The sequence below is a fragment of the Panicum virgatum genome, chromosome 7N (assembly GCF_016808335.1).
Source record: "Panicum virgatum strain AP13 chromosome 7N, P.virgatum_v5, whole genome shotgun sequence".
Classification (NCBI taxonomy): domain Eukaryota; kingdom Viridiplantae; phylum Streptophyta; class Magnoliopsida; order Poales; family Poaceae; genus Panicum; species Panicum virgatum.
This window is the reverse complement of record NC_053151.1, coordinates 38,356,521-38,423,567: the sequence shown is the minus strand read 5'-3', so window position 1 is coordinate 38,423,567 and position 67,047 is coordinate 38,356,521. Positions and strand designations below refer to the sequence as shown.

General features: G+C 47.8%; 8 protein-coding genes and 1 pseudogene across 15 annotated transcripts; 3 read left to right on the top strand and 6 right to left on the bottom strand.

Moving 5' to 3' along the window:
- Positions 1-19,170: 19,170 nt before the first annotated feature.
- Positions 19,171-20,330, bottom strand: LOC120682118. Of its 2 annotated transcripts, none has more exons than XM_039963875.1 (2): positions 19,921-20,330; positions 19,171-19,798 (listed from the first exon to the last, which is right to left on the bottom strand). In XM_039963875.1, exon 2 carries the CDS (start codon positions 19,763-19,765, stop codon positions 19,340-19,342), a length of 426 nt encoding a protein of 141 aa, XP_039819809.1. In that variant the 5' UTR covers positions 19,766-19,798; positions 19,921-20,330; the 3' UTR covers positions 19,171-19,339. The 2 variants fall into 2 exon arrangements, with proteins under 2 accessions (XP_039819809.1, XP_039819807.1); XM_039963873.1 differs by having other exon boundaries at positions 19,926-20,330.
- Positions 20,331-20,466: 136 nt separating this feature from the next.
- Positions 20,467-24,532, bottom strand: LOC120682119 (UPF0426 protein At1g28150, chloroplastic-like). 2 transcript variants are annotated; one of them, XM_039963876.1, is made up of 4 exons: positions 24,364-24,532; positions 24,144-24,272; positions 23,321-23,504; positions 20,467-20,898 (listed from the first exon to the last, which is right to left on the bottom strand). In XM_039963876.1, exons 1-3 carry the CDS (start codon positions 24,424-24,426, stop codon positions 23,322-23,324), a joined length of 375 nt encoding a protein of 124 aa, XP_039819810.1. In that variant the 5' UTR covers positions 24,427-24,532; the 3' UTR covers positions 20,467-20,898; position 23,321. The 2 variants fall into 2 exon arrangements, with proteins under 2 accessions (XP_039819810.1, XP_039819811.1); XM_039963877.1 differs by lacking the exon at positions 20,467-20,898 and adding an exon at positions 21,749-22,025.
- A 1,494-nt stretch (positions 24,533-26,026) lies between these two features.
- LOC120681234 lies at positions 26,027-30,077 on the top strand. Its single transcript, XM_039962749.1, has 6 exons — positions 26,027-26,185; positions 27,351-27,556; positions 27,692-27,848; positions 29,243-29,328; positions 29,433-29,518; positions 29,845-30,077. The coding sequence occupies exons 1-6, from the start codon at positions 26,027-26,029 to the stop codon at positions 30,075-30,077; spliced, it is 927 nt and encodes a 308-aa protein (XP_039818683.1).
- Positions 30,078-40,892: 10,815 nt separating this feature from the next.
- On the bottom strand, positions 40,893-45,959 carry LOC120681233 (annotated as a pseudogene).
- LOC120683168 (zinc finger MYM-type protein 1-like) lies at positions 41,442-44,898 on the top strand. Of its 2 annotated transcripts, none has more exons than XM_039965197.1 (2): positions 41,442-41,986; positions 42,075-44,898. In XM_039965197.1, the coding sequence occupies exon 2, from the start codon at positions 42,086-42,088 to the stop codon at positions 44,741-44,743; it is 2,658 nt and encodes an 885-aa protein (XP_039821131.1). In that variant the 5' UTR covers positions 41,442-41,986; positions 42,075-42,085; the 3' UTR covers positions 44,744-44,898. The 2 variants fall into 2 exon arrangements, with proteins under 2 accessions (XP_039821131.1, XP_039821132.1); XM_039965198.1 differs by having other exon boundaries at positions 41,442-44,248; positions 44,421-44,574.
- A 913-nt stretch (positions 45,960-46,872) lies between the features above and the next one.
- On the bottom strand, positions 46,873-50,570 carry LOC120683626. Its single transcript, XM_039965716.1, has 6 exons — positions 50,030-50,570; positions 49,401-49,499; positions 48,896-49,073; positions 48,169-48,266; positions 47,433-47,494; positions 46,873-47,339 (listed from the first exon to the last, which is right to left on the bottom strand). Exons 1-6 carry the CDS (start codon positions 50,480-50,482, stop codon positions 47,225-47,227), a joined length of 1,005 nt encoding a protein of 334 aa, XP_039821650.1. The 5' UTR covers positions 50,483-50,570; the 3' UTR covers positions 46,873-47,224.
- Positions 50,571-50,790: 220 nt separating this feature from the next.
- Positions 50,791-53,564, bottom strand: LOC120683628 (mitochondrial intermembrane space import and assembly protein 40 homolog). The gene is made up of 4 exons (XM_039965719.1): positions 53,278-53,564; positions 52,396-52,430; positions 52,170-52,295; positions 50,791-51,361 (listed from the first exon to the last, which is right to left on the bottom strand). The coding sequence occupies exons 1-4, from the start codon at positions 53,393-53,395 to the stop codon at positions 51,191-51,193; spliced, it is 450 nt and encodes a 149-aa protein (XP_039821653.1). The 5' UTR covers positions 53,396-53,564; the 3' UTR covers positions 50,791-51,190.
- A 183-nt stretch (positions 53,565-53,747) lies between these two features.
- LOC120683627 lies at positions 53,748-56,672 on the top strand. 2 transcript variants are annotated; one of them, XM_039965717.1, is made up of 6 exons: positions 53,748-53,935; positions 54,037-54,115; positions 54,679-54,774; positions 55,405-55,921; positions 56,027-56,162; positions 56,289-56,672. In XM_039965717.1, the coding sequence occupies exons 1-6, from the start codon at positions 53,810-53,812 to the stop codon at positions 56,475-56,477; spliced, it is 1,143 nt and encodes a 380-aa protein (XP_039821651.1). In that variant the 5' UTR covers positions 53,748-53,809; the 3' UTR covers positions 56,478-56,672. The 2 variants fall into 2 exon arrangements, with proteins under 2 accessions (XP_039821651.1, XP_039821652.1); XM_039965718.1 differs by having other exon boundaries at positions 53,755-53,917.
- A 21-nt stretch (positions 56,673-56,693) lies between these two features.
- On the bottom strand, positions 56,694-60,945 carry LOC120683625. Of its 4 annotated transcripts, none has more exons than XM_039965712.1 (12): positions 60,745-60,908; positions 60,056-60,183; positions 59,506-59,791; positions 59,323-59,394; positions 59,164-59,225; positions 58,946-59,081; positions 58,674-58,770; positions 58,501-58,567; positions 57,867-58,055; positions 57,530-57,684; positions 57,239-57,340; positions 56,694-57,163 (listed from the first exon to the last, which is right to left on the bottom strand). In XM_039965712.1, the coding sequence occupies exons 3-12, from the start codon at positions 59,762-59,764 to the stop codon at positions 57,052-57,054; spliced, it is 1,251 nt and encodes a 416-aa protein (XP_039821646.1). In that variant the 5' UTR covers positions 59,765-59,791; positions 60,056-60,183; positions 60,745-60,908; the 3' UTR covers positions 56,694-57,051. The 4 variants fall into 4 exon arrangements, with proteins under 4 accessions (XP_039821646.1, XP_039821645.1, XP_039821647.1 ...); XM_039965711.1 differs by having other exon boundaries at positions 60,606-60,899; XM_039965713.1 differs by lacking the exon at positions 60,056-60,183 and having other exon boundaries at positions 60,745-60,900.
- Between the last annotated feature and the right edge of the window lie 6,102 nt (positions 60,946-67,047).

Below are 67,047 nucleotides of genomic sequence, written 5' to 3'. Positions count from 1 at the left end.
CCGCTCGGCCCGTCACCGCACGCGCGTTAGCCCGCGGCCCAGCCGCTGCTCAGCCCGCGCGGAGCGCTCAGCCCGCACCCCGCCTCACCCCGCTCGGCCTGTGACTCGCGTCGCCGCCCTCCCGCTGACCGGTGGGCCCATGCCGTCAGCCCCGTCTTCCTCCAGAGCCGCTCGCCCGCGCAACGGAAACCGCCGCGATCCCCGGCGAGCCCCGCGCCCGAATCCCGCCCGAGATCCCTGGTTTCCCCTTATTAAACCCAGCCACACCCCCTGCGCCGCCACCCCTGCACTCCAGCGCCACCAGAACCCGTTTCCCACCGCCCCTGTCTAGCTCCGCCGTAGCAGAACTTCAACGCCGCCGGTAAAGACTCCGCCGCCCGGTTTTCTCGCCGCCGTGGCGCACCGGATCCAGCTGACCCCTTTACCTGCTTCGCAGTAACGCCAGGCATCGACTCGTGCCACCCAGGAGCTCGGAGAGCCCCTGCGCCGACCCCGTCGCCAAGTTCCGCCCGTGCACCGCCGCCGGTCCACGACGTTGACCCCTCCCCGCTGCAGCTCCGGCCCGATTCGAGCCCTGGGTAAGCGCCCCAAGTCCCCCCTGATCGCTTGCGCTAGACCTCGTAGGCCCTGGCGCGCTCTAGGCGCCCCGGCGTCGCGCTCCGGCGAGCTTCGTGGCCGCCGAGCCGCCCTCGCCGTCGAGGGACCCGTTCCCAGCCCCGCACCGCCCGTCCGAGCCCACCTGTGGACTACTCATGCCACGGCGGTGCTCCACGGCCGAACACCGACCCAAAATGAGCCCAGGAGCGCCGGATTTGCCCGACTCCGGCGGGTTTCCCCTGCGCGCCGCCGCGGGATTCCTCGCCGGCGGTAGCGTGCCGCCGCCGCCCACGCCCCAACCGTTCTCGGCCGTTCGATCCGAAACAAGCGGCCAAGATTAGATCCAGCGGCCTTAAAACCCAGGCCATCAGATCTGGATCCAACGATCCAGATCGGCGCGTACCGGTTCGGCCTTGACTTTTTTCTAAAGAGCCCCTCCCTTTATTGCTAATCAACCCGCGGTCCTGATCTATTCAAAAATATTTACGCAGAGGTCCTGTTTTATTCACTTAAGCCCCTGATCTTTTTAAATATCAAACCCGCCGTCCAGGTTAGTTCTTTTTGCGAGTTAGCCCTTAGATTTAATGTTTATTTACGTTTTAGCCCTCGGTTTTAGCAGAAAAGTCCCTAGAACTTCAGTTTTCTTACAAATAAGCCCCTAGAACTTGTTTTAGGCCTAGTTTATGCCTTTTAGCTCCGTTTTTAGCGTTCTTTATATCCACGCGATCGTTGTGACGCGTAGAACAGTATTAGAGTAGTTTAGTGTGCTGTTTTTATGTATTGATGTACTGTTTCTTAGTTTTTGTTAATGTTTGTTTGTATGCTTATTTTTCGTGCATTGTTTTGGCCATGTGTTCGTGAGTAGACGTTGATCCATCTGAGGAGCCCCAGTACCAGTACCCAGAGCAGCCGTCTTCCGAGCACTTTGAGCAGCAGCCAGAGCAGTACGAGGAAGGCAAGTATAACATGAACAACCTATCACTTTAATTACAATTTCATACTGCATTTTAATACTGTATGCCTTTAAGGATTTCCTAGCCAGTTTATATCCTTTATATATACCTTTGGGTTGCATTTTGGTTAGTTGTGCTAGGTTGCTGCGCTATAACACACTCTGGTCCTTTTTAATTAAATTGATTAATATTTTACTTGAACTTAATTCTGAGAGTGGCACTCTGTGTGGCTTGAGTGGCTCACTTCTCGTTAAAAGATGTTTTTTTTTTTGAAACATGGTTTAGGGGGCCAGCACGGTGCTTACTGCCTGGTTGGCCACTCTCCATAAGGACCGGTTCATAGAGCGACAACCTGGGACAACAGCGCTACCACAAGGCTAGAATGGGATAGACTTGGCGTAATAACTAAATCTTTTTGGTTTGGAGTAACTTACCTGCGGGGCAAGAGTAGTAAGCTTCAATGGTCCCTGCTCCTCCGGCTTGGTCTGTGCTTGGATTGCGCTCCTGTGCTTGTACCCCCGGAGGTGGGCCCCATCGTCGCCGACCTAACTCTCGCGGTTACGCCTTACCAACGAGATTCTTTCTAAAGGCCTCGTAGTGAGTCGCTGGCCATCTCACCTAAGGAAGTGTGATGAACAACTGGCGTAGCTCACGACTTGTGGGTAAAGATGTGCAACCTCTGCAGAGTGTAAAACTGGTATACTAGCCGTGCTCACGGTTATGAGCGGCCCAGATCCTCCTTTTGATTAGTGAAGTTATCTCCTTCCGACGAGGGAGGTGCTTCTCGGGGTTACCTTGGTGGCTTGGTTTTGGTATGGTTCTCAGTAGTAGTATAATTAATTCTGATTAATTACTATGTAACTGGGTCAATGGTAATTCATCAACTCGTAGTAAATAGCTTTAATAAAATTTTGCCAACATTTAAAAGCTAATGCAGTCGAGTCAGCCAGCCTAGAGCCTCATAGTTTGTGTTATACTTGTTGAGTACAAGTTGTGTACTCACCCTTGCCTCTTCTCTACTTTTTCCTCTTGGCTACGCTACTGCTGCTCAGTTCCTGCCGACGCGAGGGAGTTCGTCCAGCGCTACCAGGACTACGAGGACTTCTAGGTGCTTCGTCTCCCAGTCGACGTCCCTGTGGCGCCCTGCTTCAGCTTCGGAGAGCTTTTATCGTATTTTGTACTTCGCTTCCGCTGTGTCAGACATTTTTGTCATTATTGTAATAAATAACATTCGTATTCGCTTTATTATATCTTTTTACGTGATATGTGCTATGATATACTGTTCATTCTGTTGTATATACGCGTGACTTGATCCTGGCGCGTATATGATTGCTCGGTTTATGTTCTTTTATAAACCGGGTGTTACAGAGTGGTATCAGAGCCATATCGACTGTAGGACGAAGCCTAGATAGAACTGGTCGAGTTTTAGGACTTCTTCTCACCAATCCTTGCCTGCTGAAACTATTTTACTATTATACCCCTTGACTTCTTTGACTTTTTACCCTTCTTGCCTTGATTTTTCTCTCTGCAGAATAGTTTTCGTAGATTTTGGCCTGAATCAGTCATCTGACCACCATGAGCATAGCTAGGTGACCTTTTTATAATAACACGTTAGCACGTTCTGCGACGCGTTGTGTTAGTCGAGTCTTTTGCTAAACTCGGCTAAGTTGTGAAAATTGTCTGCTTGTTATTATGCTACATGTTTGATTTGGATTTTTGACTGATTGCATAGCTTAGTAGTTTAAATTTGTTTAAAGAAAATCACTCAGATGTTAAAGTTAACTAATTAATAAAATGAGTTAGATCGTTGGGGGTAAAACAGTCAACTCTATCCTGTCTACTTTATCATGGCTGAGTCTTTTTCCGCAAAGAGTTATCATATCCATCTGAGTTTATTCCTGCAATATCCTTACTCGTGAAATCTTTTGTTCAAATCAGATGGTGAACACCAGGAGCACCGGTTCAGGTTCTGGCCAGCAGCAGGGTCAGAACAACCCGGGTACTGGGATCCCGATGCCGCCGCCTTTGACTCCGGAGCAGTACTTCCAGCTCCAGATGCAGATGATGGCTACCCTGAACAACACTGTTCAGGCTCTTCAGCACGCTCACACTCAGCCTCCGCCTCCTCCACCGCCGCAGCCTCGCGACAGGCGTGCTGAGTTCCTGAGGGGTCACCCGCCGACGTTTTCTCACACGTCTGACCCTCTTCAGGCTGACGACTGGCTCCGTGCAGTGGAGCGTCAGCTGGACATCGCCCAGTGCGATGACCGTGAGCGTGTCTTGTACGCAGCAGGACAGCTGCGAGGGGCAGCTTTGGACTGGTGGGAGTCCCACCCAGTTCACGACCGCGAGGCTCTCACCTGGCTCCAGTTCAGGGAGCGTTTCCGTAGCCACAACGTCCCCGCGGGCGTTATGAAGATGAAGCAGAAGGAGTTCCTTGCACTGAAGCAGGTAATCCTAAGTATAATCATTCAGCGTTTTCTTTTGAGCTTATGCCCCTTGTTCTATCCTTATGAATCTTGAGTTAATCTTCCGATATCTATCTGTCTTTGTGAATTCAGGGGACTATGTCGGTCACGGAGTATCGTGATCGCTTTCTTCAGCTGGCTCGCTACGCCCCTGCCGAGGTTGCAGATGACCGCAAGAAGCAGGAGCACTTCATGGAGGGTCTTGAGGACTACCTCCAGTACGCGCTGCTCAACCTCCGCTTCGACGACTTCAACCATCTGGTTGACAGTGCGCTCAACACTGAGCGTAAGCACCTGGAGATGGAGGACAAGAAGAGGAAGGTTGTCCCCGTTGCTTCCGGCAGCAACACTCGTCCACGACTCCAGCAGCCTCAGCCGTACCAGCCTCAGTACCGGCCTCCTCAGCAGTACCAGCAGAGGCCACCGCAGCAGTACCCGCCTCGACAGCAGCAGCAGGCAGGTCAGGGCCCGAGGTTACCGGCACCTCCGGCTCGTGCTCCACCAGCTCCACCAGCACCGCAGGCTCCACGTCCGGCAGCTCCTACCGGACAGCAGGCTCAGGGACCTCCTCGCACCTGCTTTCACTGCGGCCAGCCGGGGCACTACGCCAACGCTTGCCCCCGGAAGGCGCAGGCGGGACAGCAGGGGCGCCCAGCTCAGCCCAGGGCGCCAGCACAGGGCAGGGTGAACCACGTGACGGCCGAGTCAGCGGCCGAGGCTCCCAACGTGGTTATTGGTACGTTCATGGTTAATTCATATCCAGCTACAGTGCTTTTTGATACTGGTGCTACGCATTCCTTCATTACTCAGTCTTTTGTCGAGCATCATGGTATTCATACTAGCACATTAAAGAGGTGCTTGTTAGTATCTTCACCGGGAGGACAGTTGAGGTCTCACACTTACTGCCCGAGAGTCAGTGTTTCTTTGAGGGGAGTAGAGTTCTGTACTGATCTGATGGTGCTAGACACCAAGGGCATTGATGTCATTCTGGGAATGGAGACTCTGGCCAAATGGGGAGTTCGTATAGATTGTGCTCAGAGGACAGTCTTGCTATCAGCTTCCAGTGGCCAAGAGGTTGTTATCAGTGCAGTAGAGCCTTCTGGATTTCTTCATCAGATAGAGGCTAGACCCACGGACGGTATTCGCGTGGTGTCTGAATTCCCGGATGTCTTTCCGGATGATCTGCCAGGTATGCCGCCTGAACGCGCCATTGAGTTTTGTATTGATCTCTTGCCTGGCACAGCTCCTATTGCAAAGCGGCCCTACCGTATGGCACCTATAGAGCATGAAGAAGTTAAGAAGACTATTGATGAGTTGCTAGCCAAGGGCTATATCCGTCGCAGCTTCTCTCCTTGGGCTTTTCCATTGTTGCTGGTAGATAAGAAGGATGGCTCGAAGAGGATGTGTGTGGATTATCGGGAGCTGAATGCAGTTACTATCAAGAACAAGCATCCGCTGCCCCGTATTGAGGATCTCTTCGATCTGCTTCGAGGTGCTCGTATATTCTCGAAGATTGATCTTCGTTCGGGATATTTTCAGCTGAGGATCCGTCCTGGGGATATTCCGAAGACGGCATTCACCTGCAAGTACGGGCTATATGAGTATACAGTCATGTCCTTCGGCCTGACTAATGCCCCGGCTTTCTTCATGCATCTGATGAACATGGTCTTCATGGATTATCTGGATGTTTTCGTGGTGATCTTTATTGATGATATCCTGATCTTCTCCAAGACAGAAGAAGAGCATGAGGAGCATCTGAGGCTCGTGTTGCAGAGATTGAGAGAGCATCAGTTGTATGCCAAGTTCAGCAAGTGCGAGTTCTGGATTGACGAGGTTCCATTCCTCGGTCATGTTATCTCTCAGGGAGGCATTGCTGTTGATCCGAGCAAGGTGAAAGATGTGCTCGAGTGGGAGACACCGCAGACAGTAAAGGAAGTCAGGTCTTTCTTGGGCTTAGCAGGATACTATCGGAGGTTCATTGAGAATTTCTCCAAGATCGCGAAGCCCTTGACTTCCTTGCTAGAGAAGAATGTGGCTTTTGTATGGACTGATGAGCGTCATATGGCCTTTGATGAGCTGAAGAAGAGGTTGACTACGGCGCCAGTCCTGACTCTGCCAGACCAGACGAAGAGGTTCACGGTATATTGTGATGCTTCGAAGGATGGTCTTGGGTGTGTTCTGATGCAGGAGGGCAGAGTGATAGCTTATGCTTCACGGCAGCTACGCCGGCATGAGCTGAATTATCCTACTCATGATCTCGAGTTAGCCGCAGTTGTGCATGCTCTGAAGATTTGGAGGCATTACTTGTATGGGCAGCGGTGTGATATCTACACTGATCACAAGAGCCTCAAGTATATTTTCACGCAGAATGAGCTGAACATGCGGCAGAGAAGATGGCTAGAGTTGGTCAAGGACTATGATCTGGAGATTCACTATCACCCGGGCAAGGCCAATGTTGTAGCAGATGCTCTGAGCAGAAGAAGTTATGTCAACATGGCCGTGGCTTTCCAGATGCCTCCAGAGTTATGCGAGGAGTTCGAGCAGCTGAGTCTGGGCTTCTTGCATCATACTTCCAGTGCAGCATTTGAGGCAGTACCGACTCTAGAGTCAGAGATCAGGCAGCATCAGAAAGATGATGAGAAGCTGCAGGAGATTCGTGAGTTGCTCAAGAAGGGCAAGGCTCCACATTTCAGAGAGGATGATCAGGGTACCCTGTGGTACAAGAACCGGATCTGTGTGCCAGATGTGCATGATCTCCGGAAGTTGATTCTGAGTGAGGCCCATGATACAGCATACTCTATTCATCCGGGCAGCACGAAGATGTACTATGATCTGAAGGAACATTTCTGGTGGTATGGGATGAAGCGTTCAGTGGCAGAGTACGTGGCTATTTGTGACACCTGTCAGCGTGTCAAGGCTGAGCATCAGAGGCCAGCAGGTCTATTGCAGCCTTTGAAGATTCCAGAGTGGAAATGGGAAGAAATCACTATGGACTTCATTGTTGGATTGCCTCGTACTCAGAAAGGGTACAACTCTATTTGGGTAGTAGTGGATCGTCTGACGAAGGTTGCTCACTTCATTCCAGTGAACACTACTTACTCCGGAGCTAGACTTGCAGAGTTGTACATCTCTCGGATTGTCTGTTTGCATGGTGTGCCGAAGAAGATCATATCTGACAGAGGGTCTCAGTTCACTTCTCGGTTCTGGGAGCAGCTCCATGATTCGTTGGATACGAAGCTGCGTTTCAGTACAGCTTATCACCCTCAGACAGATGGGCAGACAGAGAGAACCAACCAAGTGTTGGAGGATATGCTGAGAGCTTGTGCCATTCAGTACGGTACTAGTTGGGATAAGTGCCTGTCATTTGCTGAGTTCTCATATAACAACAGCTATCAGGCCAGTCTGAAGAAGTCTCCCTTTGAGGCATTGTATGGCAGAAAATGCAGGACTCCTCTCTATTGGGATCAGATTGGTGAAAAGCAGCTCTTTGGCCCTGAGATCATAGATGATGCAGAGCAGATGGTTCAGGCTGTGCGAGAGAATCTGAGGATTGCACAGAGCAGACAGAAGAGCTATGCTGATGGCAAACGGAGGGATCTGACTTTCAGTGTCGGTGATTATGTGTATCTGAAGGTGTCTCCGATGAGAGGAATCCGCAGATTTAATGTCAAAGGGAAGTTAGCACCTCGTTATGTGGGGCCATTCAAGGTGCTAGAGCGGAAAGGCGAAGTTGCTTATCGCCTGGAGTTACCTCTCAGTCTCTCAGGAGTTCATGATGTCTTCCATATATCTCAGCTGAAGAGGTGTTTGCGAGTACCCGAGGAGCAGGCACCTCTGGATGGAGTCGATGTCCAGGAGGATCTGACTTATACTGAGCATCCGGTGAAGATTCTGGAGACATCAGAGAGGGTTACTCGGAACAAGCGCATCAAGATGTGCAGAGTTCAGTGGAGTCATCACAGTGAAGCTGAGGCTACTTGGGAGCGAGAAGATGAGTTGAAGAAGACATATCCAGATCTCTTTGCTAGCCAGCCCAGCTAAATCTCGGGACGAGATTTCTTTAAGGGGGTAGGGTATGTAACACCCTAATTTTAAATTTCAGCATTTATTAATAAATTTAATTGGCTTTAGTTAAATTTTCTAAGGTTTATTGTGTTTAGTTGGCATTTAATCTAATTTTTGTTCCTTAATTAATTAAAATTTATCATAGGTTTAAATTTTTTGTTGCATTCATGCTGGTGCATAATTTTATTCGAGTGTGGTTTGAATTCAAATTCAATATTGAATTCAAACTTAGTTTGAATTAGATCTAGAAAGGAGAGAAATAGAAATTAGAAAGAAAACCCAAAATCCAGAAAGCCCAAAACCCAGCCCAAAACCCAGCTAGCAGCTCAGCCCGGCCCTCTTCTCACTCTGGGCCTGCTTGGCCCCGCTCCAGCGCCCCCCCCCCCCCCGCGCTCCCTCTCTCCTGGGCCCAGCTACTCTCCTCTCCCGCTCGGCCCGTCACCGCACGCGCGTTAGCCCGCGGCCCAGCCGCTGCTCAGCCCGCGCGGAGCGCTCAGCCCGCACCCCGCCTCACCCCGCTCGGCCTGTGACTCGCGTCGCCGCCCTCCCGCTGACCGGTGGGCCCATGCCGTCAGCCCCGTCTTCCTCCAGAGCCGCTCGCCCGCGCAACGGAAACCGCCGCGATCCCCGGCGAGCCCCGCGCCCGAATCCCGCCCGAGATCCCTGGTTTCCCCTTATTAAACCCAGCCACACCCCCTGCGCCGCCACCCCTGCACTCCAGCGCCACCAGAACCCGTTTCCCACCGCCCCTGTCTAGCTCCGCCGTAGCAGAACTTCAACGCCGCCGGTAAAGACTCCGCCGCCCGGTTTTCTCGCCGCCGTGGCGCACCGGATCCAGCTGACCCCTTTACCTGCTTCGCAGTAACGCCAGGCATCGACTCGTGCCACCCAGGAGCTCGGAGAGCCCCTGCGCCGACCCCGTCGCCAAGTTCCGCCCGTGCACCGCCGCCGGTCCACGACGTTGACCCCTCCCCGCTGCAGCTCCGGCCCGATTCGAGCCCTGGGTAAGCGCCCCAAGTCCCCCCTGATCGCTTGCGCTAGACCTCGTAGGCCCTGGCGCGCTCTAGGCGCCCCGGCGTCGCGCTCCGGCGAGCTTCGTGGCCGCCGAGCCGCCCTCGCCGTCGAGGGACCCGTTCCCAGCCCCGCACCGCCCGTCCGAGCCCACCTGTGGACTACTCATGCCACGGCGGTGCTCCACGGCCGAACACCGACCCAAAATGAGCCCAGGAGCGCCGGATTTGCCCGACTCCGGCGGGTTTCCCCTGCGCGCCGCCGCGGGATTCCTCGCCGGCGGTAGCGTGCCGCCGCCGCCCACGCCCCAACCGTTCTCGGCCGTTCGATCCGAAACAAGCGGCCAAGATTAGATCCAGCGGCCTTAAAACCCAGGCCATCAGATCTGGATCCAACGATCCAGATCGGCGCGTACCGGTTCGGCCTTGACTTTTTTCTAAAGAGCCCCTCCCTTTATTGCTAATCAACCCGCGGTCCTGATCTATTCAAAAATATTTACGCAGAGGTCCTGTTTTATTCACTTAAGCCCCTGATCTTTTTAAATATCAAACCCGCCGTCCAGGTTAGTTCTTTTTGCGAGTTAGCCCTTAGATTTAATGTTTATTTACGTTTTAGCCCTCGGTTTTAGCAGAAAAGTCCCTAGAACTTTAGTTTTCTTACAAATAAGCCCCTAGAACTTGTTTTAGGCCTAGTTTATGCCTTTTAGCTCCGTTTTTAGCGTTCTTTATATCCACGCGATCGTTGTGACGCGTAGAACAGTATTAGAGTAGTTTAGTGTGCTGTTTTTATGTATTGATGTACTGTTTCTTAGTTTTTGTTAATGTTTGTTTGTATGCTTATTTTTCGTGCATTGTTTTGGCCATGTGTTCGTGAGTAGACGTTGATCCATCTGAGGAGCCCCAGTACCAGTACCCGGAGCAGCCGTCTTCCGAGCACTTTGAGCAGCAGCCAGAGCAGTACGAGGAAGGCAAGTATAACATGAACAACCTATCACTTTAATTACAATTTCATACTGCATTTTAATACTGTATGCCTTTAAGGATTTCCTAGCCAGTTTATATCCTTTATATATACCTTTGGGTTGCATTTTGGTTAGTTGTGCTAGGTTGCTGCGCTATAACACACTCTGGTCCTTTTTAATTAAATTGATTAATATTTTACTTGAACTTAATTCTGAGAGTGGCACTCTGTGTGGCTTGAGTGGCTCACTTCTCGTTAAAAGATGTTTTTTTTTGAAACATGGTTTAGGGGGCCAGCACGGTGCTTACTGCCTGGTTGGCCACTCTCCATAAGGACCGGTTCATAGAGCGACAACCTGGGACAACAGCGCTACCACAAGGCTAGAATGGGATAGACTTGGCGTAATAACTAAATCTTTTTGGTTTGGAGTAACTTACCTGCGGGGCAAGAGTAGTAAGCTTCAATGGTCCCTGCTCCTCCGGCTTGGTCTGTGCTTGGATTGCGCTCCTGTGCTTGTACCCCCGGAGGTGGGCCCCATCGTCGCCGACCTAACTCTCGCGGTTACGCCTTACCAACGAGATTCTTTCTAAAGGCCTCGTAGTGAGTCGCTGGCCATCTCACCTAAGGAAGTGTGATGAACAACTGGCGTAGCTCACGACTTGTGGGTAAAGATGTGCAACCTCTGCAGAGTGTAAAACTGGTATACTAGCCGTGCTCACGGTTATGAGCGGCCCAGATCCTCCTTTTGATTAGTGAAGTTATCTCCTTCCGACGAGGGAGGTGCTTCTCGGGGTTACCTTGGTGGCTTGGTTTTGGTATGGTTCTCAGTAGTAGTATAATTAATTCTGATTAATTACTATGTAACTGGGTCAATGGTAATTCATCAACTCGTAGTAAATAGCTTTAATAAAATTTTGCCAACATTTAAAAGCTAATGCAGTCGAGTCAGCCAGCCTAGAGCCTCATAGTTTGTGTTATACTTGTTGAGTACAAGTTGTGTACTCACCCTTGCCTCTTCTCTACTTTTTCCTCTTGGCTACGCTACTGCTGCTCAGTTCCTGCCGACGCGAGGGAGTTCGTCCAGCGCTACCAGGACTACGAGGACTTCTAGGTGCTTCGTCTCCCAGTCGACGTCCCTGTGGCGCCCTGCTTCAGCTTCGGAGAGCTTTTATCGTATTTTGTACTTCGCTTCCGCTGTGTCAGACATTTTTGTCATTATTGTAATAAATAACATTCGTATTCGCTTTATTATATCTTTTTACGTGATATGTGCTATGATATACTGTTCATTCTGTTGTATATACGCGTGACTTGATCCTGGCGCGTATATGATTGCTCGGTTTATGTTCTTTTATAAACCGGGTGTTACATAGGGGAGGCGAGGCGTGCCGCCCGGCGCCGTTCTGCGCGCGCTTGTCGCGGATGCTAGCCCGAGCGCCAGTTGCGCCGGGCTGGTGAAGCCGGAATGTTTGGGTTGCGTCCGGACGAGAGGAGCTCCATGAGGTAACCATTGCCAGTTGCTCTGAACTCGAGACTCCCGAACCAGATCACGTATCCTGCTGGGAGCGGATCCGAGACGCCCATGGGGAATGGGTTGGATCGACTCGCCATCCCTGGAAATCAAATGGGAACAAAAGAGAAAATGTCACGCAGCGAGCCCCTACCTGGCGCGTCAACTGTCGGTGTCCTGACCCTGGGGTCCGGATCCCAACTAGTAAATGCTGCGTGTTTCCTCGTCCCAGATGTTGATGCAAGAGGCAACACAGTAACGCACGGGTTTATCCTGGTTCTGGCCGCGGGGCCGTACATCCATCATGGGGGTGTGCGAGGGCACTGTATTATCTTGCACCGGAGCTGCCTGTAGTAGGGGGTACAGGCAAGGCGAGAGAGGGAGGGAAGCTCCCAGGTCTCTGCTAGAGGAGAAGCTGATTGAGGCGAGTGCCAATATCGAGTGCTGAGCATTGTCCTCGTGTGAGGATGATCGCGAACGTCGCCCTTAAAGGAAGCCCATCTCCTCCTTTTATAGTCACAAGGAGGGACGGTGTACATGCGCAGGGGAACGTGGAAGTCATCGTTTCCCCCCGAATCGCGGGGGTGCAGTGGTCGAATACTGTGGGAAGTACACTGTGGAGCATGGCGTCGGGCGTGGCAGTCGTCCTGGGTATCGTACTTGGTCTTGCGGAGATCGCACCGGCGTCCTGCCAGCCCCAGCAAGCGGCGTGGTCGTCGCTGTAGGGTGTACAGTCCTCCTGATGTGGCGTGGTGGCATTCTGTGGGCCCTGCAGGTTAGGGTCTTGCATGTACCAGCGGTAGCGGGGCACGCGGCGGTCCCGGATCCCCCTGAACGGAGTGCTGGCGCGCGCACTAGAAGGTCCGGGAGACACGTGGAGGTCCCGGGCCCCTCGAGGAGGGAGGTCCAGGCCTCCGACTGCCAGTGCTGAGTGTCCCTCCTTGAGGGGCACGTGGCGACACCGGACCCCTTTCCGAGCAAGAGGCGGGCCCGGGGCCATACGTGTGGTGAGGTGGAGTCCGGACAGCCGGAGTTGGCAGAACAGTAAAGGGAGCTGTGCCGAGCACGTCTCGTCCCGCGTCGCAGGCTCCACAGTGCTGCCACAGCGTCCTGGATGGCGGAGCAGTGACCGAAGTTGGCGGACGGGACTCCGGTCACAGCCACTGTGGGGAATGGCGGCCTGACGCCGTCTGTCCCGGGTGCTGTGGAGGAGTGGTTGGCATTCAATGCCTCCGTACGACGGGCGGGTGAGCGGCAGGGCCGTTTGTCCTTTACACCGAGGGGTGGCCTCGAGCGAGGCGGAGATGATTTGCCTGCTCGAGGGTAGCAGTTACTGTAGCTAATAAAGTCTTCGACCCCACGATTAGAGGATAATTAGGCGCGGTCACTGTAGAATCACTGTAGCCAATCATGATGGAACTTAGCTCATTAGATTCATCCCGTAAAATTATACTCATTCGTGAAAATTTTTTGCAAATAAATTTCATTTGGTACTTCATGCATATATTCGTCTTTTTTTGGAAAAATTTTGAGCCTCTCATCCAAACAAGCCTTCAGATTAAACCATTAGATGCATCGTTGTCTGTGCTATCTACTACAAACTGAGGTGGCATGTTCTATCGAGAGCAACTCACGCTACTGTTGCGGGTGCCCTCAGAGAGCAGCTAGTAGCTAGCAATGGAGGCGAGAGAGGGCGAGCCACTGTGAGGCCACACCACTTGAACAAACTGCCAACCAAATTGTCTCCGTTCCTTGGGTCTTCTTCCTCCCATCACCTTCCACTACTACAAAAACGTTGATTTGTCCCGGTTGGGAAACCGCTGTTGTCCCGATTTCCCAACCGGGAACGCCAGTCCGGGACAAAAGGGGATGCCCTTTTGTCCCGGGTCTGGCAACCGGGACAAAAGAGGACATTTTGTCCCGGTTGGTAACACCAACCGGGACAAAAGGGTGCGCCAGCGCTGCTGGCTGCACCTTTTGTCCCGATTGGTGTTACCAACCGGGACAAAAAGTCTTTTTTTTCATGTTTTTCTTTTCTCAATTCTTTTTCTATTTTAATTATACTTTTGCATTTCAATTAAACTTATGTATTGGAATTCAGTGTGTATGATCTCCACTAATATATATATAGTTACTTATATAATATTTGTCCTGATAGTTTTTATATATAAATTAATTCACTTATATATATATATATATGTTTACACATATCTATACATGTGAATTCCTTTACATATGAAAATGTCTAGGACCAATATTATATAAATATATATATACACATATATATTATTGGAGTGCTTATATATAATACATACATACTCCATCATATTTGCATAGGTATATTCGTTCTTAATTACATAGTAGAATTCGCCTTTTGGAAATTTAATACATACATACTCATAAATAGAAATTTAATACATAGACACACATATATATTTACATAGTTATATTCGTTCTTAATTACATATATACGCGTATATTGTCATATTTGCTGTGATTGTCAATATTAGATATTCCATCATAGTAGAATTCGCCTTTTGGATCGAGGATTTGCTCAATAATAAATCCGGAGAATTGTTCTTGAATCGCCATAATCTTTTCCTCCGGTATGAGTTTATCGCGCATCTCCCCGACCTATGGAAAAAGGGGATAATTAATTTCGACTAATTAAAATACGAGTTCAAATATTAACAAGTTTTTTACTTACTTCCTCCTCCCAATCTGTCCAGCCCTTTGGAGGACCTACCAGATCATGGATGTTCTCGCATACATAGTATGCGCACAATACAGTGCCTGGTTTCTGCCTCATACACTTTAAGAGAGAAGAAATTATCAGGTATTTACATGAATATATAATAAAACTAATGAATCGTGCAACGAATCATCCAAGTGCGTACCGGAAAATCTGTCTTGATCTTCAATTCCTTGTCAAATTTGCCTGGATGATTTTTAGCGAATTCTTTCCAAACCCTGTGCATGATTAGAACAATTATAGTCAAGTAACAAAGTGATTCAAATTATCGGTCACCGACGGAGTAGTGGTAGAATTACTTTTTTATCATGTTAAGAAGATTTTCATATTGTTCTGGAGGTCTCCTCAATGAGTCCATAACCACGAGTAGGCTCTTTTCGGGAATTATGACAATTAGGACCCAGTGTTTACTGCAAGATTATACGGAGGCAGTTCTTGGTAGTTAAGGTTTAAACAATTCGATTACAGAATAGAAAGAGTTAGACAGAAGGAATCACTCACACAAAGTTGTAAGGAAACAATATCATTTGCTTGTTGTGATGAACGCTTATGTACTTGAACAAGTTTTGGAATATCTCATCGGTATTGTCGCGTAGAAGCCTCCAATTACAAGTAATTGGGTCGATGAAGCCGAGGTGAGAGTATCCCTTTCTTCTGCAAATATGTATCTCCATTCTACATGATACCGAATAAATCAAGAGATCAGTATGTTGAGATCATGCAAAACAATACGTAAGGAGACTAAAATACTTACAGAACCCACAAGCCGACCATAGAGATGTCGAGGGCCTCCTGATGGAATAGTTGATAAATTTCTTCCCAGTTTATCCATATAAAGGCTCCCATTTTGTCCCGGTTGGTGTCTCCAACCGGGACAAAAGGCCCATGTCCCCCCTGCTGGCCCGGCTAGCCGTTGGACCCGGGACAAAAGCCACCTATTGTCCCGGGCCCAAAGGCTGCCGGGACAAATGGCCTGGAACAAAGACCTGTTCTGTAGTAGTGTTCACCACTAATTGGCCTGTCTAAGTGGATAGCGGCGTCTTATAATTACTAATATTGAAAATTTAATGCTCATAGCATTCTTATGAAACTTTTATTGAAATTAGCTTAATTATACATTCCCTGCATACAGTTCTTACCCCTGTGCGTTGTGCAGTTGTGCGTTTTTCGTGTCGTCCTAGTTAGTTATTAGTATAACAGCATGGAAATATAATGATGAAACAATTTTCAAAAAAATAATGATGAAACCGAGTAGTAGTAAGATTTATCACATCACAGTCATTCATTTCACACCATCTGGCTCAACTGCTGTGCTCACGATTGTGGTAGATGGGAAATTGATGTTTCTTAAGACCTGATGGCCGTGGAGGCACACTGCCCGCCTATTTCTCGAGCTGTATCGTCGTTCGTGGTCAATTGGGCAGACCCGTGCATCGGCAGCATCACCGCATGGTTACCGCAAAAAAAAACGACGTTGACCATCGAACTGGATCGGAGTCCGGCGAGCGAACGGAAGTCAAACGGCGAGCCGCCGAGAGACCACGACGGCATGCAGCAGTTCGCCTCTGCCAAAGAATCTGCATGCAAAAGTTGTGGCAACGGTGAGCAACCAAACACTTGTTTTTCTCTTTTGGCTGCGTAACTTTAGGCATGGCAATGTGTGGCTATAAACCAAACAAGCCCGCAAAGCCGACACGTTACGGCGCGGCACCTTCGAGACACGGCGCGCCACATGACGAAGGCGAGAGGAGAGGCGCCGGCCGGAGACGGCTGAGATGAGAGATCCAGCCAGCTGCAGGCCGGCAGGCGCGCACGCATTTATAGCGGTACTGGTAGGCATTGGCGTTGTACTTTTTTCCTTCATCGCCATGCCCTTCCTTTCCTTCCGACTCGTCGGCTCGTCGCCGGCCCGTCTCCTTTCATCCCCATAATTCTCGGTTCCTGTGCGAGCATTCAATCCGTGGCGCCCCGCCGGTCCGTCCCCTCTTCTTTTCTGAATTCACCGGCCGGAGCGGATGCGCACGACAGCCAGCGATGGCGTGCACTTGGGACACTCTCTTGGGAGCGATTATTTTGTACTACTAGTAGATCTATACGGAGTGCTACTAGTATTGAATTCCAGTTGTGTAAAATACTTGGCCTGATGCCCCTAGAGCATATGGCATGACAGGCACAGGGCCTGACATGAGTAGCTCATGAAAGGGGCGCATGGGTTGTGTGTCAATGCAATTTGGCATGACAAATCTGATACACGCCGCACCTGTGTTCATTCAGAGAGCGTGTATATGTATGAGTAAATCTGAACTAATCTAGGTAGTGATGAACAATGGAAACTAAAGTTCATGTTTTGTATATTGATAAAAGATACGTAATTAATTATTGGTGCTATAGTATCCACAGTGGTAGCTAGTACTCTGCGTTTGCATTGATGGATCGCGAGAGGACGGGCCGCGGGCGGGCGCAGCAATGGCGCGACGGAGTGCATGCCCGGCAACAGCAGCTGGTGACAAAGTTGACGCCAGCAAATCGTCTCCAACATCCGAGACCCCACGCGCCCTTGGCCCCTTGCTAGGTTACCCGACCGCGGCCGCCGGCGCGGCGGCGCAAGCCGCGCGAGCTAGCTGTTGGACCGATCGGTTCCCGTACCCACCTCACTGTGGGCGGTTGGCGCAACAAGTTTCGGCGTCGCCACGCCGGCAAGCCATGCGTGACCGCTGCGCGCCTGTGCCTGCTGTCTACTCTCTCGCTTGATCGCATGATCGCATGATGCCTCCAAAACTCCGTTCAAAACTCTCGCACGCACGTACGGCCGGATCGGACGGACACGATTGACTGTTGCTGTGGTCAGCCATAGAGCTCAGTCGTGAGCTAGTATAGCCGAGACTGAGATGGCCTCAACTGCCATCCTCCCAACAAGACGAGTGGTAGACTTGTCCGCCAGGGGTTTGACCACGCCGCGCTAGCTACTCCTGATCCTGCTAGCTACCTGCACACATACTAGTACAGAGCACCAGGGCTACTGCTACTGGCCACCGGCCCGGGGAGACCATTAATGGCGACGCCGTTGGCCGAGGCGCGGGTCGGCGGGCGGGCGATCTCGAGAACGAAACCCCCGTGCCGCGGGCAGCGACCAATGGGAATGGGAATGGGATGGCCGACCAGGGGCCGGCGGAAAGCACCACGCCGCTGCACGGCACCGCACCGCGTGGTCGTCGCGCTCACGCGGGTGGCGCTGCCCGTCGAGGCAGGAGGGGCGTACGTGCCGTGTGGTTGCACGTCGGCCTCGCGCGGCGCCGGGCAAGTAATGAGCCCCGCGGCCGCCGGCCCCGAGCCTCCCCCAACCCAACCGCCCGCGCGCGTCACGTCGGTCGTCGATCCGCAGCGGCTGCGCGCATCTGTCTATCCCTTCCATTCTCCTCCCTCCCTCCCTCCCTCCCTGATCTCCCTCCCCGCCAGGTTTACGACGGATCGGAATGGCGATGCGCAACCGCGCGATGGCGATCGGCGGCCGAGCGAGCGAGGGCGCCGCGCCGTCCGGTTCCGATTCTGGGAGCCAGGCCTCGCAGCGCACGGCCGCACGGGGATTTCCCTGGCGGGTGGCAGCTTGCGCGGCGGCAGCTGTTCTCCGCTTGGATCCCTGGGCCCTGACCCGGCTCCACCATTATGATGCCATGATGGTCTGAGACCGAAAACGTTGTATACTAGTGCCCACTATTAAGTTTTTTTAATCGGGGATAATGTAGCGTGCTAATAATAATACAGGACTCGACTCGTCTAAATCCATCTACAGTGCTGCCCAGAACTCTCCTTTTCCCATCCAGAGTTCAGAAAGTGGTCTCGTAGCTAGCCAGCATCCTCTCCTACGGTCGCCGACGTGCGCCGTAGTAAGAAAATCCGCACGAACAGCGGCAACCGATCGACGGGACGGCACTGTTGAATCAATGCCAGCGCCGGCCGCCGGGCAAGCGCGCGGCAGGCCATGCGGGACCAGTGCCGGGGAGCCTGGGGGCGTAGTGGCCGTGCCGTCGTGAGCTGAAGCAGACAGGGGTTTCCCCCGTGTACGGCTTCTGGGTGCCGAAACCTTGGTGGCAATCGGGAAGATGGGGGGAATAATTGTGGCAGCAGCCACAGCTCCGGATCGGACTCTCAACCGCAAACCACGCACAGTAATGGCGAGGTCTCTTTCGTTTCTGACCCAAAGGCAGGCAGCGTTAGGTGAGACGGGGGGTGGTGCTTGCCATTGCCGAGCAGTGATCGTGCCCATCTGATCTGACACCGTCCTCGGCACGTGTCTCCTTGATTGAAAGTGCAGACGGTTAGCAGTTCGTTCGGCTTTCCCGTCAGCAACCTCAGGTCAGGTCAGAGAGGGCGGCCATACGCGCGCCCATACCCCACAGCTACAACTGCAAACCATGGATGCATACACGGCTGCTAGCAGCAGCTACACAAGTTGCCAGTGTACTACACAGCACTGGAGCACCATGATTCTCCATGCCGTAGATAGGCGTAACAGCATTCAAGTGGAGAAAATTGAGTCCAAATCTTCCAAAACGTTGATGACGGGTGGTACAGTGTAGAAACCACACTATTCACTGGCGCTACTACACACCTACTACTGCAGCATGGAACAGGTTTTGCATCTTTGGCTGCGTTTAGTTACCAAAAAAGTTTGTGCAGTATCCGTCACATCAAATTTTTGAACACATGCATGGAATATTAAATGCAGTTAAAAAAATAACTAATTACATAATCTAATTGATTTTTACAAGATGAATCTAATAATACTAATTAATCGATGATTGGACATTAATTATCAAATAACAACGAAATGTGCTACAGTAGTCAAACTCAAACTTTTTCACCATATAAGCACCCCTTTATTCCACTCTGAGCCTACGAGGATCGACAAGAAGCAGCAGCAAGAAGCTTTAGCTATAGCTAATCCACGCCGTACGACGGGGAATAGCAGACAAAAGAACAGGTTTTTGCGGATCGGATCGGCGGCCGCCGGCGACCTAGCTAGCTAGCAGGTGGGCACGCACTTCCTGCACTTGACGACGCACCGGGAGGGGACGTGCGTGAGGCCGGCGGCGCGCGAGGCGCGGTAGCACCGCTTGGCGCAGATCACGCGCCTCTTCCGGCACGCCGCGGCGCTGACGCAGCCGGCCGCGGACTTCCTGGCGGCGGGGCGCCTCCGCCGGGCCGCCACGGCGCGCAGGTTCTTCGCCTCGGCGGCGGGCGACGCGGTGGAGTTCGCGGCGCGCCAGCCGCCGGCCTCCGCCGACCGGAAGATGTTGCCGGCCCTGGCGATGAACCCCCGCAGCTCGCGGCCCAGGATCGCGGGGATGCTGGCGCTGCTCTTGTGAGCGTCCGCGGCGGCGAGCGAGTGCCTGCAGCTCGCCGTGGCGATGGCCAGCAGGAGCACCAGCACGACGCCGGAGCTCTTCATGGCTTGCTGCCGTCGGTCGCCCTGACCGTGACGCTGCAGGTTCAGTACGCGCAGTGCAGATCAACTCACGGTAATCGATATACTGTTAATTAAACACGCTACTCTTATATAGGAGAAAGTCGTCAGGATGGCATGGGAACATCTGCATGAGCCACCTAACTGCAGCGAACGTCGAATGCGTGGCGACGAACAGGGGCGGGGCATGAAGCGTGAGCACTGAGCCGCCATGGTTGCAACGGCGACGGGGAGCGCTTTCCATGTCTCGGCTCTGGGTTGGATCGAAGTAGATAAGCCGGCTGGTGACCGGACAAGTAGAGCACAAGATGGCATGGAATGGAACCCGCTTTTGCCTTGTAAATTCCTGGCAAGCTTGGTGAGGTCATTTGAGCTGGTTGTAGGCCCTTTTCTCAAGTCGCTTGCATGCACAGGTGTCTGTTGACAGGGACATGTCAGGTGACAGGGCATCTATCATCTGCCAGGTGTCTGTTCTATGACCAGCTGAATAATGTAAATCAGCACAAAACAGTGATGTATCATGTGTGTCGCATGTTCCTGGTACTCATCTTCACAAATAATGCCTCACTACAAGGATGCTCTGTAAATGCCTGTCAAGTAGCAAATTAAAATCCGTGCTGCTCACACTACCGTGATGCTCGTTTATTCTTAATCTCGTCCCTTGGTACCTACCAGCATCATATTCCAAATTATTAACCGATAAATCATGTGCCAAACTTTTCCCATGTTACAGGAAATGTTCTGAACCGGAGTTCATGCCGTTTCTTTGTCAGCGTTAAAGGGCAATCCCTTTCCAGTGGGAAGCATAAAAGGTCTAGTAGAAATATGTTCCAGTCATCATCGAGTGAGAAGCATAGAAAGTTAGCGGGAATATGTTCCAGTCATCATCATTCATCAAGGAGTTAGTGGTTGCATTGCTATATCACTCAGGTTCACGTCAGTAGCTTTGGATCAAATCAACAGTTACAGCTTCTGCTTCTAGAGTGCCAACCGTACACCTCGCCTCGCAAGTTGGAGCTGGAGACTTACAGGCGAAGGATATTCTGATAGTCATTCCTGCTTGATCCGCGGCCATCATTGGATTAGTTGGAAAGCACCGCCCAACAGTCTGATTTGCCCTGCACGGTTGAGAGGACGGAAAGAAGAGACCAAACTGCAATGATTAATAAATTGTGCAGGCAGAAGAAAAATACCCAGTTCAGAGTTCGTCAAAGTTCAAACTCAAATGTGGACTTATTCAGAGACCTTCAAATGGAAAACAAAATAGAAATAAAATCCACCGACTAGATAAAATGAGTTTTTATCAGTCAGATTCAAGTGGGGCACCATGCATTAAAAGGAATCTGCCCAACTTTCATATATCACCTGTCATTACTCACTAGGCATTGCACAATAATCAGAACATAGTCCACCCATCTTAATTTGGAACCACAAACGACCAATCTCCCGACAAACACACAACAAACTCCACTGTGTCATACCTGATTAGTCTGGTCAATGCTTATGGTGTTTGTACCTACCCTTCCGAACACAACAGAGTGATGATGTAATGAGTCGAATTTTATAAACATGACTATCAATGTATTATCAAGCATTTAGTAGAAAGGACAAATGAGAATGATGCATGCAAATTTGTCCTGAAAAACACGCTCCATTTTATACCATAACCAAAGTCTTGCCAGAGGTGCGTTTTGGGAACCATACGAGTAGCTGTAAGTAGTAACATTTAGTACCAGATATTACAATAAATTCGCCAAAACCATAGATGCATTTCTAAATGGATGAGTGATGAGAGAAGCCAAACAGCTGGGAAATATGACGACTTAACTTCCTGTCTAGATGTACACAAAAGAATGCAAGGAAGAGAATAATATGGGGATACTTATCGGTGTGAGAAATCCAGATGAAAAGAGTGTCCCACATACAAGCAGGAGGCAAGAAAAGATTCACTAAGTTCATACAGAATGGTAACTTTCTTGCTCAAGAAAGCAAGAGAGAAGATGATTGTTTGACATATACATTCAATTTGTTCAATAATCTTATCATCCCTTATAACCCAAGATATTCTAAAATTATGGTTGAGAAACCAATGTTCTAAATAGTTACATTTCCTTCAATTGGACAATGAGAATGATACCTACCTTCAACGAAGAATATTGATATTTTGAATCAGATACTGACTTTTAGGTTTTCAGCATTAACATCATATGCTAGGGAGCCATTGGACATGATAAGAACATCATCACTGTTGAAGCATAGAAGTAGCTTAAATTTAGAATCTAGATTCTAGAAGAAACCAAGAGAGTAGGATATTGCAAACTAAACAGTTAATAGCACTGAAAAGGAAAATTATCACCAAGTATGCTTCGTAAATATGCAATACATCAGTGACATGAAAGAATTTTTTTTACCCTTTATTTTATTATAAAGAATCTAGTTCTTTTTGTCAGTAAAAATGCATGCCTTTTTCTCCCCACAACAATCTGTCTAAGAATTGAATTTTTTTTTCTACATTGTTCACAAAATCTATCAGTATCATGTAATAGAGATGCCGAGATCTTTATATTTTATTTAAGTTTGATATTCGCAATGCTGCTCTTGTAGTATGCAAACTAAAACCATGTAAGAGCAGCAGCGCTCCACAGAAGTAATTTATATACTACAAGAAAAGCTGATTTCTTTTATTGAGGGAAGTTAGTATAGCAAACTGGCCCATTTGAATACACATTTAAAGTCTGCTCAAAACATGCAAGTTCATGAATCAAGAGATTGCACTTTCAGAAGACATTCATACCCCCAAACTCCAATTTCAGATGTGCTGTACACTCAAATCCTATTCACCAAAAAAACCATGGAAGATCCTTTCTCCATGTAAATTGATGATTGGTCACTTGTACTGATTCAAGTATTCAACGAATGCCCACATAAAACTCTTGAAACCAATGAATAGACGAGGCCAGCACTATACTGTTCTGATATCAGGAACTAAACAAGTAGGCCAAAACTTGATCGGAAGTGCTTACCAGCCAATGTAGAAATGGAAAGATGTTTGATTACCCAACTACTTCCTAATACATGTATAAGTGAAATTCATTTTATTGTTGGGCAACAACTTCCATTTAACAGTATGGGCTCCAACACATAATGAGAGTCAAAGTTTGCAACATTTGAGAAATGAATTGATGCAATCATCAGTAGAGTTAGTTGGAAAACACATACACACCATATTTACATTTGGTTCACTTTTATAACTTTTCATGTACTAGTAATACACTCTGCAGTTATACATTTACACTAGTGGCAAAAGTTTAGTTTTGAAGGAACATGTCTCGAGGACTGGTGCCTAATATTATGAAGTAGGAGTGGTAGAACAAAACCAAGGCCCAAATGTTTGTGTTATCAATGTTAATCCAATGTTTGATTCAAAAACAATATAAGCATTTAAAATTTTGAGCAAGAATGTCATGACTCAGGTATTACAGATATTCAGGATAAGTTACAAGGAAAAGATGTTATGCAGACAAAAGGTAGCCAGTGCACCTCACTCAATTTCAATTTGCTGAGGTGCATCATTTTGATTTGCCTCACTTGATTCTTCAGAGCTGTTTTCCTCAGCTATTCCAGAAGCCTCCACTGTCCGAGTGATCCATTCCTTGAGAGGATCCTCATTCAGGTCAAGCCTCAAGAGGCCAGCAAACACACCACCCAGGAATGCTACTGGCTCCTACAGACATGGTAGTTAAATATCATCATCTGTTCTTGCTTCAACAAGCAAGAAAAGTAAATTCCACATTAGAGAGTGTATTAGTATTGTTTGATGAACGCTGCTAACGTTATAGCTACGCTTTCATGAAATAGCTGCATTTTTTTCCATTTCCACAAAGCATCCTGATTCCCTAAATTGACGAGATTGTAACATAAATGACAAAAAAGGAATAAATAATATGTCTAAATATCAAGTTGGGGGTCAATTTTGTTAGTTTGGCCTACAACGATGAGAGTTGTAGCATGGGCACCGCAAAGGTTAAGAGCCCACAGAAATGTTTAATTAAGAAAGAGTTAACTCCATAGATCAATATGAAGTTTCTCCATCATCATGAACATCGAAACAAATTGCATAAAATTCCCCATTTTCCAGGATAACTTAACAAGCGTACAAAAGGCAACAAGTAATGCTGTGAAAGCCTGAAACTACCAACTATCTAGGTGTAAGAGTCGGATTGGATGGTTAATTTCACATTCCAGCACCAAGAGAAGCTACCTAAAGCCTCATGTCATCATCGGTACAATCAACCAAAGCTGGAACCATCTCCAATCCTGGATCAAAGGGGGGAAATCTGAAGATGAGTCAGAGAAACTTTACCTTAATGGCTTCTCGGAGGATACGCTCGTCGCCTAGAGGATTGAAGCATGCTCGCACGACCCCCGTCGCTCCCCTTCTCCTCCTCCTCGTCCGCCCAGCAACCGCACTGGGAGACCCCCTCTTCGACAACTACAACGGGAGCGGAGCAGAGCAAAGCTATACCCAATTAAACTCGTGCGAAAGTACGCGATGGTTCCCTGTTCTAAGCGTGGGGCTTTACCGCGGCGGGAAATAGCTGGCTGGGGCAGAGCAGAGCAGCAGCAGCAACAGCAGAAGTCGCCATGGGTAGCAAGCAAACGCCTCCGGCAGCCGCAGTGTTCGACCGTTCCGGTTCCGGAGCCTTCCTCGCCTCGGAGCCGGAGGCGACGGTCGACGGAGGATATTTTTCTTGCAGCCACGGAAACAGAGCAATGGATGGAGCGGGCCTAGCGGGCCACTCGTTGCCTGAAGCGGCCCGTGACTGCGAGAGAGTGCCGTGGTTTGCGAAGGTTCGGCCCGTACAGCAACACCCCGCAGTAATTGGGCCCGGGAGTGCTCCACTGCTGGACCGTATTTGTTGGGCATGGTGGGTTGGTGGGCTGTTCGTTGAGAGGAAGAAAGCATCGGTGGCCCATTTTTTCAAATATAATAACTCCCGGCCCAGCTGACGGTCGGCTGCCGTTTTTCGGTTTCTTGCGCGTCAGCCGCCTGCGGATGCGGGAGGAACGGAGGAACGTCCAAAGACCACAGTTTCCACTCTCAATGAAAAAAAAGGAAGATGGAAAAGCTTTTGCTTCAGCCGGTTTTCCGGGCACACTTTGCTCACACATCGAGCACAAGTATTACGCATTTTGACAATCCTAGGGGCTTCAGGGCTGCAACGCGTTTCTCTATCCCGGAGGATTTAGCCTTTTGGGCTGCAAGATGATGTGTAAAGTTTGACTACTACTTGCCCCCAAACATACTCCGTAGCTCCTTCCGTGGCATAATTCCACTACGTATTTCTTTTCACGTGAGCTACTCGATCCATATATAGAGAAGAGTCCAGGTTTCCGTTTTTGTATACTATAGCGTTCAGAGTACAATATATATTGATCTGAAGTTAATGAGGAATAATCCACCTACAAAACTTAGAAAGGTAAAAATAAAGTTTCAAAAAAGGAAAGAAAAGCAAGCCATTGCCCTTTTAAAACCAGAAATAGCAAAAGCCATAAGCGGCGATTAGACAGCTTCATTTTGCCTTGGACGAGTATATGAGCACACATATTTTACTTTCGGTCCTATACAAGCCAAGAAACATACCACGGTCCACGTAGGACGCATCAAGTGAGCATGAAAAACACACAAGCCACACAAACAAAACCGAGCCGTACACGTACTGATCCAACGTCATAGTCCTTACCCATGGCAACCTTTTTTTCTCTTTTCCAAAGTGGATATATTTATTCTTCCAAAATGGTGGTCCTCATGTCTGCAAGGTCACATTGTTCATCACGCCTTTTCACGGCATAAAATGACGAAAAGCCAAAACTAATTTTGGAAGAAAGGTCTAAAAAAGCCACTTCAGCAATATCCCAAACTAACATAGCCGAGCCAAGGAAAATCAATAGGCCATGGCTACCAAGTTGGCAGGTAATTAAGAGCTAGCATATCCTTGGAGGGGTGGAGGCTAGAGATAGAATAATTGTTTAGAAAGCGTTGATGGCAGATATGCAAATATGCCCAGGCCTAGGCTCCTCCTCCCCAGCAAAAACCTGAGCACACACCTCCATCCAGGTAGCTAAGCGCTCCCGACATAGGCTTTGGCTGGTTTATTTGCCTTTGTGCTCTCTCTCAAGGCCCAAGACATATAACTAGGACCAAGGTGTACTGTAGCGCAGAGGATTTTGGGGTCGAGTGGGGAGATGGCGGGTTCTAGTTCTAGTGCTAGCATTCAAGGGGAAGCTAGTGCTGCTTTCGATGAGACGGTGGAGACACATTCCAATCTGAGGTGCTTTCTTGACAGTGTGACTCCAATTGTTAAGGCACATAGGGTTCCTATGGCACCCTACTATTTTCCACAGGTAAGCATATCTTGAGCTAACTTTTATTTTTGGTTGCTGAATTCCCCTCCTCCTTGTGTCGTGAACTCGTGCTTTTTGTCAAATTTCTCACTCCCTTACTCTCTACTATCTTTGATCTGGATATATTGCCTCTTTTGTTTGACCTTGCATCTGATTTGCAAGGGCTATGTGGATAAAACTAGATATCTGAGCTTATCGATTTGCAAAGGGTGCATGGTTCCCACTTCAAGATCATGCTTTATTCACAATCCATCTTGCTTTTATGTTTATTAATTTGTGGGTTTGTCGGTGTATCCTCCGATTTGTATGTAAAGTTCAGATTCAAAATGCTTTAGGCGCAAAACATAGTACCGGGTAGTATCCGTTACACCTTTATGAGGACGTCATCCGACCGTTCCTTGCGCAATCATTTGAATTAGAAGGGTTATGATGAGGGTCTTACCTTATATATGGTGGGGCCATCATACCTCTTTGATCGCGACAATTCCATTTCTGCATTTAGTGCATTGATTTTTTTTCATCTAGAATTTACACCCCCCTTTTTTTCCATGGCAACAGTAACATTTGGTTAGACTGCACTAGATCCAAACAGAAGGACCTCACGTGACATTCACATCACTATCCCTTTCGTACTTACTGTTACATCTTCACGTTATGGTGCATCCCTTCCCTTGATATAAGATATGTGCTAATTGATTCAAAAGATATGCATTTGTTCAATACGAACCCAGGTGACAGCAAGTAATCATCACTTTGCCCCTCTTCTTGATTTGATTATGCAGCTCAATAGATGTTTCAATCCCCACTACCTTCCCTGTAACCCCAAAAAACAAAATGCATTTGCATTCCCATTCTTGCTGTCATAATTAATAGGAACATCCCAAAAGAGATCCTCTAAAATGGATTCACAAAAAAAAACTGAAACGGTCGTGGACAAAGTAACATTAGCATGGACAGATAACTAGCTTAATTGTGTTCACATGGACACCGACTCAGTAAAGGCTAAAGCTATATATGAGAATCCCATGATTATTTCTTTTAGAGAGACACAATGTATTCAGAATCAGCTGCGTCGGAGGTATATTTATACATATTACTTGGATGCACTTTTTGTATCTTAAGACATGGTAGCGAAACAAATTTTAACTCTTATTTGTGAGTGCAGCCAAACGACTATAATGGAAACATTGGATATGGAGTCAAATATTTCTACCTTGGAGATCTTTGGAATTCATTCTATAAGTGGAGTGCCTGTGGTGTTGGTACTTCAGTGTGCATTGCTCCGGGTGAGACAATAGAGCAATACTTTGTGCCGTATCTTTCAGCCATGGAACTGTACACCAACGCGACAAATGTTCCTGCTTCAAATAGGTATGCAGCTAGTATATGTATCCAGCAATGTTTTGTATATAACTGGAAATTAAAAGAAAGGAAAGTTGTTGCTTACATGATTGTTTCGGAAACTCTCGATTGTTATGATGACTGCAACATGGTGTATGATACAAGGTTCAACGCATACAACCAGCATGGTGCAATAGATTGGAGTCATGGATATCAGACGCCACCAAACATGTCCAAGGTCGGAGTTGAAAGCAAGGGGGAGTTGGTCTTCAAGTATTTTGAACCTGACTCCCCTTACGAAAGGGTACCTTTCGTAGACAAGGTATGTGGTCCAATAGCTCAAATCTGTCTCTCTATTATTCACTTTTTTTTCTCCAAATTTTTGCACTTAATCATTTGAACGTCACCTAAGCCTTGTCCGGTTTCCATTCATAAGTTGAGTCAGGTTCTAAATACTTGAAGGATATATACCCCCTTGCAAAGCATGTAGTGCTAACAGCTTCAGATGTAGCTGCCTGGCTGCCTCTCTTGTCACCCCCTGCATATGTCGGATGGAAATAATAAATTAGCATTGCATAATTTGACAAATTAATGTATAACTTCATAAACTTAAAAGGTTTCTATATATCTACCACAAGATTTATTTTTCAGAAAAAGAAGAATATGTTAAGATCTCATCAAATAGATCGAAGAATTTGGGATTAGATCTCCCATGAGGATGTTGATTTGTGCTTCTATGAGGATCAAAAATGGTGTTGCTCGCTTCAATTTTGGAAGTAGAAGGAAAAAGGGTGGCGGGGAAAAAAGAGTTCAGATCAAGGTAGGGTATCACCGACAAAGATATAGCTGAATCTGATATTGTGTATTGTAGATTATAGGGGGGAAAAGGTAGAGCAGTGGCGCAAACGAGATTGAATCAAGGTGGTGCATCTCTAGCGGTGATGTTGGTAGCTTGGATCTGGTGGGGCGTGGGTGTAAAGACAACAAAGGGTATGGGGAAATGGAAATTTTTGAATCAAGATGGGCATAAGTGCCACTGTCACGAGCTTCGATCTAAGCGAGCGTCAAGAGAGAGCAGCAGGGGAAACTAGAACTTACGTACCGGTCAAGGTTGAGCACCACTGATAGTGATTTTGCATGCTTTAGTTTGGTGGAGCACATAAAAATTAAAGGTTGGAGGAATAAGAGGTTGGATCTAGGTGGACTTTAATTTCTGATTCCATCAAGTCGTTGCAGATGTTGGTTTGGGATATGAAACTCACCGGAACAAGAGAAGAAGGCGATAATCATCATGGGGAGCGGTGAGGAGTGACACCATCGTCTATCTCTTGGATGGTTTTAGTTGTAGCCAGGGTTGGTCCTGTTGATGGATCTTGCCTGCACTAGGATCAATTTGGGCATAGAACATGTGGGTGGGGTGGCGGAGGCGGCGATATAGTGGGTAGGGTTAGGGGTAGGGATGGCGGAAGAGGAGGGGAGTATATATAGGGAATGATGCGAGGAACGGTTCGTTCGATCTGGATCCTACGATCACCAAATATATCTATTTTTAAGAGAAAATATCAAGAGTTGTTATACTTTTTGCATAATCACAAAAAAGTCCTCTAAAGTATAGCGAATTTAGACCTAATAATAAGTGTAAATATGTCTAGGGTCCATTGAAATTCCTATTTTCTATGTGATCTCCCTGATTTCCTTTCTTTCTCATGTATTTAGGTGTACGAGCTATACACTAAATGGCCTTTCATAACATCTTTGAACAGCTTAGAGCTCTCACCATCAAGTTGGATGTCAGTTTATTGGTAACTTTTTATAATCACTTACTTTTTAGCTTAAGGTGCAAATATATCAGTTCATATATGTTGTTTGCCTACTGATTATTTTACATTCTTATCTTGTTCTCTAGGTATCCAACAAGTCATATCCCTGCGAAAAATCGAAAAGATCTGAATACTTGCTTTTTGACATACCATAACCTCTCAACATCTGAAGGTATGCAACAATGATAAAATGTGGTGGCATGTTTGTGTGTCTATAGCTCAGTCGCACGCATTTTTTGGGTCTCACTGATGTACTAAGCCATGAAGTTCCTCTTGTATGTTTTTGAATCCCTTTTTATTTCTCCAAAACAACAACACATATTATATCTTATCTCTAAATGCACATTTTGTCACTAACATCTCATATAGTAGTAAAAACTTATTTTGAAATGCTTATGTGTGGAAGAGAAAATATTAAACAACATTACTTCTTTCTATTTTAGCAACAAAATGAACTATAATAATTTGTGACAAAATATAATATGTTGATTCTTGCAGGCATTGTGTCTTTAGATAGTGTGCACGACTCCAATCATGTGGTGCTTGCCCCGTTCGGCCTTGCAACATTCAGGCTAGATCCCAAAGTGTGGGTTAATCCAAACTCGGATGACCAAAAGCATATTGCTTCTCTGTACGATGCAGCACAGTCATGGATCAAGAAGCACGGCATCGACCACAATGACTTCAACCACTTCTCCAACCACTTCTCCTATAGATGCTCCTCCACATGAATAGCATTAAAATGGTGAATCAAAAAGTTCTTGGACATTGACCACTCAAGTGTGTCGTGTGTTGTTTTTAGTGCATCTTCGCGTGCAGTGAAAGGGTTGTAGTAGATACTTGTCACCATCTATCTCTTTTTCTTGTTTTTTTTACTTATGATAGTTGTAGCCTTATTTAACTCTTCAAACTCTATGTGTTTACTGGTATTAACTGGTTTATGCATTTGGAGGCTACAAATTACAATATAATGTTTACTTTCACTTTGATGTGTGTCTATATATTATATATGTTCAATTTAGTTTGTATTCAACAAAGATCAACTTTATATTATATCAAGCCACAATGGCCTCGCATAAAGAACACATAAGAAACCAAAAGGAACCTATGTGTTTAGTTGGTGAAAAAGTTTGGGTTTTGGTACTGTAGCACATTTTGTTGTTACTTGACAAATAATGTCCAATTATGGACTAATTAGACTTAAAAGATTCAGCTCGTACTAATCAGTTAGACTGTATATGTTGTGGGGTTCTAAGGGTACCCACAGCCGGGTGGCGGAACGCACCCGCCTATTCCCAGTGAGGGAGTACTCGGGGAAGTACTAGGCGACGGGGCTGGATCTACGCTGAGACAAGGACTCAAGAACACACGATTTAGAGTGGTTCGGGCCGCCGGAGCGTAATACCCTACGTCCACTGGGAGATGTATTGTTCTTGGTGGTGTGTATGAACCTATCCTCTGTTGGCCTTGGCTCTTGCCCAGCTTGAGGTCTGCTAGCGGCGCTCCCCCTTTTATAGATCAAGGGGGAACGGATACATAGGACGTTGATGCCCCGACAGGTGGGCCCAACGTGACTGTGGCTATCGCGGTAGCGAATCTTTTCCTCCGATAGGCGTACTGCTGCTCTTCTGACTCAGAGGGGTCTTCTCTTGTCCCGTCAGCTAGGTGCCCGTTGGAGTAGCGTAGCTTGCGGCGTGGCCTGCTGAGGCTATTATGTAGCGTCATAAAGGGCGAAGTCGAACCGTCGTATCCATCTGTTACGGCAGACTGGCAGACGCGGCGTGGGCGGCGCCAGTGCCCCCACTACCTTGGTAATACGCGATCAATAGTGTCCCCTGGCTAGTCAAACGCCTCGGCTTCTGCTATATCAATGCGGACGTCCACCTACCGCAATGAATGCGAAGGTAGGTGGACCTCAATATGGAGACCAAGGGCCTCATACACGTGTCGGCCCCGGACCATCCTGAGGCGGGGCGTCGAAACCTTCCCTTGGAGAGGGGTCCGATTGCTATGCGGGGGGTCCGGGACCCTATGAGGGGTCCGGGGCCCCGCGGGGGTCCGGACTCCTCGGGAGGTCCGGAGCCCCGGCTGCTTGCGCTTGAGCGCCTGTCTCTCCTGGGACACGTGGCATCCCCGGACCTTCCCCGGCCGTGGAACGGGTCCGGACCATTGTCGGGAGGACAGGACTTCGGACCGCAGGGGTCCGGCTGTTTGGTTGTAGTCAAGGATGACTACTAAGGCTCTTGCCTAGACACAGCAAGAGGGGGTACCCCAGTTCTGGGGTACCGACAGTGGCCCCCGGGCCCACCTCGGGAGAGGTACGAACCCGCGGGTGGGGCCACCACCGTGATGTGTTCCTACGCAACTTGATTGCGTTGGTGTGCTTTTGGAGAGTGCGGGCATCCCGGACCCTTGAGGCCGGTAGGCCTGTTGCCAGGTTTAGGTACTAGAGCGCTCTCCATGGGGCGTCGAAGGTGTAGGCTTAGGGTACGGAACCAAGCTAAGCGGCTACACAGACTTCGGATCGCTCAGGGAGCAAGCACCACTTCCCGGACCCGGCTTTTGTCGACAATCCGATGAAGTATGTTACCGGACCTCACAGTAAGGTGCAAGAAACCAAGCCTTATACTAGAAGAGAGCCCGGGACCTCTAAAGACAGCAGTCCTGGATACTAGAGTATTTGTAACAGGGTAGTGAAGTACGTAAACTTAGGGTACATTACCAGGCTAAGCCACGCGGAACTTCTCTACCCCAGGATACAAATACCACTTCTCCAGAGCAGGTCCTTAGGGGTCCGGACTGCCTTCCAGCTAGAAGGGGTGTCTTCACCTGACCACAAGCCAGCAACTTAACTTGAATTGTTAGCAACAAGGGAAACTCCGTTCAAGAGGAAAGAATAGTTAAACCAAGGCGAATAAATGTAACCCAGGGCGGAGCCTAGGTAAAACTGAGAAAGAAAATCTCCTTTATTATTGTGGTTGTCACGGTATACATCAGAGGTCGGGATTACGAGGTCGGACCTCCACCGCTCCGGACCGTTTTTTGCCTGTTTGTGTGATAGGGCCAGAGGTCGGGTTTACAAGGTCGGACCTTGACTGCTCTGGACACACACATAGGCGCCACGTTATTACAAAGGAGGAATTCTCTTAGTCTTTTCTTAGGAGTAACCTACGGCTGCATGCTATACAGCGTGTTCTTCTTCGGAGGTGAAGGCGTCCTGGACGTGCCTGAACCGCATCATCCAGCATCACCTCGGGAGCTCGGGGGACCCCTCCTTGCCTAAGAGCTGTCACATGCTTACATGGCATGAGACAAATTCTTTGGCTTTGAATGGAAGAGGCCCCCTCCCCCTGCCGTCGCCGTTGCCGATGGAAACCAGAGCCCTTGCGCAGCAGATGGACCGGTGCGACGCGTGGAGAAGTGCGGTCGTTCGCCGGCTTGTCCTTGGTGCTAGTGCCAGGGGCCCCCGCGCGAGGCGGCGGGGTCCTGTCTGCAGCAGCACCGAGCAACGCTGAGGCGGATCTCCGGTGCTGGAGACGGCAGGACGACACGGTCCACTTCCTCCGGGATGGCCGTCGGCTCCAGGCTCCATGTTGAGAGGAAGCCTTGAGCCAACACCATGCCACCGCAGAGGAGGTGTGGCCGTTGCTTGAGAGAAAACCTTGAGTCGACGTAGGGGCAGCAGCGCCCAGCGGCGCCTCCGTTGTGCGCCGCTACGCCGGCTCCGAGGTGTCGCAGTGGCGACGCACAGCAGGCGTCGCTGTCGTGCGCCGCCGCACCGAGGGCGTTGCCGCGCCGGTGCCAAGACAGGTGGAGTGAGTGTGGCCCTGCCTTCCTTCATCTTCAAGTTCGTCGTTGCAGAGGAAGAACACAGCCCAGAGGCCTGAAGATCCAACCTGCGCCTGACGCTCCCCACGGACGGCGCCAAAATGTTGTGGGGTTCTAAGGGTACCCACAGCCGGGTGGCGGAACGCACCCGCCTATTCCCAGTGAGAGAGTACTCGGGGAAGTACTAGGCGACGGGGCTGGATCTACGCTGAGACAAGGACTCAAGAACACACGATTTAGAGTGGTTCGGGCCGCCGGAGCGTAATACCCTACGTCCACTGGGAGATGTATTGTTCTTGGTGGTGTGTATGAACCTATCCTCTGTTGGCCTTGGCTCTTGCCCAGCTTGAGGTCTGCTAGCGGCGCTCCCCCTTTTATAGATCAAGGGGGAACGGATACATAGGACGTTGATGCCCCGACAGGTGGGCCCAACGTGACTGTGGCTACCGCGGTAGCGAATCTTTTCCTCCGATAGGCGTACTGCTGCTCTTCTGACTCAGGGGGGTCTTCTCTTGTCCCGTCAGCTAGGTGCCCGTTGGAGTAGCGTAGCTTGCGGCGTGGCCTGCTGAGGCTATTATGTAGCGTCATAAAGGGCGAAGCCGAGCCGTCGTATCCATCTGTTACGGCAGACTGGCAGACGCGGTGTGGGCGGCGCCAGTGCCCCCACTACCTTGGTAATACGCGATCAATAGTGTCCCCTGGCTAGTCAAACGCCTCGGCTTCTGCTATATCAATGCGGACGTCCACCTACCGCAATGAATGCGAAGGTAGGTGGACCTCAATATGGAGACCAAGGGCCTCATACACGTGTCGGCCCCGGACCATCCTGAGGCGGGGCGTCGAAACCTTCCCTTGGAGAGGGGTCCGATTGCTATGCGGGGGGTCCGGGACCCTATGAGGGGTCCGGGGCCCCGCGGGGGTCCGGACTCCTCGGGAGGTCCGGAGCCCCGGCTGCTTGCGCTTGAGCGCCTGTCTCTCCTGGGACACGTGGCGTCCCCGGACCTTCCCCGGCCGTGGAACGGGTCCGGACCATTGTCGGGAGGACAGGACTTCGGACCGCAGGGGTCCGGCTGTTTGGTTGTAGTCAAGGATGACTACTAAGGCTCTTGCCTAGACACAGCAAGAGGGGGTACCCCAGTTCTGGGGTACCGACAGTATAATTAGTTATTTTTTCAATTACATTTAATGCTCCATACATGTGTCCGAAGATTCGATGTGACGGGTAATGTGCAAAATTTTTTGGGAACTAAACATGACCTAAATGAAAATTAGATTCATCCCTAATGTACTTATGGTAAAAACTGCGTATCTCATGTGCCTAGCTAAAGTACTGAAGCCCCATACAAAAATAAGGACCCTCTTGTTCATATATTTCATCATAATGCTTCATTATTACTCTTTACATTATGAAGTCTCTAATACCCACTACTTCATGCTATGTGTAGCTGAGCTTACATTTATTCAATATAAGAAAAAAATAACTTTAAGGGGTTAGATACATTTCTATATTTATGACACAATTAATAGAAACTTCGTAGATATATGGCCAACAATCAATAAAAAAATTTATTTTATTAACATAGAAAGATATGAATGCGTCCTTTTGGATAGAGAGAGTAGCATTTTTGCCCCAAAGATAGCATCAATAAAAATCACTTAAAAGTATCTAAATATATGTCTATAAGAAATAATGTCAGACTTCCTTCTTTGACTGGTGTAAGTTTATCTTTCCTTCTCTTCCTAGCATAATAATAAAGACCTCCCTTAAATATGGGCAACAAAAAAAACTGAAACAAGAATATGAAGACATCATAAAAAAATTGCTAAAAATGGTTTTCCTTATATTAGAAGTCATTGATTTCCGATTAATGGGTAGGGTGATCAGGAGGTGTCGAGCTGTTGGAGAGGATGGAGGCCCGGTTGAGCAACTTCTCTACAATCCCATTCTAGTTTCTGACATTGTTGAGATCCAGTTCTTGGTTACAATAGACTTTTGTGCATCTGCAGTGCTTTCATCTCCCACCTGAGCAACCCCCATCTTTGGATGGGTCTCCTCTGTAGTACTACAGAGGGACTCACCCGCTGACATTTGGACCCGAGTGCAGTCCCAGCTTTATACTGTGACATTTTCTTGAAAGCAAGAAAAACATAGTGAATCTCCTTTCAAGGAAAAAAAAGGCTTTCCCTTTCAATAAAACAGCACAGCTAGTGCCCAGACTAGCGACCGGACGACCCACGGAAATTTCCCACCTGACGCTCTATTGCAACATTGATAAACACTATTACAACAACAAAAAATCAATGTTTGCAACATCAAAAACACGTACTGAAACACATCAAACACATATTGATGCAAAAGAGTAAAACTCCCACCGCAACATCATAGCTTTGTTTCATGCAACATCCATTCAGATTCATGCAACATCAAACTAAGACTACCGCAACATTAAATTCATGCAGGTGTAGCATGAAAAATAAACTGCCTCCATGAAATCAACCTGCAACAAGTACACCCCCATGGTAACATGTTACTTTACCTCAACATCTCGAATCAACCATTGCAACAATTAAAAAAGTCTACGCAGCACCATGGGGTCTCGCCGCCCCCGATATCCCGCCGCCGGTCCGGAGCTCGCCACCAGCCTCATGTGCTGCTACGCCAGGGCTCTCCCGGGGCTCACCGTTGGCCTCGCGCCTCCTCTCCCCCCTCCCGAAGCTCCCGCGGGCCACCCTCGTGCGCCGCCACCCGCACGGGGCGCACTACTGGCCCGGAGCTTCCACGACCTCCCTTACGCGCTGCCACCCGTGGGGGGGCTCCTCGAGGGGCTGTGCAGTAGTAGTGAGCAGCTATGGCTAGAGACAGAGGGGCATCAAATGGAAAGGAAGAAGATAATGGAGAAGAAATGTGCAGTGCCGCAGGGGCCGGTGGAAAAAGGTAGAGGGATTAGATTTTTTGCATGTGCTGACTAGTACTGTATATACTATACAGCGTGGAGAGGGAGGGCTGAGAGCACCCGGAGGCTCCCAGAGAGACACGTGTCCCAGAGGAAGTCCGACGCAGGCCATGGAATTGGCGTCCGGTCCTAACGCCGTGCCTTGCTCCTCTGCCCCGCCCGCACGCACGGAGCATGGAGCTCGTGCCGCCCGAATCCGGCCGCAGCCATGGTACGGCGTGGGAGGAGGGAGAGGGTGTGGAGGGCTGGCCGCCGCAGCCCGCAGATCCGCGCATGGAGCCGCGAGGAGCTGGCGTGGAAGGGAGGGAAGACAAAGAGGAAGGGGAGGAGAGGAGAGGGAGAGAGGATCCGGCCGCCGCCATGGCTCGGAGCTTGGCGCGCCCGGATCCGGCCGCCGCCGGAGCTCGCCACCTCGATCTGTGCCTCGCCTGCTGTGCCTGCTCGCCGTCGTGCACGGGACGGGCGAGCCGGGGAGGTGAGGAGGCCGCGGAGGCGGAGGGAGCTACCAGATTCAACCACCGCTGGAGCTCGCCACCTCGATCTGTGGCTCGCCGGCCTTGCCTGCTTGCGGTGTGCGCGGGGAGGTTGAGTCATGGAGGTGAGGAGGCGGCGGAGGCGGAGGGCGCTCCCGAATCCGGCCACCGCTGGAGCTCGCCGCCTTGATCTGTGCCTCGCCGGCCGCGCCTACTCATCGGCGCGGGCGAGCCGAGGAGGTGAGGAGGAGGTGGAGGAAACGAGGCAGAGGTGGCCGGTGTGCTCGCTGGAGAGAGAGAGAGAGAGAGAGAGAGAGAGAGGGACGGGAGGCGGGTGGGGGATAAAGGAGAAAAAAAATGATAAGCGGGTGCCACTGGTGGTAGCTGATATAGATTAGAAGATATAGAGGATGATGGGTGTGGGAAACCTGCATATAGAGGAGAGAATCTCGATAATCAGACAGAAATATTTTTTAGAGGATAAAAATAGAGCACCACGAGTGCGGACAGTCTAAACCTATTGCCACGGGACGCCCCATGAGCCAACCCGCCGCACCGCCCTCTACCTCTGTTCCTGCTCTATACGTATATGTTACCGTTAACGCATCAACCATTTTGCTTCATATTTCCAAATGGGCGCGGCGTAGCACGCGATTTACCTAGTCAGATGGATCGGACGAAACTCCTAGCATTTCCGTTAGTAAAAACTAAAAACGCCCATATCGATGATGCACAAGAACAATGTTGTCATAGACGGGGGGCTCCTATACATATTGTGGAAGATGTTTAAGCAACTTATCTTTAAAATCCCACTAAGGCCAATTTACTGAAAAAATTATTGAACCAATATTTCAAAAATGTTAAACCAACATTTTAAAAATGTTGATTCAACAATTACAGAATGTTGAACTAGTATTTCCAAAATGTTGAATCTATATTCTAAAAATGTTGAACCAATATTTTTTCCTCATCTTCTCCGGCGGCGGCGGCCGGCGGCGCAGGCGACGGCGGCGGCGGAGCAAGTGGTGGCGGTGGTGCAGGCGGCGGCGGCGGCGGCGCGACAACAGTGGGGCGGGCGGGGAGCGCAGCAGGGGTAGGCGCGGGGAGCTGGGGCGCGGGCATGCGCGCACAGCGGCGACGCTCTAGGGCGGAGCACCGGCGCGCAGGAAGTAGGGCGGGGGCGGCGACGCGCGGCGGGGCAGAAACGGCCGTGGCGGCGATGCATGGCGGGGAGCAGGGAGCGCGCGACGCATGGCGGGAGCAGGGCGCAGAAGCGCATGTCAGAGGAGGAAGGCGATGGAGAAGGGGCAGACGGAGGAGGAAGATGAGATGGTGGAGCTAAATCGGATGGCCAGCAGAGATCGCACGAATCTCAAACACTGGAAGGTAAGTTGGAAAAAATCTTGCGGAAGATGGATAGGTTTTCTGCATAGACGGGGCTGCCATGTGAGCCCAGTGGGCCGGAAGATGTAGGCGGTGCAGGCCATCATACAAAAGGAGAAGGAAACAGAAGGGAACGGCATCAATGAAGAAAGCGGAAAGGCATTGGCCTTCTTCCTCCTCTGACTTCTCTCCGAACCCTTTCCCTGGTCTTGTTGTTCCCCATTCTAATCTCTCCGATTCTTCTTCAAAATTGTACCTAGAATTCCTAAGTGTTCTTGCTATTGTGATTTGGAGGTCTAGGACCATAACAATTGGTATCAAAGCCTTGTTCTTCTCTACCCATTTTCCCCCCAATCCCACCTTCCTCTCCACCAGATCGAGCGCCATGGCTTCCACGCCTTCCACCACCACGGACTCTGAGTCTGCCGCCATCGAAGCCCTTTCCAAGCGAATGGATCGGATGTTACGGAGGATGGAGGAGGCGCTGGCGCGGATGCCCCTACGATCGTCGCGTCCACGACCGCGGCACAGGCTCCTTCATCGACCTCGTCGCTGGCGTCCCCGACTTCGCCCGCAGCGCTTGACGCTTCTGCGATAGGGTTGTCGGCATCCTCAGCTTTACCATTTTCGCGGGCATCCCCAACTCCGCTTGCTGCGCTGGCCACCAACTCGCCCTCGCCGACGGCTTCGACGACCTCCGCCCCGACGACGATGGCCACGACAACAGCTGCGTCGCGCACGCCTGCAGCACCCTCGGTCACGTTTACAGCTGCGTTGCCCACGCCGGCAGCGTCCTCGGCCGCGTCCACGACTACATTGCCGAAGTCCTTCGCCCCGACACCGACCACGACCCCTTCATCGGCGCGCGCCACCGCCGTGGTGCCCACACCATACGCGCCGACGACCACGTCGACTCCACCGACCTCCTCTCCATCCCGAGGAATGCCCCCATCGAGTTTTGTGGCGGTTTCCAGCAAGCCGTCAAACTTCTCCATGGGTGCCCAGGAGGTGTTCGATGAAATGGTGGACCAGCGGGAGGTATCTGGGAGAGGTTATCTTCATGATGCAGGACTGGCCCTCGTTAAGACTCTGCCTATCCTTGCTTCCTCTGTGGTGATCAATACGGGACATTGCATCTCTGGCTCAGCAGTTGGAAAGCATGTTGCGGCTACAGTTGTGGGCATGAGCAATGGTGTGATCTATGAGGCGGACGTCATCTGGGACATGGGGTATACAGGAAACAAGGAAAGTTCTTCGACGCTACTCCAACCTGTGTGGGGCGCGTTCCTGGCTGTACAAGCCAAATCAGAGCAACTGCTGGCTGTTAGCAAGTTTGAGTGCAGCACGCTCGTGAGGTGTTCGATACTGAGTCTCAGCGGTGCCATCTACCTTCTAGTGCCTGCTAACACACTGGCCACCCGCATAGTGGAAATCACCAACACAAGACCTGCTCTGGCAATTGAAGCTTCATCTCTGTGTTTTGGTATTGATGCCTTAGTGCGCTTGCTCTCAAATACCTCTCCCATGCTATTGGAGATGTCTAATGATGATCAAAGGGTGTTTGACAGAGGAAAGCACATAAAGTCAGCATCTCGGGCACTGCATAGCAGCAGAACCACAGTAAGTAATGGTGACCACATGGTGTTTGATAGAGGGAAGGTTCTACAGTTAACATCTTGGCCACTAAAACAAGAAGATCTTGTGAAGGATGTTGATCTATTGAGCCAGCGCAAGATGGTGTGGGTTTCCTGTTGTGTCACTCTTACAGTCTTACTAGACATATACCAGAGAACTTGCATTATGTGAACTCTTGCAGCTGCTTCTTTGATGGTTGTCATGAGATTAATAACACCAAAACGGATGTGTTGACTTGGTGTGTATGCATGATGGACAGTTTCAAGTGCAATGGTGCTCTGGCCAATTTTTTCAGAGTGTTTCTTCTATCACCCTTGGTTCAGTCAAGGGACAGTGCACTGATTGTTTGGCCAGGTGATTTACAGCTGCTAGTTGAATGGAAGCAATGTGCAAATAAAAAGAACAAGAAGTTTGCACATGGCATGGCCTCCTTGGGTGATTTTTTTCTATGTGATGGATGTCTATTTCTTGTCCAGCAACTACTACAAGACTCAAGTATTTCAGAGGACTACATTTTTGCAACTGACAAGAAGATTGCTCCGGCATTAGTGAACAGGCGAGAGTGTACTCCTAACAAAGCATCTTGTGTCTACATGGTTACTAACTCAACCAAGTTGGCCCATTCAGTTTGGTGCTTCAGTTTCGTGCATATTCAGTCAAGCAACCGGCATGAAACTGGGGAAGCTTACCATGGACTATTTGATCTCATCAGTGTGCTCCCAAGAAAGCATCTTATCTCTACATGCTTGCTGTCTCAACCAAGTGGGATTCAAGTCTGTGAGCTGTATTCAAATACAACTGATAGTATCCGTATCCAGCATGCTTGATGGTTCCAAAGCTTGAAGGAGTTTTGTGCAGTGCACACATTAAGTGCCAGCATGAGTAGAGAACAAGCAGGTGGCTTCAACAGTAGCGGCTTGAGGGCAAGCCGCATTTCAAGCGGGGGAGAATGTCATAGACGGGGCTGCCATGTGAGCCCAGTGGGCCGGAAGATGTAGGCGGTGCAGGCCATCATACAAAAGGAGAAGGAAACAGAAGGGAACGGCATCAATGAAGAAAGCGGAAAGGCATTGGCCTTCTTCCTCCTCTGACTTCTCTCCGAACCCTTCCCCTGTTCTTGCTGTTCCCCATTCTAATCTCTCCGATTCTTCTTCAAAATTGTACCCAGAATTCCTAAGTGTTCTTGCTATTGTGATTTGGAGGTCTAGGACCATAACAAATGTCTAGCAACAATGCTTACAGAATCAGAGCAGTATGTCCATGCATGTCTCCCTGGAAAAAGGGTCAGCCTGGTAAAGTATCCCTGAACCTGTGCTTGGCTCAGTTCCATGTAAACCTTTTGCTGGTCGCGTGCGTGCTCTGAGCCTCTGAAGCAGATACCAAGCTCGGTCCTAGATTTACAAGGAAATCACGCACATCAAATATAATATACAAACGTTGCAACAGCTCAGTAATCCTCAGCGGCGGCTGCGAGCACCCTAGGACCTGCAGCCGCTGCCGGCGCCTCCGACGGCTGCTCAACCATGACGGACTCGTACAGCGCGCCAGCCAGCCCGGCGCCGATCAGCGGCCCGACCCAGTAGACCCAGTGGTGGCGCCAGCTCCAGCCGACGAGCGCCGGCCCGAACGCCCGCGCCGTCGAACGGGCCGCCGGCGAGGATGTTCGCGCCCAGGACGAAGCCGATGGCCAGCGGCGCGATCGCTCCCACGCCGCCGCCGCGGCTCCAGTGGTCCACCGCGGTGGCGTACACGGCGTACGTGAGGCCGAACGTCATGGCGGCCTCGAGCAGCAGCGCGTGCCGCTCGTGGACGCCCCGGCACCGGCGGAGCTACATAGATGCCTGGGTATTCCCAGGAATACCCAACATTTTTTGCACAACCATAAGTATACATAGGCATATACTGAAATATATAATGTATATTGGTCATTTTAGAACACAAATCAGCCCAAAGCCAATTTCATCAGCCTATAGACTATAGAGACAGGAGCTCAAGGCCCAATGGCCCAGTAAGGCACACGATGCCCAGTAAGCCTCCCCTGGCCTCCCCTGTTCGCACGGACGTGAGGCGATATGCCCCCGACTGCCCGTGACGCCCGTCCTCCGTCCTCCACTTTCAGCTCTCTGTTCGCCTTCGCCATTCCCCAATCCTCAATCCCTAACCCTAATCTTGCTGGCATGCGGTTCTTCTCCGGCAAGTCGTGAGCGGCTAGCGGCGGCGCTCGGTGGCGATAGTAGGCAGAGGATGCAGCCGCGCAGGGCGTGGCGGAGCGGCAGGCCGCGTGATGGCGAGTCGCAAGCAGCGTGGTGACTAGCTCAGCGTGTGGTGGAGCGGCGGTCGGCTAGCTGCAGCGTGGTGACTGGTGAGGTATAATTCCCTAATTCCCCATTGCTGGATTTGGTCATTTCTCTTTTGGATTTAGCCCAATCCCCATTACTGGTTGTTCTTCCTATAGATTATTGCATAATGAAGAAGAGAAAAACCGTTGATTTGAAGAGTTTGTGGGAAAAAGCATCGAAGACAAGAAAAGTAGAATTAGGTTCCACATCAATTCCAGAACCAGTTGCAGTAACATCGGTGGTAGGGAGTGTGGCCCAACCTCAAGATCCGCCATCTGTTGTGCTGGAAACAATTGTGAGTCAAGTTCATAATGAAAGCATTCCATCTGTTGACCATGAGATAGCAAGCAGAGAACTTGAGATAGCTAGCAATGACCCTAACACAGCAACCACAGAATTGGGAGAGGAGCAGGAGCAGCAGCAGCATAGATCAGGGGAATTCACAGAACCTTCTACTTGGTCTCCTATCAGAGATGGTGATGACTCCGGCGATGAATCAAATGATGAAGCTATTTATGACATTGACCGTCTATCTCATGATCCTGGAAACAGAATTCCCATCAAAAGATATAATGTTAATGAGCGGAATTCTGTGATCAGGGCATTCATTGCATTAGGTCCTTGTCAACCATGGGACCATGATTTTCCTATAAGGTATATTGGAGGTAAACCTCGTCGCTTCGTGCCTGATTGGTTTCATCAATTCAGATGGCTAGAATATAGTGTGCAAAAAGATACTGCATTCTGCTTTGTTTGTTACTTGTTCAAGCATAAACTTAATTCTTCTGGTGGAGATGCTTTTGTGACTACGGGCTTTAGAAATTGGCATATGAAAAGCAGGATTACTAAACATTGTGGTTCTGTGAATAGTTTTCACAATATGGCTCAAGAGAAATATAATTTGTTCATCACACCTAAAAGATCAATTGTTGAGAAGTTTGCTACAATAAATGAAAATGACAAGGCTGATTATATGTCTCGTTTGTCATACTCTATTCAATGTGCTAAGTATCTTCTACGACAAGGTCTAGCTTCTCGTGGACATGATGAAAGTGAAAATTCACTTAACAAAGGAAATTTCAAGGAGTTGTTAAATATGCTAGCTAAAAACTTTGAAGAGGTTGGTAGAGTGGTTTTGAAGAATGCCCCAAAGAATTGTAAGATGACTTCCCCTGAAATACAAAGACAAATTGCTAATTGTTGTGCCAAAGAAACAACTAAGCTTCTCATGGAAGACCTTGGTGGTAATTATTTTGCAATTCTTGCCGATGAGTCCAGTGATGTGTACCAAAATGAACAACTAGCTCTTTGTTTGCGGTATGTTGACAAAAAGGGAAGGGTAGTTGAGAGGTTTTTAGGTATTGTTCATGTTGAGAGCACTACTTCCTTGACACTTAAAATTGCAATTGAGAAATTATTGATGGAGCATAATTTGAGCTGGTCCATGGTACGTGGGCAAGGTTATGATGGAGCTAGTAACATGAAGGGTCATGTTAATGGTCTAAAGAAACTCATTATGGATGAATGTCCATCTGCTTTCTATGTTCACTGCTTTGCACATCAACTTCAGTTATCTCTTGTGGCAGTTGCTAAGGAAAACCCAGATTGTATTTGGTTCTTTGATCAAGTTAGATTTTTGTTGAACCTTATTGGGAATTCCTGTAAGAAGGCACAAATGCTTCGAGAAGCACAAGCACAGAGAATTCTAGAAGCTCTAGAATTCGATGACATTCAGACGGGAAAGGGTTTGAATCAAGAAATGGGATTGGGTAGGCCAGGAGATACTCGTTGGGGTTCTCACTACAAGACTGTTATGCACCTTTTATCTTTGTATCCTTCAATTAGGAAAGTCCTCACGAAGGTTGGTGATGATCGCTCTCAAGGTGTTGAGTGTGCACATGCACAAACAATGTTGACAATATTTCGATCATATGAGTTTGTTTTTATGGCACACTTGATGCAAACAGTACTTGGGTTCACAGCAGACTTGAATTATGCCTTGCAGAAGAGGGATCAAGATATTGTCAATGCAGTAGAACTCATTTCCTTGACCAAGCTCCAATTGCATCAATTGCGAGAGGATCAGGGCTGGGAAGATTTCCTCAAAGAAGTGGAGTCATTTTGTGTGAAGAATAAAATCAAAATTCCAGACATGGACATATTCTACAAGCCTGTAGGAAGAGATAGGAGGTTCTTTGTCCAGATCAAGAATCTACACCGTTATCGTGTTGATATGTTCTTAAGCATCATTGATAGGCAACTTCTAGAGCTTAATGAAAGATTTTCTGAGGTAAACACAGAATTGCTAGTTTGCATGGCTGCATTCAGTCCTATTGATTCATTTGCTGCTTTTGACAAAGACAAATTGGTTAAACTTGCTGGATTTTATCCCAATGATTTCTCATTGTTAGAGTTGAGACATCTGCCCACTTCACTTACTTTGTACATCAATGATATGCTAGCTGATGAAAGGTTCAACAATGTGAAGACTCTTGCAGAGCTTTCTGTTAAGCTTGTTGAAACAAACAAGTATGATAGACATCAAATTGTTTACAAGCTTCTCAAGTTGGTGATAGTGCTTCCAGTAGCAACAGCAAGTGTTGAAAGAGTCTTTTCTGTCATGAATTATGTGAAGAACAAATTGAGAAACAAACTTGGAGATCAATATTTGAATGATTGTTTGGTTACGTTTATTGAGCGGGAGTTCTTTCTACAAGTTCAAGACAAAAACATTATCAACCGCTTCCAAGCTATGAAGGAACGCAGATTTAAAGGAAGACTATAGTTTTTGTAAGTTCTTTTTGTTACTTATTAGTTTGTTTCCTACTGTCATGCCTATCTTAGATGTGAACAAACTACATTTGAAATCTGTTGCTATGCATTGGAATTTTTTTTTTTTGGTTGTGGGAATACCCAAGTTCTTAATCCTAGCTCCGCCGCTGCGCCCCGGCCGAGCCCGAAGCCCACGGGGCGCTGCAGGACAAGGACAAGGCATGCATCCCTGGAGTGAGACGTGGCGGGCATGTTGCGTACGCGTGCGCCAAAAGCAAATGCATCACGCGCGCAACCATTTCTGACTTTGTTCGTTGGAAGCACGAACGAAAACAAAAAATGTGACATGAATACTGACGTGCAGTTCTGGTCTGGCCTGGAAGTATTAGTAAGCTACCCACCGCTTTAATATTCAATTTGTTACGTTCTTTAAAGGTTATTCCTACTTTTTTGTAGGTACACGAAAGGCATCCATCAGGGAAAGGGGAAAAAAGGGGTTCGGTTCTGTTCTGCAAACCTGAATACCTGATGCTTCTGAACTTAACAACGTTGGCACGGCGCGACAACCTGGTGCTGTCCCACGGTACTGAACTTTTGACTAAGGTTGATTTTCAGAGCTAGTTTTCATCAGGACGTTTGATCATCAAAGCGTAAAATAATGTGATGCGGCGAAAGAATTACCGTGCCTCCGGAGACGAGTGTCAGAAGCAACGCGGCGGCCACGGCGCCGAGCAGCTGCGCGGCCAAGTAGATGGCGGCGCGGCCGAAGGAGATGCGTCGGCCGACGAGCACGCCGAACGTGACGACCGGGTTGCGTGCCCGCCCGACGCGTCGCTCGCCACGGCCACCGCGGCGGCCAGCGCCAGCGCGTGCGCGATCGCCACCGCGACAAGGCCGCCCGGCGTCCCCGTGTCCTTGTACAGCTTCCCTGCAAAATCCGGCGACGCAAGATCACCAAGCCTCGTACTACTCCAAAGTCCAAACCAAGGCGAACTGGAGCCTCGTGCACGTGGCGAGAATGTGAAAAGGCAAGGGTGAATGCATGTAGAGTTGCTCGTGATGTGTGTTAATCAGGATGGCGTACAGAGGCCGTAGACGGAGCCTTCGGCGGCGAACACGAAGATGGCCGTGGCGACGAACTCCGCCACCGCCGCGCGGGTGGCGGCCGGCAGGAGCGGTCCCGCGCCAGCGGCGGCGGCACGGTGCACGGGTTGGCGACCTGGCAGCATGGTGAACGGTGCTGCCTTTTCCGTAGGTTCTGAATCTGCAGGGTTGATGGTCACTCCGCTTTCCGGCGCCGGAAGTGCCCTTTGCAGTGCGAGGCCGCAGCTCCGGGCGTGACAGGTGGTCACGGGCAAAGGGACACGTGTTGGAGGGATGACGTTTGGGGGATCGACGGCCCTGAGAAGCTCCAAGATCAGCGACAATGAACGAAGAAGACAGTTTTGTGTACTGGACCAAAGCGAGGAGGAGACTCTTCCTTCAGCCTGGGGGCCCAAGCCCAACAAGCACTTCAGGGCTCCGTGAATGCAGGCCTAACCATGAAGATGAACACTGAACACAGTTCAACAGGAACATCTTTGGACCCCCCTCAAAAAAAAAAAAAGGAACATCTTTGGAGAAACCTTTTGAAAACTCTCGATGATGTGCTGAGGATCATCTGGCAAAACCTGCAAATTCATTTGCTTTGACCTCATGTAGTTAGCCAGTTCCTGTCTTCCTGATAGGATATTCTCGACCTTATTCTTCTGTATTATCGGGTCTGGATCATCACCCAATTCATCTTCCTGAAGTGCTTCAAGTGTGCGTACGGTCCATCACAAATATGAAATCGTCCTTTTGTTTTGTGTTCCTGGGTGATTTGAGAAATAGTGTGTCCGTAACCTGCTGCCTGTTGCTGCCATACCGTGTACAAACTGGTTTTCAACGCTTCATCCGGTTGCGTTAAGGTCGGTGGGGTTTCAGCACTCAGTTCTGTCCATGCTATGGATATCAGAGCTAAGCGCATGGTGAACTACGAATCATTCTAATCCAGTAATACACCATCATTACACATGAAAACAGGACAGCACCATGGCCAAACATATTTTGGAATGCCACGCACACAAATGTTAAATCTGTCATCCTCTAAGCAGTGGATAATTTCACATAAACGCAGATATACGTTTAATGGCACAATATAATCAAAATAACAAAATGGAGTACATTTCAATAACATTCCGGCTTTCTATAAACTCATTTCTACCATTCTCTTGACAACTTTTTTTGTTTCCTCAAGTCATGGGCAGGTCTGGGACACTGCAAGATGTTACTGGCCTACTCGGCAATCACAAGGCAATTTACAAAACTTCCAGCCAAGTAACCCTGTGCTCGGCTCAACTCCTACTTCAACGGCTGAAAAACCAATCTAGATGAAAAGTCTGGAGAAACTCGCATCAGGCTAAATTTGCAACACTATCAACGAAAGTGTTTAGCATTATTCCATCACTATAATTCAAGATGATGACGAGGGGCCCTGCTCTATGTCTAAATCATCGACCATCTTCTGTATGGATTCAATATCACCAGTTGCAGAGAGGGTGTGAATGCGAAGACTGTCTGCATCCTCACTGCACACAAGAAAATCGAAAACAATAATTACTAAAAAAGCTGTGGAGGTAAAAAGAAAGCAAGAAGTCCCCATATAGTAAATTTAGCCCTACTCTGTAACTCCAAAGATTTCTTTGACAACAAGTGAGCTGTCCCTCGAACAGAACTCTGGAAGCTGGATAGAGATTAAAAAAACAATTTCCATTAAGACAGCCATCATGATAACTTGTGTGCAGCTAATCAGTAACAAATCATGATAAAAATAAACTCGAAAATTGCACCAGATGAAAGGAATAAATCAATCTGAATGCAAGTAATAATATGGTTGCACGGATGTCTTATGGAAACTAACATTTTAAACTGAATAGAAAGACAATGTGCCTACAAAGCACAAACCAGTAATCTAATCAATCATCTGCATTTTCAGAGATTAGACACATTAACACAGCAGAGGCAGCAGTGAGCACAGGTCAACAATAAGAGGCAAATGCATTTATGTGGTGTTCTACATAAGAAATGAGACGGTGCATGGGCTATCCGATCCTAGTTCTGAACCTAAACAACTGATTCTTTCTGAAAAATAGAATGGATTGCTTAAAAATCATCTTGCGCATTTTCATCATAAAAACAGGGAATGATGCCATCCCATCAATATCATGAATGGTCCCATGATGATCTAAACACATCAAGAATAAGCTGGTTCGTCAAACTGAACATTCAGTATAAATTTCCACAGCAAGTAGTGAGCCACCAAACCTTATTATTTTTCATTACAGCTCAAATCAAGATTGGATTTAAATAGATACGGAATTATAAAATCAGTAAGAAAATGAAGGATCAACAGGTTACCTCCGATAAGTATAGGATTTTTCCAAACAAAGCTTGTACAGCAAGCTTCCTCTTAAAACCTTGTTCCGTAAACCCAGATAAGTCCATAACTACTGGCCCTGCAAGTTTGTAAATACAAAAATATATTGCGTAAGCATGAAATCTCCGAACTAGAATTTTGAATTTAATAAAATATATAGTGAATGCTAATGATAGGAAAGAAATAAAATTACAATGTAGATGCTACTTCTCTTCTCAAATTATAATTAGTGTATGGTGCATCCCATATCAGGGGGTGGGTTAATAGAAAATAGGACAATAACTATGAATTTGTACAAGGATGCATCCGTATTGCCTTGTGATTGCCCCAACAACCATGCCCTTTGCATTTGATTCTTTGAATATGCTTTGCAGGACTTGAAAGTCACATTTGCATGCAGCAAAGACCGAACATAAATTTTCAAGGGACCAATTTTCCATCAATGCATAATTGTGGCGTTGTACAAAAGATTTGAGTTTGATGATAACCAAGGAAACAGCTCTGCATGCATCCTTAACCAAAATGAGGGACCAATCTTACATGGCATGTCATATGAAAAATGATATTAGTATCTTCACAAAAAAACTTGAGCCAGGGGAGCAGGGAAAGGAAACACATCTAGATTGACAAAGGTAAATCTGCCAGAGCTTGGGATTGCGGAAATATTTTGAACTCTTTCATAAAACTAGAATAAGCAGCAATAGATACCTTTTTCTCGAACAATTCGTCTTGAGATCTCATTCAAAATTTCAGCAACTTCCGCGTCTTCTAGCATTGATGCCTTTCTAAGATGTATGAGATCCACGACCACATCAGGATTGAAGGGTTTTTCGTTCAGTGTGTACCGGATGTACTTTCTTACTACATCATCCATGTCAAATCCTGTCTGGGTACACATAAAAGCATATTTATAATTTCATGAGCATGTTGTTTGCTATAGGAAGAAATATTTTCCAGCAGCAATGTACTCAGTAAATTATTCCCCAAATAGCATGCAGCATAACTACCAATCTAGGTTTCAGCACCAGTTAGCATATCATCAATTCACTAACCCCACTGTCAGAATAAGATAGCTAATGAAGTAAAGTATTTTGGAGTAGAATCAGCAAAAAAATGAAACAAGCAAATACATTCTGCCTGCGATCATTTCCATATTATTTCACTAATTCAGTTTCTCAAGAATTGTATAGATGGTTAGTTAGGGCACACACACCTTCTGCATGAGGTCTTGGAGAGTAGGATAATCAACTGCTTCCCTTCCCTTCTGGAACAGCTCATCTAGTGACTTCAACAAGAATATATTCTTACCAACCTGCAGAGAAACAATAGTTTACTATTAAGTGCAACCAAATAGTTCTAAATCACAGAAGTTACAGTATCTAAAGACATGCGAAGAAAAAAATTGACAAACTGTCTAACATCATGTTTGCAATCCGTTCACGAAAAACATCAAGCTTCCAACCAACAAAGATATTCTTGGTCCATTTTAATTTGAATTTAAGAAATGTTGTAAAATGATTTTATTTAGTATGATTCCAAGATGCTATGCAGTGATGCAGTATACGCAAATAGATAAATTTGCAAACACAGAATTAGCTGCTGAAAGAGCGAAATTTATCGTTTCTCATCGCCATGACAAAGCAAACCTCTCTAAAGACACAAGGCTACAATGATCCCGACAAACCTAGTTCTAAAATGTACATGATTCATAGTCCTAATACAGCAGCGAAGGAAAATGTACACCGTATTTAAATACCCCAGCACGCGATCAAATACACATATGGAATTTCTTTAAAAAAACGCTCATGAAACGGCTGAAAAAATTATGATGCGAACACTTACCCTTCGCTTCTTCTTAGTGCGCGGGGAGGTGAACCTGCGGACGGTGCGGACGACCGCGAGCACGAACGAGACGCCAACGTAGGCGAGCGGCACGGCGAGGAGCCACGGCACGGGGCTGGAACCGACGCGGGGCCCCGGGATGGCCTGTGTGACGGTGCCGGTGAACTCCACGAGGTCCAGCGCCTTGTCCTGGATCCACGGCATCTCCTCCTCAACCTCCTCCACCTCCTCCTCAGCGTCCCGCTTTGGGACATCGCTGGGATTCGCGGGCTGCCGCGAGGCGGCGGCGCGGGCCCGGCTGTCGGCGCGCTTGGCGCAGACGACGAGGAGCGGCGCCGGCCGCCGGGGCGTGCTGCGGGCGGGGACGGGTAGAGAGAGCGGGCGGCGACGGATGCGAGCGCCGCCACCGGCCATCGGGGTGGCGAGCGGATGGAAGAAGGAGGTGGTCGCCATGGAGGTGGTGGTGGCGAACTGGCGATTAGGGCTTATCGTGGTACGCGGTTCAGGTGGAAGAAAGTTTGTTGCGACTCCGAGTCCGGAGTTCAGGAAAGGTTTGGAGGAAGACGACGAGCAAGGAGTATGGGCCGACCGGCCCAGTAAGAAGCAGCTGCTTTGGGCCATCCGCTCCCTACGGTGTGCTTGAAAGAAGAAAAAAAAAGCAAGTTTGCAATGTCTCTATGCAAAAATCAAGAGCAGGAGCATCATGGTAAAGCACAGAAAGTCAGAAATACATCGACAGAGCCTTAGAGATCAGGTAGCAATTAGTACGAATACAAATGAAAACCGATCTTCAGATCTTGTAGCAAAACCATAGCAATACATAAAAGCACCATGAGCTATCATGGAAACTGATTCGTCACGAAGTTTTACTTGCACGTATGGCTCCCATGGCACTTCACATCCCAACTCCCAGTTATTTAGATTACAAGTTTGTTGGTCCCAGTCGAAACAACGTGTATATCCTAAAAAAAGATACTGCAGGGCATTTGTAGCACACAAAGTATGTGTATCTCTGAGGACGGATTTCGAGTGCCTCTTTGTGCTCTGAAATCAATCTACTGCTGTCTACTGAAGAACATATGTGAGAAATAAGGTGGAGTCTGTGAACTGGATGAATCTCCATATCATCAGTTAATACTTAATAGTTACTACCATGGAATCTCAAGCCTTGGGTTTGGGTTCTCTAGACCATGCTGGGGCTCTAACTTTCAGGTTGGAATTCTCTGCTTCCTCATCATCCTCCTCTTCCTCCAAAATCTCCTTAGAAAATGTCTCTGGATTTGCTTTGATGCAGTCCTGCAGTGCGATAAAGGGGTTCACACAATCTGATCCCTGAAAAGGCAGACATAGCAAACTTTAGTACAGGTTAATTTTCAGGAAGAAAAAAGACATGAATCAAACAGTTAATGGTGCCACAGGTGTTATTTTCATACACATGATATTTGAATTTTTCAAATGAAGGATCCAAATTTTGTGAGAAAGTACAGAAACGTATAAACATCCATAATTTTAAAACGACACAATCGAAGGAAATTAAGTTCAATCAAGTTAGCGCTTGAATGTTTTTGAAGTCTTGCAGATGCAAAGAACGTGGACACACATAATTTATTTTTATTGATGTAAAAGTAAACTGATATCCACAAGACCACAATGAGTGCTTTTGATTAAAAAGAATCACCTTATAATGTCTTACATTAGCATAAATCGATAGTGGTTCCAGACTTCCAGTTTATATCTAATAAATCACAGAAATCAGCCCTAGGGCAACACATCTTCCTATACTCAATTAAGTTAACTAACAACATGGGGGCCTTTCAAGTAAGCCAACAAATTTCATACCGCACGCTATAGCAGACAGAGAATCGTGTTGAATTACTTTCGAAAGAAAACCAAGACAATGCACAAATATTGGAAAATAAGAAACAAACATGTCAACCAACAGAATAAATAAGTAAATAAATAAATAAAATCATAGACCACTAGCTGTCACAAGATAAATTGTCAAGGCTTATACAAAATTACATCATTTAATAAGCTTCTGAACCATAAGCCATTTATTAACATGCTATCATCCTGATGCATACGCACTTAATATAGCTCGCATATGGCGTATTTGTAGAAAACTAAAATGATATACAACCTTCTCTTCTTCTGTGCTCCTAAGGAAGCAGGAAAATGCATCGACAAATGGGCCTCCACAAGGACCATTTTTCAAATCAGCAACACATGGACACTCCAGAGCTTTTTGTACCTTCTCATCAATTGACTGCACAAGCAAAATACTATTTCACTGACCGCTGGTGTAGTGAAGCAAATATGTGACTGATGTATAAGCATCTATCTAAAAGTAAAAGGAAGGGCCATACCTCCTCAGTATCACCCTCATCAAACGACATAGCCTCTGCACATTTTTAAAAATGCTTAATCAGAATAATCCGCACTTGGCTAAGAAGGGGCCCGAATGAAGAAAATTATGTTATACACACCTAAAAAAGGAAGTTTGCTAGCTGCAAGGTGAACTAGAATTTGTAATAACCTTTTGAGTTGAATTATGGTTTGTTCCCCTGAACTAGGACCCTAGGGCCAACATTCTGAACAGTGTTTTTGTACCATAAACTTTCGGTTACCTTCGAGAAGCCTAGGCTCTGGGCAATTGGGCATATATTCGTATGCCCTCAAAGTGTATATTGTAACTTTTCCACAGTGAAGTTTATATTGTAACTTCTCAGAGAGCTAAAATATCAAATTATGAATCGATCAGGCTAGTCATTCTGGATGGACATTGCCACATTGGTTGACTAGCAGCCTCAGCATAGCCTAAGACTTGCTCGCCCCTCAGGAGTAAGGATCAGGCTTCAGGCCCTTGCTTAGTTAACTTGCCACATCATTGACATTAACTTAACAGTGACTACTAGAAGAATTCCAGCACGAATGAATCCTAATATTATTGGTAAGAGCCTAAGAAATTGTGATCAGGAAAAGGTCTGCATTATCGTATATTAGAATATTACGGGAGCGATCCCATCCTTCTACTACCGTACCAGAATCCTACCCATATCTGGCTACCCAATTTTTTTTCCAATTCGAAATAATTCGAATGCTACCAACCGAGCTCCCCACTTGAACCAATGCTCCACCACATCCAGCAACGCGAAAACCGAGCGCAACTGCAACTCAACTAGTACGGTGCACGAAGAAGGTAAACATCATAGACACATGAGATTCGGGGCTTCAGAGTTATATCATACCTGCGGCGAGCGCCTCGAGGGAGGAGGACGCCGGGGCAGGAGACGGCGAGGACGGTTCCGCGGCGGGCGGAGTAGGCTCCTCCGCCGGAGGGGCGGACTGACTCTGTCCTTGGCCCATGGAGGTGCGCAGCGGGAGCGGGAGCGGGAGCGGGCGGCGGCCAACCTCGTCTCTACCCGGCAATGGCAGCGAGAGTGACCGGGCGGCGGGGCCGGTTGGAACGTTGGCCAAGTCGAGCCGGCGGCGCCACCAACGGCGGAAGAGAAGTTGGACCCGAGTTGGACTCGCGTCGGCGTGTCCTGGCCGTCCGATCGCTCGATGATTCGCGCGATGCGAGGGACAGGGCCCAACTCGGTGGCCCACTGGCCCGGCTGCCATTCCGCCCATGAGTGAGGTGGGCTGCTTTCTGTGAATGGGCCCCCATTCAGGCACCGCGGCCCCTCTTCCTCTCCCCCTTCCCCTAAACCTCCGCGTCGCCGCTTTTCGCCATTTCCGGGACCCGGAGGGTGTGCTCCAGCCTTCCAGGCCGCCGCGATGGTGGGAGGCGGCAAGCCGCTGGGGGACAGCGTGTTCGCGGGCCACGTGGCCGCCGGCGCGGCTGCGATCAGCGCCTCCGCCGTCGCCGTGCACCCCCTCGACACGGTGAAGACCCTCATCCAGGCGAGCGCGCCCACCCGCATCTCCAACTATTGTTGCTTGCTGTACCGGTGCTTTCTGAAGGTCTAATTTGGCATCTCGGCGGCGTTTTCTTTCCTCTGCAGCTGGGGGCGGCGGGGCAGAAGCAGAAGATGGGGCTCCGGCAGGTGGTGGACCGGCTTATGGCCGCCTCCGGCCCTGCAGGTTTGGTTGGTTGATTAATTGCTTGATATCATTGGTAGTGGGGCTTCTGTGTATTGCGATTGGAGTAATTGTACTGCATCCTGATTTACATTGCTACCTAGGCAGGTGTGGGAACTGTTGAAGTTGGCAGGCTAGTATGCTGATTATGTTGGCTGCCATGTTATGCTAGGCTAGAATCGTCTGATGATTTTATTGATTGATTGTTGAGCCTAGCTGATAGAGCTACCAATACCAAAGAGAGAATGAAAGGCCTTATGCGAATATAGATATGTTGGGTTCTGTGTGAAACTATGAATCCAATTGTTGGAAAATCTAGAGTCCTGTCCTGAGTTTATTCAGTCAGCACTGTATGCACAAGCACAACCAATACTTTCCCCAAGTTTCTTTGGGTGCCTGTTCCATTAAACTTTCTTGAGTGAACGTAGAACAAATCTTTAATTCCTTATAAATCCTGAATATTTTATATGCTTTTCCAGTTCATGTTTGATGGCTTCATATCCAGTTATGTGTAACATGTATGAAATTTAATTCACTCATTATCTTATAAGTTGTATGCCTTTTAGGGTTTTACAGTGGAATCGGATGGTCTATAATGGGAAAACTTCCTGGATTGGGAGCACGTTTTGGGACCTATGAACTTTTAACAGCTTTCTATAAAGGTAAATACATGATTTCCCACGATTCATGGTTCAGGACAATTTTCTCTATGTCACTTAGTTATCAGTATTTACATTACAGGTCTAGTTCTTACCTCGCAAGCATTGTGTCTCAGTACATTGCTTTTTTCTTTCGTTTTGTTATTACCATCATCAGTTTGCTTTGAATTGCACTCCTTTCTCTCTCTTTTTTTTTCTTTTCTTTTTGAGATGAATTGCACTCCTTACTTGATAGTTTGATACATCTTCTGACGATCTAATTACCTATGATGACATAAGCTATTTATCGAGTGGAAAATATTCTCTTGTATTACTAGCAGTGGCAGAGCATGAACATATGATAAGAGGGATCCAATCAGCGACTGTTATATGTAAAATACACTAGAAGAAAAGGATATATGATATTTGAGTAAGAAATATGAGCAGATCATAAGGAATTTTAAGAACTATTGTACATGCATATACAAGTAACTGATCTTATCGTCTGTTGGAGATAGATAATTACGAGTAATATTTTGGTTGGACATGAGACTCCGCCAGTGATTACTAGCACTGCTAACCTGTTCAATTTTCCTACGTCCAACTCATGGTGAAATCTAGTAAATGATTACCATTTTTTATATGTCTTGGCAGATGGAAGGGAGGACAACTATGTCTATTATTCTGAGGCTATGTTGGCTGGCATAGCTGCTGGTGCTGTAGAGGCTTTTTTCTGCGCACCTTTTGAACTTTTCAAACTCCGAAACCAAGTTAGCTCTGTGATACCTTCAAGACCTGTGGGCCCTGCAAATGTTGCACAAGAATCATTTCCACTACTTTCCAAACTGTTGCCTGGATATGTTCCTGACATGAGGGTGTGGAGCAACACCATGAACCTTTTATCTGATCTTTCTCCAAAGCATCCCGACATGTTGGGTGCCCTAAAGCAGCACCCATGGATGCTTACCGGCTCTGGGAAGCCCCCATTACCGTCTGATGTGCAGCTACCTTCTAGAGTGATATCACTTGAAGGATGGGGTGCTCTGTGGAGAGGGCTTAGACCTGGGATAGCTCGAGACTGTGTCTTTGGTGGTATGTTCTTTTCAACTTGGCAATTCATACACACAGCATTGCTCACTTGGAAGGCAGTTAATATGAACCCCGAACCTAGGTAATGCAATATTTGATTTGGAAGTAAATATCGGGATTGCATGGTAACAATATTTATCATTTATCCTGTCATTTTAATCTAGTGTAACCTTTTGCCTCTTATTAGGAATATAGAAGAAGCAGGTCCTGTACACCCTTTTGCCTCCAGTGTTGCTGCAGGCTTTGCAGGAGCAGTTGCAGCTGCTGCTTCACATACATTTGATACTGCAAAAAGTCGTTTAGAATGTACTGCTGTACCTAAGGTATAGGCTTGTCCGGGCTTTTTGTAGTCTACCCTCATTTTTCTTGTGTAATTGCCTCCGAATTTGACAATGCATTCTTTCATATTTGCGATACACCTTGTTTATGTTATCTCCTTTTCTTTGCAGTATATTGCAATGGAGAGGAAGCTTCTTAAGTGGAAAGCACCAGGAACGTGGATAGAGAGAAAGACAGGAATATCTCCTGCTGATAGGAATGTTCTGTTCCGTGGCATTGGACTACGAATGGCCCGTAGCGGAATTGCATCATTTATATTAGCCGGGTCCTACTATCTAGTTGTAGATTACATCTCATAGATGACATGATTTGATGGCATTCAGAAATACATTTTCATGACTGTATACACATTCCTTAAATGGTAGGAACGGTGTAACTTTTTTGGGCACCCTGATTATTTGACAATCTTGCTCTTTCATATAAATTTGCTTGACTGGAAAATGATTTGTCCAGGGCACGTTTTAAGATGCCAATGAAATGATTATGATGAAGAAGCACAAACCATTGCTTTCCAGTAATCATCAAATTGTGGAACCAGACATGAATAAGAACAGGCACAAAACTATGCCCTTGCGGAGAAAATGCAACCATCTGGAACATCAGGAATCAGGATCGATAATGGTCAATCAAACCTTTGCCAAAGCATTTCCCTTGTCAGAAGAAAAATCGCCTGTACAATGCTCTTCAGATTATCTTCAGACATTCCTAAATTTTGCTTGGTTCTTTTTTTTTTGACTCAGGATTTTGTTTAAACATATTTTGTACACTTGATTTGTTACCATGTTCAGCTTTGACATGGCAGATCTTGGTTCTTCTCCCCTCTCTCCAAAGCCAAGCTTTCCATCTGAAGAATCCATTCAGTTGCATACACACCTACTGACGTCTGTCTTCTTTGTTCCAAAGTGGATCTAATGGAGGAAGATCATAGTCTTCTGGCATTAGTGCCAATGCAAAATCCGGTAAGGGAGGCGGAGTTCCTATGACCCTGCAAATTCCCCAAATGGCACATTAGTTCATGGGGTTCAAAATTTCAGTATGTTTCAGTGCTGGTGGTTCTTACTTTTCTTGAGCATACAAGTCCTGGTTGATTCGGACCTTGCTTGAAGCATCTTTTGGGATCTTGTCAAACATATATTTTGCTGTTCCGAATGGAGTAGGGCTCCTGCAAAGTACAGGTATGGACTTCAGTCTCCCATACTATGAATGTGTTATTACTTATTACAAATCACATCAACAGATGTTCCTCAAACAGATTATTGAGCGCCTCTCATCTTGGCGAATGTGAATTATTTGAATTTTATAAATGTAAACTCCAATATGTGGTGAGTAGTGAAGTGTGGCAGTGCCTTACCTCGATGTTGGAGGAGTTGCATGGAAGGCTTCTGAAACCCTTTTGCTTTCTTTTAGAAATTCTTCTGAAGCTTGAAGTGCAGCTATTGCCATTCCGTGGGATTTCTCTGTATTTCCCTCATCAAGAATCAAACCATGAAAATAGTATGCTGCAGCCTGACATAAACATGTACATAGATGTCAGATAGTGTAAATGCTTAAAAGATCATACATTAGAATGAAAACTATGCAATCTGGTGAAATTTAGTCTCTTTGATTGAGACGAGAATTTGTGTTTTGAGAAAAAGGAGAAAAATAGTCAGTGACAAGAAGACAATGTAGCAGCCTAGATTATGTACCTTTGCTTCAGCATATTTCCACTTGACAAACAGCCGGTGCTTTTTCCCCCATCCATCGGAGCCAGGAAGATCTGGAATGCTTTCCTGAACTTGTTGCCAATACTTGACCATTTCACAGGCTAAGCGCCGTTTTACTGCTAAAGTGGCCTTTGGACTATCAATAGCCAAACCAAGCTGCATGTCAACCCCCTGTAGGAAGAACACCAATGTTCAGAACAAAACTGAAACATCTAATATCAAGTGTATTGGCCAGCAAAAGCTCAGGTAACAATAGTTTTATGTATCAAACATGACACAGTGTAGATATGATAAATCATGATAAACAGAATACTAGTATTAGGTTTCTTATGCTGTTCCCAGCAAAAATGCAACTACAGTATTATAAATAGTGCTATTCAATATCACAACCTATCTCTGCTCTTCAGCAGTAATATAAAATGCATTGTTCAAAATTACATGCAGGCATAATATCTTCGGTGTTTTCTTCTCTCTATTTTTGAAGCATATGTTCAATGTTCTATTCAGAAAAAGTCAAACAAATCAATTGGATTGTGGATGGATTTATATTGTGGAGCATTTGATAAGCTGTTCTCGAAGAAAGATAATCCAATTTGCCAGGTTGAGAAGACACTACCTGACCCAGAGCTTGCAGGCTTAGAGCTTTGAGATTTCCTTCAACCAGGTCTACTGGAAGTTGCCTCCTGTAATCCACATGTCGAAGGAGAATGTTTCAGACTTCCAGTAGATGTTTTTAAATTTTAAATTGAAGCCTAACACTACGAGCAAGCTTCCCAAGGTGTACAGAACCTTAGTTCGGGTGGAATCTGCGGAATTACATGCCGAATTGCGCAGGCTAAGTATCCAGCTGCCTTCAAGAAAACATCGACAGTGGCCCGTCTGCTCTCTGTTGTACATTGGAAATATGTCACCATATCAGCATATGTACACTACAGGCAGAATACTTCAATGCACAACAGATCATTTCCATATTTTTCAACGAATCTAATTAAAATGCACAAACTTGGAGCAACAGCCTATAAGACAAGGACACTCGGATGTACAGTTAACAGTTGTAGCACCTCCGGAAACTCTTGGTGCGTAGCCATCGCCGTATGACCTGGGGAGAAGCAGGGTGTTGGCCTGAAGCAAGCAGACCATGGCCATCAAATGCAGCACAGACAGCACCTCGTACCAGGCATCTGCCATGGTCGTCTCCTGAGATTGAAAAGGTGATTTTACATATTGCTTAGGAGCAAGAAAACAGCAATTAGCTCGGAACATTCAGGGCTGGACATACCTCAGCAGCATTATCCTCTTGGTTAGTCCAGGTGAATTGCACTGTATGCCTCAACGTACTACCTGCACATTTTACACGCTGGATGAATCAGAATTCAGAACAGCAAAACTGTGAACCAAAACAAGAACAGACCACCAGATTACTGAAGCAGCTCCTCACCTTCTTTTACCAATCCTAGCAGAATTGGCAAGTAGTCTTCGAGGGCCTGCAGGAGACTGGCTGTACTAGACCCTGCACAGAAGCAAACCGGCAATCGAGGTCAGCTCTCTGGAAGTCCTCTCGTCTTGCAGACAAATTTAGCTACCAATTCAGGCGCTGTACCACCACCCCCTCTCTACACACCGTGCCGTGCCGCCGCCATCTTCCGCCTCGGCTTCAGCGCCGCCGCTGACTCTTGCATTGCCATCTCGACGACGCGAGCTCTCAGAACCGACAGCCGCTCCACGATGCTCCTGTCCAGGCGCCCGCCGAGCGCCTGGGCGAGGTCGACGCTCCTCGGCACCCGGAGGCCCGGGAGGAACACGACCACGTCGCCGACGCTCCCCGGCCGTCTCCGGGGCCCGCCGACGGCGTCCTTCTGGCTCGACGCCCCGCACCCCATGGCTTTACGGCTGCCTGCTTAGCTTACCTGCAACAAACACGCCATCAGAGACTGACCAACAAACCACATCGCGAATTCAAGAAGTCGAAAGAAATTTACGGCACGAAGAATCCACGGCAGAAACAGAAACGAGGACCGTGGGAACTTCAGCAGTGAGAGGATTTATCTTTGGAAGAAATGCTCGAGCAAAAAGGATACCGCGCAAGATTGTAACTTGTACGCGAACACAAACCAATCAGAGAGAACTCCGTCGAACAAGAACCGGAAAGAAACCAGTAAAAGCCCTCTCACCTTTGTTCTCCCTTTCCGGCGGCCTTTCCGGGATTCGTCAGGCCACAATCCACCGCCCGAATCGAAGCCTCCACCTCCACCCAGCAAGGGCCACCACCACCACCACTAGCCCCGCTCCCCGGCCGCCTCTGCACGCGCGCACAACGCAAACCACGACGAACACAATTGAGCGAAACGAAGCAGGTCTTATCCTCTCAAAAACGTTGGCAGGGGAGGGGAAGAAACGGGGGGACCAGTAATCAACATCGGAACAGGAGTGCAACTTGGCGAAATGTACGGCCAAATTGGCATACTTTTCGCCCCCGAAAAGGCGTTGTTTTTCTGGTGGATCAGCGGCAAGTTGTGCCGTCGGATCGAAACAAAAAACTAAAGAAAAAAAACGCTAGCTGCTGGTCGCGCTAGTGCTGCTAGGCGATCGAGCACTGCATCAGCATCGCCACCGGATGCCTCTGCCACCGTATTGAAATGATAAAAGTACATTGAAAAAAAAGAAGCTGTTTCCAAGATCGTGAATCGAGCCGCGGAATCCAGGGGGAAAACGAGGAGCCACCTAATCCTCTGACGCCGGGGGAGAAACGTCACGCGCTTGCTGCTTCTTGCTGCCCAGCGCGGGTACATCCGGTTTCTACAACGCCGGGAGGGAGATCAATGGAACAATGGGGGGATTGGGAGAGGAAGAACGACTCAACTGTTCGAGCGTGGACGCGGGCAGATGAGCCAAGAAGGCTATGGAACTTCTCCTTCCTGGTGAGCTGGACTGACTCCCGGAGGGAGGAAGAAGTCAGACAGAAGAAGAGAAGAGAGCGGGAGAGGCCTACAGAGCTGGGAATGAGATGGCCTGTGTCTATTTAAAGGGCAAGGTTTCGAGCGGATGCGAACGCAGTCTAGCCCTCTCAATTATGAAGCGCACAGCTGGTCAGCCTGCACGGAAACCCGCGGAGAAAAGATCTCGCGGTGAGTCATGGCGGCTGCGGCGAGCCGGGAGTCTCCTACTGCTACCGGTGCCGGCGAGACGGACCTGTGATCTCCCGGCCGACCGGGGGGGATTATCACGTGGACTACCAGGGGATTCCCTGCTCTGAAAATGAAATAATAGCGTATCGAGACACCTGTATGGCTGCGGTGACACCCGAGTGTTAAACTTAGGTTTAACTAGCTAACTAGTGATCCAATTCTCTCGGTTACAAGTCGGGTCACAAATCGACTCAAAACTCAATTTCAAATTCTGGAGTCAGAGGAACCCGGATACTCTGGGTTTGAATCCGGAAATTCCGGGTTTACCCGGATACCCCGGATCTTCTTCCAGATAGTCCGGACTTGAAATCCTATATCACGTGTTAGGGTCTTTTTACTGTTTTCAAACTGTAAAACATCAGCTTTTCTCTCTTCCTCACTCCCCCACGAGCTCTCCCTCTCTCCTTAGCCCTAAACTCCAAATCCTTCCTTACAAATCTATTCCAAGGCCCAAGAAGTTTCTACCGGCGTGGGGAATCATTCTTTCTATGAGCTTCACCTTGGGGTGGCTTCGGTTCAATCTCTTGGTGCAAGGGAAACCTACTCAACGTACTTGACCTAGGGTTTAAGGGAGCGATCGTTCTCAGATGTTTTAAGCGATTTATTTTGGGTCAATCATCTCCATATGAGTCCCTCTGCTAGGGTCTAGAAGGGTTTTGATTTTTGTAAGTTGTTTTTGCTAGAAATCAGAATTTCAGTTTTGGGGGCGAAAGTTGTGCAAAACCCGGAGACTCCGGGTATAAGCCCGGATACTCCAGATTTGGAACACTCCGGGGAAAACTCCGGGTATAGGCCCGGAAACTCCGGACTTGGGAGTCCGGATACTCCAGGTATTAGTCCGGATACTCCGGATTTTTTAGGAGTGTTTTGGGCCAGAGAGTGCAATTTTTGTGTAAATTACTAGTAGTTGCATATAGTCATTGGCTATGTTAAGATTTCAACCCATCTATGCATTCTCATATCATATGCATACGTGTAGACGCCGCTGCCGAAGAAGCCGTGTACGAGGTGATCGCCGGGCCACAGGAGCAGCGGGGGCAAGTTCAGCAGGAGAATTGTGAGCACCCGGCCTAAGGCCCAGCTGAGCCCAGTGTCGAGCAGCAGCCCGAAGGCAAGCCCCGGTGCATGACCTACTATTTTAAATTATGACTCACTATATGTATTTATTACTTGTACATTATGATTCAGGAGTTGTTTGTAACCTTAGTTGTATGATCCCTAGGTTTACCTGGGCCTTCTACTAGTATGGATAGGTCGGTAGCATTGCTATGCTTAATAGGGCTCGATAGAAGTCGAGTGATTTTTCTGTCACTCGCGAGACATAGGATATTTAGAAGTCGAGTAATTTCCAGTTACTCGCGAGATATAGGTTATATACTTATATTACAGTACCTGAGTTATTGAGTTGGATATGGAGAGTTGAGACCAGGCAGGGATGATGTATAGGTATGGCGGCAGGACAGTGTTCCTGGGTGGCTTAGCCCCGTCTGTGTCGGTTAAGGACCGGTCGTTGTCGGCAGTGCTGATCGGGGATTGAATTGTACTAACCGCATGCCGGGAGTAGGAGGTAGTCGAAACCGTTAAACCTAGTACTGCCTCACTTCGAAAGTACAGAACTTCATCACCACCCCTTAGGGCGAGTTGAGTAGTCGCGGAGAAATGAGATGCATAAGTTTATTTTTGGTGGTCTCACGTTGAGCTTGACTGACTATAAGTAAGTGGGGTGGTTCTGTAGTTCGAGGCGAGGAGGTGTCGGGTGCCACAATTAGGGACACCCTAATTGGGGTGATAAGATCGCTTTAAAACACAAAAACACCTGTTAAGGCAACTGAGCCCACGAAGTCCCACGGCCTGCTTCCCATCCGGAAGAAAAGGAAAGGACTCAAAAGGAGCCCAGCATGCGGCCCATTTGCATTCCCCTTGAACCCTCGAGCGGGTGACTCATCTCCGCCTCGCTCGAGGGCCCCCCTCGGGACCCTCGACCGCGCAACACACTTCCGCCTCGCTCGAGGCCGTCTCTCGGCACAAGGGACAAACGGCCCCGCCGCCCAACCGCTCGCCGTACGGAGGCATTAAAAGCCAGCCGCTCCACCACGGCTCAAAGGACGGGCGGCGTCAGGCCGCCACTCCCACAGTAGATGTGACCGGGGTCCCATCCGCTGACTCTGGTCATCACTCCGCCATCCCGGACACTGTAGCAGCGCCTTGGGACCTGCGACGCGGGATAGGACAGGCTCGGCACTGCTCCCATTACTGTTCTGCCAACGCCGACCTTCCGGACCCGCCCCCCACTGAGGAAGGGGTCCGGCGACGTCACGTGTCCCCCGGACCTTCTAGTGTGCACACCCGCACTCCGACCAGGGGGTCCGGGGCCGACTCGCGCCATTACTACCGCCGGGGCACTGCAGAACGACCGGCGCCATCTTCGCAGAACCAAGGACGAAATCCAGGACGACAGCGACGCGCGCCGCCTTCCCACAGTGTACTTCCTACAGTGTTCGACCACTGTACCCGCGATTCGGGGGAAAACGACGACTTCCGCGCCCTACACTCGTGTACGCCGCCCCCTCCTTGTGACTATAAAAGGAGGAGGGGGACCCCTTTAAGAGGAGCTAGGCTCTAACTGGACTCTAGTCTGCTGGGTCTCTCTGGTTTCTATCTCCCAAGAGAACTCTCAGCACTACTGAGCACTCATCTCAACCGACTTCACTCTTAGCAGAGACTTGGGAGCTCCCCTCCCTCTCTCGCCTCGCTTGTATCCCCTACTACAAGCACTCCGGGTGCAAGATAATACAGTGCCCTCGCACACCCCCTTTGCTGGACGTACGGCCCCGCGGCCGGAACCAGGATAAAATCGTGCGTTACTGTGATTGCCTCTTGCATCATCATCTGGGACGAGGAAACACGCAGCATTTACTGGTTGGGATCCAGGCCCCCGGGTCGGGACACCGACAGGAGGGGAAGGGTTGGTGCGTGTGGTCCGACGGGGCTTATGCGTGCCGTGTTGGTTAGGTCTACCTTGCAAGGTTTAATCGAATCGATTCGCCGTGTCTCGCGGATATGGAGGCCTTGATCTCTTTGTCGTCTCATAGAAAAATAAGTTAGAATATTAGTGATATATAATGGATACTACTTTGAATCATTATTGAATGCTCCAATATGGTTGTTTTAGATATGCAAACATTAGTGGATAGTCTTCCTATATAAAATATGCAGCTAAAATATTGAAAATAAGGATTCATCTATAGATGCATTTCTGCAAAATGAACCACTAGCCAGAAAGCTTTGCATGTCTAGATATGTGGGCTAAGTATACCCAATAGACGGGTAAGCCTTGCTGAGTATTAGTATAGTCAGGGTTTTGTTGGAAAAATGATTTCAGGACCCGTACACGTAGACTTATGTTTGTGTTGCGCCAAGTTTGTTCGACTGGACGTGGATGGGTGGAACGTTGAGGACCTAGGCGCGTAGCTTTGGAGTGTATGGAATTGCACACTCGTGGGCTGAGTGTGTAATTCATTTCTGTTCTTATATATTGTAGTGTCAGATTTCATGTTTATCAAACTTTGTATAAATGGCAGACACACTTGTATATTATTGTGTATTTCAAACTCGGTTTGTAATTTAAATGTTTCATAGCATATGGTGCTTGTATTTTTAAGTATTGTGTGGTGCTCGTAACATCTGCGCTTACCTTCGTGTGAGACTATCTGTGTTGTTTCGATCGGGCCGTGGGTTGAGAAAGAATCACCAAATTAAATTATTAAACTAATGCACCCGATGTGTTCAAATGACGGCCATTACGCTTAATTAGAGTTTTAATTTGACGGTTCCGTCGCAGATGCCTCGACTGTCCGGAATAGAATAACAAGAAGACGTCGGTCCCGGGGCTGCGAGTACTACCATCTGATTGTACATGCTGAAACTCTCGTGTAAAGGCAGGCAGAAAAAAACTTGACCCGAGTGTCAAGGCAGGCGGGCATTTCGTCCACGTTTTCCCTTTCAGTCCTTCGCTCCGAGAATTTCGGACCAGCAGAGCAGACGTCTAGACCAGGTTCAGATTGAATTCGCAGCATAATCCGATTCCCTTTGTGAAACGGAGGATTCATTATGCACATCTGGATTGTGTCGACGTGTTATAGCTTGTGGTTTTCAAGTTTGAATGAACATAGATAATAAACGATTGTGGCGCGGAAGCTAAGTTGATTACTCCTAACCCTCAGATTGGAGATCTCAGCTAAGCATATGTGTTTTTTTTATAATTAATTTTAAAAATAGCCAGCGACATCAATATTTTTTCCGGGTTGTAGGCGACATACTCGTCAATCTTAAGCTCCACCTGTGCATCCTCTCGAAAGTGCTTGTAGGGTAGCGTGTGTTAGATCTTATAGGATCATTAGCACAAAATGGAACCACAAACAGGAAGCTCAATTAGGTTTAGTACCTTTGCTCTTGAGCTTCCGTCTTTCCTTTTCTTGCTCTGTTCTTCTTCTTGTTCTAGCTGGCTAGGGCCTCGGGAAGCCCCTGTGTATGTGTCTGTGTGCATGTCGGTAGTGCTTCCCCGGTAATGGCAACATGAGCATGATCGGGTGCTTGAACGGGGTACCACCCCTTCTTTTATATCGCTGCTCACCGGGGGAACCGACATCCCTAGGTCGGTTCCTGTCCCCGATCAGGACAGGTACGGGATGGAAACATCCCGTTCTCTTATCTTCATTTATTTCTTTATTAATTGATTTACTGTACATTCACTGTTAAGCTTACTGTTTAAGCTTTATAGATCATCATCTAACATTCTCCCCTTTGATCGTAAGGCTTAAACTTATAAGTTCACTTTTCAACGAAATGACGTACCAAGACAAAAAGATTACAATGGTGAATCATACATACCATTGAACCCAGTTGCTATAGTACGCCACCTCATATCAAATGAACTTCTTTAACTTAGGAGCTCCAAAAACTTATTTCTTATACTTATATATAAAACTTATGGACTCACTTTTCAAAAGACGGTACATCAGACCAATAAATCATTGTAGTCAATTAAGTACCACATGACTAATTGACCATGGTTCCCATACAATATCAAAGTGGTTCCTCTTAGGTTTATGGGGAGATGGGGTTATTATATTCCTTGAGTGCAGTTGGTTTTCCCTTATATGCACTAAACATATATTTATCCTCATATTTATTCTTATGTGCATGCACTTTTAAAACGAGGAAGAAAACCAACATATTTCCAGAATCATAACTTGTCCCTTAGTTAATAGGCTGCCATTTATCTCTTATGCCGGTAATATATTAGACAAGCCTCTGAACATGATGCTCAATCTTTAGAATTTATATCACATCACTTAATGCTTATATTTTGAGCATCATAATCTTAGAACTTATTTGATGCTCAACACTTATGACATACTTAATTTGTCAAACACCACTTAGTCTTAAACTTAGTTCATCTAGGCCTTAAATATTTATGTTTGATTCTGGATTCAATCTTTCATAATGTCTTAGGTCTGGGAATACCTCTCGACATGTTACTCGATCCAAAATTGCACTCTTTCATTTAATAATTTCCAGGATAAATTGCTTAAAGCAATTTATGGATCAGGGACACGAATCCATATTTGACAGTGTATAATTCAGGACATGCCACACTTTAACTTGCATCTTTTAATGATGCCTTTAGGTTAAGTATTGGTTGAAGCCTTCCACATATGACTTCTCCCACAAGAGTGTTGATAATACTTTATGTGGAATTTCTTAGTACCAACACTTCTTGTAACATAATTGTCCAAAATATTGGACTCCTTACTTATGGGCATGCAACATAACACCTTTGCATTTATGCCAATAAGGCAAAGTGTTCTTAATTGATTTTTCCAGGGGTCTAGTCCTGGACTTATTTCCCAGATATCCCGGTCCTTTTAAGGATACTTAGGGCTTTTATAACTTAATTAAACACATAATACTTACAT

What these genes read in the sequence shown, in the direction of transcription:
- LOC120682118 (XM_039963873.1), bottom strand. Translation starts at nt 20,024, where the DNA reads ATGGAAAGCGCTCCCCGTCGCCGTTGCAACCATGGCGGCTCAGTGCTC. An exon ending in CGCATTCGACGTTCGCTGCA is followed by an intron (nt 19,799 to 19,925) that starts GTTAGGTGGCTC and finishes CTGAACCTGCAG; the next exon opens with CGTCACGGTCAGGGCGACCG.
- LOC120682119 (XM_039963876.1), bottom strand. Translation starts at nt 24,426, where the DNA reads ATGGCGACTTCTGCTGTTGCTGCTGCTGCTCTGCTCTGCCCCAGCCAG. An exon ending in GCCAGCTATTTCCCGCCGCG is followed by an intron (nt 24,273 to 24,363) that starts GTAAAGCCCCAC and finishes CTCCCGTTGTAG; the next exon opens with TTGTCGAAGAGGGGGTCTCC. An exon ending in TCCTCCGAGAAGCCATTAAG is followed by an intron (nt 23,505 to 24,143) that starts GTAAAGTTTCTC and finishes CCATGTCTGTAG; the next exon opens with GAGCCAGTAGCATTCCTGGG.
- LOC120681234 (XM_039962749.1), top strand. Translation starts at nt 26,027, where the DNA reads ATGGCGGGTTCTAGTTCTAGTGCTAGCATTCAAGGGGAAGCTAGTGCT. An exon ending in CACCCTACTATTTTCCACAG is followed by an intron (nt 26,186 to 27,350) that starts GTAAGCATATCT and finishes TTGTGAGTGCAG; the next exon opens with CCAAACGACTATAATGGAAA. An exon ending in AGTTGGATGTCAGTTTATTG is followed by an intron (nt 29,329 to 29,432) that starts GTAACTTTTTAT and finishes CTTGTTCTCTAG; the next exon opens with GTATCCAACAAGTCATATCC.
- LOC120683168 (XM_039965197.1), top strand. Translation starts at nt 42,086, where the DNA reads ATGAAGAAGAGAAAAACCGTTGATTTGAAGAGTTTGTGGGAAAAAGCA.
- LOC120683626 (XM_039965716.1), bottom strand. Translation starts at nt 50,482, where the DNA reads ATGGCGACCACCTCCTTCTTCCATCCGCTCGCCACCCCGATGGCCGGT. An exon ending in GCACTAAGAAGAAGCGAAGG is followed by an intron (nt 49,500 to 50,029) that starts GTAAGTGTTCGC and finishes GTTTCTCTGCAG; the next exon opens with GTTGGTAAGAATATATTCTT. An exon ending in GAAATCTTTGGAGTTACAGA is followed by an intron (nt 47,340 to 47,432) that starts GTAGGGCTAAAT and finishes TCTTGTGTGCAG; the next exon opens with TGAGGATGCAGACAGTCTTC.
- LOC120683628 (XM_039965719.1), bottom strand. Translation starts at nt 53,395, where the DNA reads ATGGGCCAAGGACAGAGTCAGTCCGCCCCTCCGGCGGAGGAGCCTACT. An exon ending in CCTCGAGGCGCTCGCCGCAG is followed by an intron (nt 52,431 to 53,277) that starts GTATGATATAAC and finishes AAAAATGTGCAG; the next exon opens with AGGCTATGTCGTTTGATGAG. An exon ending in ATGAGGGTGATACTGAGGAG is followed by an intron (nt 52,296 to 52,395) that starts GTATGGCCCTTC and finishes TTGCTTGTGCAG; the next exon opens with TCAATTGATGAGAAGGTACA.
- LOC120683627 (XM_039965717.1), top strand. Translation starts at nt 53,810, where the DNA reads ATGGTGGGAGGCGGCAAGCCGCTGGGGGACAGCGTGTTCGCGGGCCAC. An exon ending in GGCCGCCTCCGGCCCTGCAG is followed by an intron (nt 54,116 to 54,678) that starts GTTTGGTTGGTT and finishes TATGCCTTTTAG; the next exon opens with GGTTTTACAGTGGAATCGGA. An exon ending in AATGTACTGCTGTACCTAAG is followed by an intron (nt 56,163 to 56,288) that starts GTATAGGCTTGT and finishes TTTTCTTTGCAG; the next exon opens with TATATTGCAATGGAGAGGAA.
- LOC120683625 (XM_039965712.1), bottom strand. Translation starts at nt 59,764, where the DNA reads ATGGGGTGCGGGGCGTCGAGCCAGAAGGACGCCGTCGGCGGGCCCCGG. An exon ending in GATGGCGGCGGCACGGCACG is followed by an intron (nt 59,395 to 59,505) that starts GTGTGTAGAGAG and finishes GCTTCTGTGCAG; the next exon opens with GGTCTAGTACAGCCAGTCTC. An exon ending in GACTTGTATGCTCAAGAAAA is followed by an intron (nt 57,164 to 57,238) that starts GTAAGAACCACC and finishes GGGAATTTGCAG; the next exon opens with GGTCATAGGAACTCCGCCTC.